The following is a 71180-nucleotide window of genomic DNA, read 5'->3' on the forward strand; positions in this document are numbered from 1 at the left end:
TGATGGCTGCTTCTGGTTCCGGAATCAGGAAAAGTAGAAAAAGGAAATTGTATTCCTTTTGGAATAGTTATTCCATCACTTACTTCTATTTTTATTTGGCTAAATTTTTTTCTGGAACAACTTTGAGCTGACGGTGCTTCTTCTGTCCATAAAATATAAAAAGGGGAGGATATGCTAGAAATAAATCATACTAAACCTTTCCTTGAAATATAGATGCTCTAGCTATAACCAGGATTGACTAGAATGACTGACTATTCCTTCCCCTTGTTCCAGTGCTGTTTACTAAGCATAAGGCTTAGGCTCGGACTGTAAGTCTCACGGCTGCTTTCTTCCGGAAGCGAACACTCCTCTTTATTCAAGAAAAAAAGGGTTTGTAGAGTTATCGACAATTTATCCTAACAGTATTGTTCCGACTGTGTGTTCTTTTCCTGGGGCGTCAGAGATATGAGGTGTACTGCATTGCTCAGGCTTCGAGCCAATATCCTGGAGGGAAAACAGTGCGATCTTCATTACTTTCGGCTTTCCCAAGAAATTTCAAAGGTTCATCCTTTTTCTAATGGAATATCTTTTGTTCTGAGGGAATATCAAGTCACATCTTTAGGTGACTAAGAGTGTAATTTGGCAAGGAATAACATTGATATATTCTTCATACTACAAGTGAAGGATGAGATAACAATCATACTCTGCTCTCACATATAGCGCTCGTAGGTTCAACAGAGTCATTCGGGAATAGTAATGGTCAAATGATGGTCAGAAAAGAAAGCAGAAACCCAAGGCCCTTTTCAGAAAAAGGCTGATTGATGATATAGTGCGAATATAATTTTATATAATGACAATGATAAGGACTTTTATCACTTTTTAAAGTTCTTGAGTATTAATATTAATTTACTACTAGCTAACATGCAAAATGTGTGCTGCTTTAAGTTTTGGCATGACTAATCTATGCTGCAGGCTTTCTATCCTAATATCATTAGTTGTTTCTCCCTTCAGCTGCAGATAAAGCCACCATCTCACTATTCACAGCTGCATTCCAGCTACCGCACTGAAATTGTATACAGCTGGAGATGAGACTCTGTGAAACAGGATTCATGCAGGTTTCCATATTCCAGTACGATAAAGGGGCAGCATGGCAGATATCTTGCTCTGAAAAAAAGAAAAAAAAAATATCCGAGGGATCTAGAACCGCTACGGCCATAACTCATGTTCATGAACATTGCATGTTTTCACCCTCAGATTCCAAGAAATCATCCAATCTAATCTTCTGCCGCACAATTTGATTACTGGGAGAGAAAAAGGCTTATTATAAGATGAAATGACCATAGGTAGATCCTGAAAAACACAAGTAAATGCCCATTCAATTGAAATGCCTGCTGAAAATTTTCGTCTGAAGTATCATTTCATCAAGCTCACATAACCTTATCATGTATGCAAAACATATGATAAGAACTGCATTAGTGGATAACAATACCATTCAGTCGAGGCTCTCAACTCCATGGTTCGTTTGTCAGGCAAGGAATATGGGCTGATCTGGACACAATGCAACAAGGATGGTCCTGTTAACTTTCTGAAATCAAATTTGTTTCATCAAATATACTTCTCATTTTGACTCTCAACCGAGTCCTCTAGCTGTTTCTTCCTGAAGACATCTACCTAAAATCGGTCCTCATACACTGTGACAACCGACTGAGAGTTTTGCTGAACACACTGTTTCAGTTCCACCTGCAAACCAGGATCAGAGATCAGGCAGCAAATATCAAAATAAGAGATGCATCAACTTAAATAATGCAACATCCATGACATCATGCACATGTGCACGCATGCAGATGCCCTATTATGTACATGGCAAAAGCTACAACAGTTGTGCAAGAGGCCAAATAAAAGAGGCCAATGATACCATCAAGGAACAAGGCAGTGAATGTTTCACACAATCCATAAAGTAACTAATTAGGACCATCAATATCTGGTACATGACACAATGAGAAATAACACCCAAGCAGATTGCTCTGCTGCACTGATCAGTGATAAGTCACCTCCTCATGCTGCTGCTTCTTTCTTTTGTCTCCAAGTTTAGTTTATGCAAATAATTAAAACTACAAAAAGAGACGGCAAAAAAAAAAGGGAGAAAAAAAAGCCTACCCATAGATGAGTCAGAACAATTCATTTTGGTGAATAAATCAATGAAATCAGCACCATCTTATAAGAGAATAATCCTCTATTTTGCTCCAGATAAATACTTCAATGCCTCATATCAGCTGACACACCTTAGGCCAACTTCCATTCTTTATACTACATTGTAGAGATGATGAGACTAAACCAAATAACTGCTTTAGTTTTTTTATGTTCTTTAATGACACATTATTTTATCTTTCTCCATGAAAGAAGACATCACCCATAGTGTTTGCATCAGACCGTGGGATTCTCGATGAATCATTGTCCATATTTTGCTGTATTTTTTGCGGTATATATTGTGGTATATACATTGTTCAACAAGTTTCCGAAAGATTAGATCTCCATAATTCACCATGCACATTCCAAAGACACGCATGACGATGTCACATAACTATAACATCTAAAACAAATCCAAGATCTAAGTTGTTCTATGGATGGCTCAACAAGTAAATTGATGGCAAAATTTGTTAAGAAAGCAATTTTAGCCGCCTTTCGTCGTTTCTTAATCTCTGAAGCAATCTGGCATACAGAGAACATAAACTTAAGCCCTAGCCACTAATCTCACTGGACATGCCACAGTCAATAGAAATAAGCTTAAGATAAATGCTTGTGATTCCTCTGCCAACAGAATCACCAGATCTTCCAGAATGTCAACTCCATGCTGAGTCAGAAGTTTATTGTCATAACAGCATCCAGTTCTGGAACCAGAAGATGGAAAATATTAGTGTGATCTTGGCATACACTTCAGATAGCAGATATATTGCCAAACAGGCATATTTGTGCATGAAATCTAGATATTTTCTATGTAAGAAAAATCCAAATTTTATATTCACTGATTAACCACACCTTAAGCATAAAATTTGCATAACAACTACGTACAAGTTAATTGATCAATGGGAAGAATAGAGCAGTAGGGATGTTGAATTCTATAGACAATATATTACTAAAGGATCAACTTCTTCATTCTTTTTATCACAATACCTCTTCATTTAATCAGTCTTTTTGACCAGAAAAAAGTATTTAAGTTATTAACAATAACACTGTTGACATACCTCTTTAATACCAGGTAAAATTCTGCAATTTATCAAATCATGCAAATTGATGTTAAAGGCTATTCATTATAACCTAAGTGCGCTGAATGATTAGTTTTAAGTTGTTCTTGATTCACAATTCCAACATCCAAAAACAATGAGTTTGCAAATCTTGACTTGTGAGGCACTATATTACTAGGATAGGCATTGAAATATGCTGATTCTAGGTCATGCATATTTCAGATAAGAAATGCAGAGGCTTTACTTGATACCCAAGAGAACCATATCTAGGGAAGAACAGCAAGTTTGCATAGAGTTCAGCCTTCCTGATCTATTAATATTGTGTAAGGTTCTATCATCTCCATGTAACTTCCCAAGCATTCCATCAATAAACTTCTGAAAAAGGAATGCACATTTTGACAAGTCTGCAGAAACTTAGAAGACAAACAACAAAAATTCTGATGCGACCATGATTGCACCAAAGTTTAGGTGGAACCACTTCTTGCGAGTCCCCGTATCTAATCGATTCAAATGGTGGTCTTTATTGATGAAATGTTCGGTGGCACTATTTTATGAGTATCTGTTATGGATATCTTGATACGATTGCTAGATTTAACGAATAAAAATAATATTCCATGTCACTCTTCCACCTGTTCAAGCTATGGCATGCATGTCAATTAAAATACATGTACATGTAATAAACAAACCTTGAAACACTCTTTTTCAGTATAATGCACATTATAAAGCAACAACCTAAAGGAAGCTGAATTTCGACGCTCATCCATAGAAAAAAATTTCCTTTTCTTAAGTTATATCGGGAAACACTTGCATTCGGAATTATATACAATAATAAATATAATTATACATATTATATAAAGATAGTCATTTAGCATTCAATGATTGTATATCAGTATAAGCTATTCTGTTTCACATTGATTATACGATATAATGTTGATAATGCGAAAATAGTACCTTATCCTATCAAAATCATGCAGCAGCATTGGAGAAAAGCTTTATAATATTTGATGACAAAAACTGATAATTTTTTCTTGGGGTATAGTCATATTTATGAAATCTCAAAAAAAAACATATCAGTATATTTCTTCACATTATGTGACTCGGCAATAGACCGTTGGTAGAGGCTGATCAGATCACGCAAACAAGGGGAATCTGCGGTAACCTAAGGTCGACTTGCACAGTTGAGCCTATGAATTGGCCTTTTTTTATATATATATCGGCGGTTTACACACAACGGATGTGAGTATAGCCCAAGGAATCAGACAATAAAAGACAATGTAGTAAAGTTAAAATAGAATAATGGTTCTCTCAGATAAAACTCCAAAGCGATGAGCCGCATAAGACGCCACCCAATCCGACACACTATTGGCCTCTCTAAACACATGGGTTGCCCGAGAGGTGCCGCATTCGCCTAAGAGACGACAAATGTCATGGAGCAATCTCATCTTTCTGACAGCACTCTCGAGACCCTGGATCTCCTCGAGGATGATACGATCCGCCCTCGGCATCCATCTCGTATAGGAGACACCCTTTCAGGCAACTCTGATCTCAACACCTACGGCAAACTTATCGAAGATCTGTCGTCCTCCAGTTGTCACGAGTCTGGCCTGTCGAACACTTGATCATAAAACCACCACTGCAATAACCATCCATCTTAACATTATCATGAAAATTTATCTTGAGAAAACTTACATTATTGCCAAGAATCTCCGCCTCATAAAGTAGGTCCTCTCCGCTGCCTTAGACCAAGGCCTAATTTAATTACGCTGACGTTTTTCTCATGAAGTCATTCCGTCTGTTATCGCAGCGACCAATAAATAGAATGGACGGACGAGATCTGTTTACAGAAATCTTGGACGGATGACTGCTCGTCCGCATAGAAGCTTTCTATGCCCGAGCGCGCACGGAGGAAAAAATCTTGGCCGCCTGACGCTTACCATCTAATGCACGCCTTTTTCTGGTGTTCCTGCGGCACAGGATAACAAAATCCCCCATATTGTCTACCACCATTTCTTCTCCAGCTTCTCACCTGTCCGGAGATCCTCCCTCGCGCCACGCGAGCCCGAGCCAGAAACCCTAAATTCTCTCTCCGATCCCTTCCGCCATGGATATCCGTGATGTTGCGAAGCTTAATATTTTAATCTTGATGTCCTTCCTCTGTCTTCAAGCCAGGGTTTGTTTCCTCTCCCGTCTCTTTTCCTCCCCATCTCACTGACCAAAAGATTTCGGTAACTTGATGGCCGTTTTAGATTCTAACATTTTCCATTCGATTTCGTGGATTTGTCGCTAGATCGTGTCGTAATCTTGCTCAATCTAGTGTGTATTTGTTCGTCCAGGCGGAGAGTAGCCCTTCGGTCTTCTTTCTTGATGGCGCTTCTCAAAGGTATATTCGGAATCGGCCAGTGGATGCTGCAGACGAGGTGATTTTCAAGATCTCTTGCTCTTTGTGAACTTGCTCTTCGTTTTGTTTAAAAGATTTATCTTTCCAGGATTTCTGGGCTACCTGTTTTAAGCAGGGCTTTGAACGTGTTAAATCATTTTTTCCTTTTGGTTTTCAAACCTTCAATCTCAGGAAGTTGACTAGATACGTGCGATGATATAAATGAATGTTTTATAAGATTAGACTCTAAGAAATAATTGAAACCTTGGTTACAGAAAGCTCTGTGGAATATATCAGATGGTATTGGCTTTGGGACTTTTCAAATTTGATATATGTTGGATTTTGCTATAATTAATAATTGCTATGGTACTGGATAGCAGATGACTTGCTAAGGAGTTACTCTTCTAACTTTTATATGATTTCTTCTTCAGAACATTCTTCAAAGAATTGTTTCAGAAGGCTTAACAGATGTGAGGAAGTTCAAGGAATAACCTTAGGGGTGATTTGTTGCACATTTAATTTAATTACAGGGTGTGCGAGTAATTCTAGGCATAGATTCCCCACCCACCACCCGCTGCTAAAGGCTGGGGAGCTGGAGGCCTCAAGTTAGGTCGGGGTTGTATGCAAACCTTTTCATTTCCTCCACTAATGAAACCTCATGTTATAGATATGTAAAGAGGGACTTACTTATACCTAAATTTTGAAATAATCACATGAAAGAATTGTTTATAAATTAGAAATTCAAGATTACATATCAAAAGTTCTTTTGAGGGATTTTGTTATAGTCTAGTTTACTGGAAGATGGAGATGGATGCTCAGCCCAACGTATGGATTCCCCAGCATTTGTGATATACATCTCAGAGGCCCTAGGTATCCACATAGTGGTTCTAATTTAATGAACAAAAGCATCAAACATGCAGACCAACCTCACGTCAGTCCACTGCCTTGCCAAAATTAGATATGCAGCAATTTGTAGAATGAACCATCATAACTCAAGGAAGAAAAGGACTTAGTAGGATGTATATGAGCTCTGTCCTTGTGTTTGTTGCATGAGATGGTTTCCTCTTGTCATCTTTTACAGATTGCCAGAAGGAGAAAAACATTGGGATCTAAAAAACTACCTTTTCCTCAACTATATTTTTTTCTCCAGTTCTTTTACCTAGTCTAATGTGTATTTGTCTTACAAGAAGATGTAGGTTTTTGTTTGAGTCCAAATATGTAAAACATCTGGTTTTAACAATTCTTCAAGAATACAGATTGCAAAGCTCTGATAAGGCAGAAAAATATTGGTGATATATTTGCAATATCGATTGGAATTAGAAGAATTGTTTTAGATAGTCTCTATTATCTTTTTATCACATGCTTGTGTTGGACGAGGAATCTCACATTATTTATTATTGCTAAACTACACTTTCACTATTTATATGGGCATCTGGGAAATTTTGAAGACATCATTGTGGTTTCTTTACCCCATGTTAATACATTACATAACCTGATCATGGAATTCTTGGATTGTCACAGACCAGTTCAATGTCATTATATGAAGTTGCGGCAGTCATATCAGTCTTGCTTGGTTTTGCACCACCTTCCTCGCTTCCTGCTGATTCTTCATATAAGGTGCACAGCGAAGCAAACCTTTTCACACATAATTTTATTACCATTAAAGATCTCACAATTTGGGCCATTTTTTTCACAGCTAAATGAGGTTCTAGCTGCCAATCCATTTGACAGGCCTCATGCTGTTATGATTCTAGAAGTTAAGGGAGTTGACGGTCAGTCTTTTCTTAATCAATGTCCAAAATGTGTGGTTATTTACCTCTTTTTAGTTTACATGACTTATGATGTTCCACTTGCAGGGCGACTGCTGTCTGCTGACTACTTAAACACCCAAGTGGGTAGTGTCTTCAAAAGTAGGGTTATTGGTTCAAGTAAAGCTGAAATTCAACTTCCAGGTTAGTGAATCCTTCTTAAGTAGTTTTCAAGTAAATCACATACAAATGCTATTGTTATTTTTCTTCTTTTTAACATATTTATTACGCTTAAAAAAGATGATGTTATGATGACCTTGAACTTTTTGCAGGTGAGGATGAAGTTTCTGTTGTTCCTTTGGATGACCCTTTAAATGTTGAGTGTAATGCTGCTTGTGTTGATAAGGAGCTCAGCAATCTTGTAAGCTCAATGCTTCACTTATACAAGTTTATAAGTCATTGTGTATTCCAATCTCCTTTTGAAATAACTAGTCACAATCACGTGCAAATGCCGTGGTTGCTAAGGATTTTAGATGTGTAAGTTTAAAAAAAAAATTAAATGTGGATTAGAACTGATATGCCTACTTCATGAAATTGTTTAAGATTTATTGTCTATTTTTATCTAGATAATTTATTATTATTATTTAAGTTGTTTACAATTTATTATTTTTAATCTAGATAAATTATTAAGATTTGCTACAGCCAACAAATTATTATGTATTTGGACTTTGGATGATGTGGGACCCTTATTATGCATAGAATCATAGAAATCCCAACTTGAAGAGACTTTTCCCCTAGACTATTTCTGAGAGTCCAACAATGTTAGAATCCCATTTCTTTGTAGAAGTTTAGTATAGTTTACATGTTTAAGGGAGAAACGTTATGAGGCTTATTATGGGAATTGAAAAGTTGGGAAATATAGCCTCTTTTATATTATTAGGATTGTTGTCTTGATTTCACTTAACAACATATCAATTTGTGCAGGCAAGCTGGCTGGGGGGATCCCTAGATGAAGAATTGAGTGTTCCTTTGCCGAGTGGTAGCACTTTGAAGCTGGATCTTTCAAAGGTCCACGTTAACTTCCCCTCTTATATATGAGTGTGTGGGCACGAGCGCAATGCTTAGCCTTCTGCTGTCAGATTTTCTAATTAATGTGAATTGATGAACATGCTTCCATTTTTTTGGTGGACGTCCTTATCTTGTTTTTGTCTCTTTAAGTTTTTTTTTTTATTTTATTGAATACAATTAAGAGGGGTGTATCTACTAAAAGAGAATGTTTATTTATAGAGATGGACAGTAGTAATTGTCTTCACACATGTTTTCACTCTTATATATGGTAGACATATACGCGTCCTTATTTATATAGATCAGCAGCAGTAGTTCCCTACACTTCTAATCATAATCAACATTCTCAAAATGCTTAAAAACAAAAATGAATGTCACATAGACTTTCTAATTATGCTTCAAGTGATTTGAATTTTTTTTAGTTGGAAGACCACTGATTCGTTCTGATCCATGATCAGAAAGTATCTAACCAATTGAATTGTGGCCCACTTGCATCTTACAAGAGTATATAGCAATGAACAGTGTGGAGTATCAAATTGAACATCTTGCCATAGATCATGATGTACTATATATCTTGTTAGCAAAAATTTCATTTTGCAACTGTATAGTGCATGACTAGATAATGTTAATGATGATGATCAGTAAACAATTATCACGGAAGTTATCCTTCCTGCCACTGAACTTTGTTGTCCTTCCATTTTTTTCCTCCAAGAGCATCTAGAATGATGTTTTGAGTAATATGCTATATGATCTGTTTTCTGGTCCATTAAATAAAGGACATGTATACAGGTTATGTTTAAAGGTTAGGTGATTTTCTCTTGGTGACATCACCTATACAAGTATGCAGTTTTTAGTTGTTGACAGGTTGAGTGCTAATGTCTTGCAGAAAGCAGACCTGCATTATGCATCTAGTCTAGTATCCCTGTTTAGAAGTATCAAGAAAGCAGTGGAGATTCATGAAGATTTGGCTGGTAGCAGCGCGAGCCCTGCAGAATTATTGATAGGCCATTTCACAAGCATTGAGGTGATTTCAATTTTTCTTTTAGAAATTATTCTTAGTGCTATTTATGGTCTTGATATCATGGATCATATCATATTAGCACATATTTCATGCAATTTGGTGTCAAAACTGAGGCTTCATCATTTTAATATTACTTTTAGCCAAGAGATTTTGTCAATGTATATTTGTGTAATTTTCTTGAGTATTGTTTATGAGTAATGTAGCCTACCATAAGTGAACACTGGCTTAGTTATGTTTATTGCATTAATTTACTGGCAATGTCTAGTGTAGCAGAATATTACCATGAATCCCTTGTCAAGCTCGTGCTGTCATTGGACTTTGAAAATCAAACACCAATACATCTGAGTCAGTTGTTGCTGATCACTCATTAAAAGTTTTCTTACTATGGTTTATCTTACATTTCTTGGGGGGAAGTCCATCCCTGCGGTCCCATCTCCGGGTGACTCTGAGTTGGGATTGAAATCTGACTCTGTGCTTATCTTGAGGAATTTGAGATTGCATTTTGACCGAATAATTGTCCCTCTATTTATTTATTTATTCTTGTTTGCTTTAAAAATTCTTCACTCTGAAGTGTTTGCCTTTAATTATTCACTTCCTTTTAACTCAGCGACTCCCCTGCTTCTTCCTAACTATAGATTTTTTTTTTCTAATTTTTTAATTCAGATCTCATTGGTGATGACTTGCTCCGATATCAGCAGCTAGAACTCCCTTTCTGGTTTTAACCTCCGATTAGCTTTTTCCCAGATCCAAACCTTTCATCAGCAGTGTTTTTATGCTTATTTGGTTTCAATAAATGGATGAAGTTTTTCTTTTGTCTGGCTTATTTATATGGCGGTATCAATAAAATTGAATTTAGAGCACTTTTTTAGTGACAAAATAATAGTCTGTTATATGCTGTTTATTGTAAACTTAGTCTGTGCCTCAGTTTTGTTGCGGCCCAAAAAATGGCCCACCATTTGTTGGGGCCCCTTTTTTCCCCTGATTTGTCCAGCGACATCTATCATTTCTTAACTCTCATATCTTATTAGTAAAAGAAAATCGCCTTTTAGGTGGGTTGGTCAGTTATATCAACATAACATGCTGGTGTTTTTTAAAGCACTTCATTATTAGCACTGAACTTCCATAATATTCTCTTTTGGTATGTGATATCTATATGCTGAAAAATTTCATGCTGCTTTTTATGATGTATGTGCTGACAAATTGATGAAATTCGTACAGGTGCTGGAAGAGGAATATGGTCCGGGAGACATTACTCAGCATGGAGTAGAGTTGTTTCAGACAATTCTTGCCAAGCTGTTTGATTTGCTACAAACATCTTATAGAGGTAAGTGGTTTTTGTAGCCCTGCAGATTTACATCTGGACTTCTGCTCATGCGCCATACGGTAAACATATCAGGGCACCTGCAAAATTCTGTAGGTTTTTCCTACTGCTTTGTTGGGTTTCCATAACATTGGCTGCAGAATCTAAGGTCCTTTTCTTAGTTAAACAACATAATGACAAATGCAGCCTGTAAATGCTACACACCCTTATATTAGAAAGCAATGCCCAAACTCTTCACGGCTTGGGAAACTATTTTGTCAGCAAACTTTTTTCATAAATCGATGCATTAGCATCTGCATATATGAAAGGCAGCAGTCCATCGTAGAGCTAACTTACTATATCTTCATATGACTGAATGTAAATCATTTTTCTACAGTGATGCTTGTTGAATTTTGGATCTAGGCATAGTTTGTTAGCCTGAATTTTATTATTCTTCATAAATTCAATGCTTTTCCATATAAAGCATTTACCTGATTAATATGTTGATGAGAATATGCTCCTTTTTTTCTTCTTAGTAAAATTGATAAGGTTGCGAGCTATTGCAAACTATGTGAGTTAATTTTGATTTTCTTTTGAATTTATTAATGCCGTTATTCATATGCTTCTTTTTTATGTATTTCTCGCTTATTTGTGCTTTCAGACATTTTCCAACCTTTATTTTGATTTCTAGCAGAAACTAGTTTTGCTATGTTATTTTTTGCTTAAGAAAAAGCATCTTGGCTATTTTCTACCCTTAATTGAACCGAATATTGCTCTTTAGTTGACTTGCGATGGAGTCATAACTGTGTAATACCTCTCATTCCTATTCTCCTGTTTTCTTGTTTTCTATAAATCTTTTACTGCTATAGGGAAAATTGTTGGAGTTATCGTGTCAAATGTGGAGCCCTCCCACTCAGGAGCGATGTTAGATGTGACATTTTCAGCACGGGTTTCACGATGGTTAAAAGAAGTAAAAGCAACTAATGGAACCACGTCAGAGGTGTTACTGGTCAGGCGAAGTTTGGCCTGGATAACTGGAGTCATCCTTCTTGTGTCAACTATTATTGGGGTGAGGACCATTAATCCATAGCTTTTAGTTATATTTGAAGGAGAAAAATTTTACAGCACTTTTGGGTTCCCCCTTGCATTTAATTCTGAAGGTTCTGAATGCATGATGCAGTGGTGGTTCTTTTTTGACAAGAATAAGCTCAATTGCTACTCATTATTTCAGGAGTGTACCCTCCTCCCCCCTAACATATTGTCACTTTAAACTAGTTTTCATCTAAACTAGTTATCTCGGACTTAAAGAAAAATCTTTTATGAAATTGACGATTATTATTTCCTATTATTTCCTATTATATGGCTAACGCTGTATCTTCTTTGGATCAAGCATGAGTTTCCATGTTTTATATAGTGAAATTGGAGTGCCGCCTTCATTTACTGCAAGATAATCACTGGAGAAATCTCCTCAATGCTAAAATCTAATACTTTTTAACTTAGCTGGAATTAAAATGAAATTTCTTTATTCAGTATAAATTATTGATTAGAACTGCTGATTGTTGCTCAAGACTACGCCTTTTTTTTCTTTACAAGGGCTGGATCTGCTATATCAAACCTGAGCATCTGAAGTCATATTTTCACAAAAATGACTATACGTGTTGTATTTTGGAGATTCTTACAGTTTCTGACTAATTTCAAAAGTTTTCCCCTGCAAATTTCTCAGGAGTTCTGGATGCTGATATATTATTGTCTTTGGCCTTTCAGGTCTACCTTCTACTGAACATGCCGCTTACGAGGGACACCCTTCTCTATTCCAATGTCAAGCTTGACTGATTCCTTAAGAGGACTGTGCTCTGGAAGCAGCTAGCGACAGGTTTATGGGTGATGCTGTGATTGAGGGTTTCCATAGACTTGTCCTTGGCTTGGCCGTGCAAAAATAGACAATCATTTTTTTATTGCGTATCCCACTCTTATTTATCTGTGACTGCACCATTGAGTGGAATGCTTTGAGTCGTTGTATTCGGTCAATGTAAGTTTTTTTTTGAGATTCTGAATATTTTGAGCAATTACAGCTACTATAGCCTCAGTTCTGTAAACATGCTGTCATTTGTATTTTTCTTGCTCATTTATCATGGAACTCTATGAAAATTTTATGACCAGATTGCTTTTGATAATACTGATTGGATTATAGTTCTGAACCAGGAAGCCTTCCTTGAGAAAGTTTGGGACGCGGTGAGTCAGCATCCATCATTGAGGTTGTCCAGGAAAGTTCTGCTGAAGTTTGAATCGAGTGGGTATTTAGCTTCTATCCTGGCAGCCAATTTGAATGATTCAAGTATAGTAAAGCCTAGTGGAGGATGGGCAAATATTAATCTGCTTTAGATGACTAAACTGTTGAGGCACGACTTATCCAGAGATCTTACAGCATTTGAATGGATTTGAACCTAAACCACTTGGTATAAGTTTATAACAATCAATGACTTGGTAAACTGGTATTCTAAATGCAGTTTAAAAGTTTTATGTAACTTGATATATGTGCTCCCTTTTTTGGCTGGCCTATGCACTTCTCTTGTTCCTCTATCTCCAGATGGAGCAAAAACTGGATAGAGAGGAATATACTTTATAAAGATGGGAATACTTCTAGATCTATGGTAGAGTCGGTCATCCACGCCTTGGAGATTTTCTTTGTATTTGTTACTATAATAGGGACAGATGGCCTCTGCTTCTGCTTCCTTCCCTTGCATCAGGACTGTAAGCAACTATGGAGAAGTCCAGACTCAGTCATAACGAAGCCCAAAGATGGTGGAGGAACAAAAAACAAAAAAGAAAACATTTGTCATCCAGCTGCAAAGCTTTGCCCATTATACAATAAGGTAGGCGCATAAAATAACATCAGCACACATGGATGTGCATTTCGACTTTGAATGCTGCAGCCATGTTGCTAGGTTGCAAACTTGGATCCTTTGTCCACAGAATTGTCTTCCTTCAGGTGACTTTCTTTCTCCTCTTGCATCAACTCTATTTAACTCCAAACATTGCGTTAACCAGATAGTCAATGCGCCCCATATTATGTTCTCCCAAAAGTGTATTCAGAGATTTTCCTTTTTTATCTCCCCTTTTTACATGCAGGTACTGGTTTGAGACCCAGCAGCATGGACAGTTGATGGACACTACCGCTCCCTTGTCTACCTGCATCCAGGCTGTTTGGCCAATGCAAGAAGTCTAGAAGATGCCGGTTTGAGGAGTACATGTAAAAGTAGGTGTTTCTTTTCGATGTGTCCATCAGTGACATCTATTTGGTTATTGAGATCTACTGGCGAATCATTGAGAGGAGTCGCTATTATTATTCTCTGTAGCATTGAGCAAACGCTAACCCAGCTACATCCAAGTTCATCTTAAAACTAATTTTATCGTCTGTATACGTAGTATGATCAGAGCATGAGCATTGACAACCTAATTGGTTTGAATGGGGATAACTATGAGCTCCATCTTGAAATCAAAGCATGGCAAATTTCGATGGTGATCTACATGTCCATTGGATTGCAAATTATGAGAGGGTCAACTCCTCGGCCGCGAGTTGGGCTTTTTTTTTATATGAGAGGGACAACCCCATGACCTCGCAGGGAGGCCCAATGAAGATCCTATGATGAGATCAGTGCCAACGAATGCCTCGGACATGATGGCCAATGCAAGAACTGATAAAGTAACCTTAGGACAAGGATAGGAACTATACCCCGAACCACGGGAAGCATTCGAAGAGAAGAAGGACCACCAACCAGCCAATAAACACCTTTGGACTCTCTATTTTATAAGCTGGTTACCTCATGATGCATGTCCATCGCAGGCATAGGAGTAGAAGTCATGCGAGTCCATCACTCAGCCATTCAATTAATTATTAGACTGAAATTTCTGCTGAATTCGTATATTGAACAGTTTCTTAGGACACGATTCATATCAACCCAACATCCAATCCTCATTCTGTAAGAAGAGTAAAAAAAAAAAATTCTGATTTTTTTTCTTCCTGTATATCCACATGCTGCGATTTAGATTGGAATTTTAATGGGTTCTTAGACGATGTGGGCTCGGGAATATCCAAAGCCTTCAAATTTTTCCGTGATAAACGAGCATCTACATAGCAGACAATGTGTTCGTCAAGCATCACATCTGCATCTGATTAATCTAACGGTGGTGCACTTGTCCAGGCGCATTGATTAATCCAACGGTCTTATATTAGACGGAGGTCAGGGAGCTCTCTCTCGAGCGGCTCATTCAAATTTTTTTCCAATTGGTATCGCCATCGCGGAGCCATCCGATTCTCTCGCTGCAGATGTTGGTTCTCGCATACAATATTTTAGTTGCGTCGCTGGCTCGGCAGATGCCAGTTTTTTTCCCTTTTTTTATTTTTTATATTTTATATGTAGTCCTATGTAGGCGCAGCCAACAAAATAAAAAAAAATAACACAGAAAATAAGACACCTACATGGTCATTTCTAATAAAATCTTTAAAATGGTGGGCCAGAAATGAGGCCATCCAATCAACCATGTAGCTCGCCTCTATGTGTACATGTCCGGCACACGATAATCAATCTCGTCCAAAAGTTTACGGACATTGCGGAGCAACGGGCTGAACCCCACATCGAGCTTCAAACTTCGGATTCATTCTACCATCATGGTCGAGTTTTCCTTGAATAGAATGCGATCTGTATCCATACCTGCCTTTCATAAATAACTCCTTTTTATATGGCCTAAGCATGATGGATGTGTCCAGGATCCGCCCGCTTAACCACAGGCATCACCGGCTTGGTCAGTCTCCCCACCGTCGCTCTAACTCTGCAGAGATACATTAAGATAAAAAAAGAAAACGTAATTACGCGACGGCAAATTGATGTGCCCAATAGCCTTCGAGCTTTTCCAGAAAACGTAATTACGCGACGACAAATCGTTACTTTTCCAGGAAAAAAAAAAAGTTAATTGTCATGTCGTGTGAACGGGATTTCATTTACACACATATTTATGGAAATGGAAGGGTTTCGGAGGCATCAGGATTGACCTGTTAGAACATTTCAAGTACTCCACGGCTCTTGAGCCGCCCTCCCCCCTCCCCCCCCCCCTCTCTCTCTCTCTGAAACCGCGAAACCCTAGAAATCGCTCGGACCTTCAATTTCGGGAAGTAAGAAGGTTTGCTGTTGCGAAGAAAGAAATTGATCTGTTTTTTTTTTTTTTGGGAAAAACCTGTTTCTTCTCATCTCTTGAAAGCTAAATTTTGGCTCGCTTTCGTTTCTTTTTCGCCACAGCGATCATCTCATCGTTTTCTTGTAAGTTGATTTCGTTTGTTTCTGTTCATAACAACATTTTTCATGACTTTTCTTCATGAAATTCTTTTTGATTTCTTCGTGGCAACACTTTCTTCTGAATATTAATCTCATCATTTTTATCCGGTGATTCCGTCTCGATTTCTTTACAATAATAAATGTCATCATTTTTTCCCGTGCCGGATAATCGAATTTTCAAATAAATCGATAGGTCTCGTATTTTCGTCAAAAGAGAAGAAAAATCGAGACGGTGCGGTTGCTTCTTCTCTGCCGAATCTTTGTTGATTGTTTTTGGTTTTTTTTGGGAATGGTTGCAGTTTTGACTAGGAGCGGATAAGCATGGCGAGGAAGATGCTCATCGACGGAGAGCTGAGCAATTCCACCTCTGCTGAAGGGGAGCAGAACTACGATTTCGACCTTTTTGTTATCGGAGCTGGCAGTGGTGGTGTTCGTGCAGCCCGGACTTCTGCTGGCTTTGGAGCTAAGGTTAGGCTTTAGATTATCAAGAAAGAAACATTGTTTTCAAAGACATAATTATTTCTTCTTCTTTTCTCCCAATCAAGATTGGTTCTTTATTTTGATAGTGCAGCTGAACAGGATTTTATCTATGCGTCATGACATTTTTTTGCGGGTGTTCAGTACCTGCACGTGGTAGTGGAAGAGTGAAAAAAATTTCTTGTCTATGTGAAAGGGTTGGATGGTTGTGAGGGTGGGTAGTGGACTGACTAATGGTAGATTAGTCTCTTTTGCTCTTTGTGTTTTCATTTATTGTCAAGGTTTTCATGAGCTGAGAAATATTATCCATGTTGATGGCTGACGGATGCCAAGATGAACGGAGAGCTCAGTTTATCTCGTCTGGGATGGACGGCTAGAAAGATGTTAAAGAACTAAGAGATTCAAGATCTCTGCCAACATATGGGAATCGAGATCAAAACATCGCCCAAATTAAAGTATTAACTTTATTTTTTTTTAATTTAAAACCATTCAATACAGTAAGAGAGAGATTGAAAAAATCCTGGCTGATATATACCGACATCCTTTGTTATTCAAGTTCGTAAAGAATGTTTTATATAGACACCATAACATAGAGTTCCTGATACTGATCGAAATTATGTCTTGGCCAATATGAAAACCAATGTTGGTTTACCCTACTTTCTGAAGCTGATTGGGTTTAATGCTCAGGCGAGCACATCATTCTTCCTCCTTTTTAGAACTCACCTAGTAAATTCTTGACTGGTTTATGTTTTATAGCTGATTACAATTCTGACATCATTATGATTTCAATGATTTTCTTCTTTCTACATCATGTACGACAATTCTTTTTTTTAACTAAATAAAATCTGAAGTTTTGGCAGTGTACTTTATATTGTATTGGACTGACCAACTATGATGCAGGTTGCAATTTGTGAGCTTCCATTCCATCCAATCAGCTCGGAAATCGTTGGAGGAGTAGGTGGAACGTAAGTTTGCTAATGCAAGATCCTTCTATTGTAGTATCCTTGATTTGATTTGTATTCTGTTTGATGTTACATTTCATTGATGTTGAAAATGATCTTCTATATAAATTTGTTCTTTTATAGATGATTACATATTAAGGAACTAGTTATTTTTCCTATTTGTTGCATAGTTCTGTTACAGAAGCATATGAATAAAACAGGATCTTCTGACTAGTCAATCTCTTTTCCTGTTACACAGGAGTATTGAAATTTGCCTAGTTTTTGCTAAACATTATTAAAACTTGTGATGCTGCAGGTGTGTTATACGTGGCTGTGTTCCTAAAAAGATATTGGTCTATGGGGCTTCTTTTCGAGGTGAATTTGAGGTAAAATTTTAGCTGGCATATGGAACCAATCTTTTTCATACATAATGATTATTATCAGCAAAGCTCTGTGATGTTTATGAGAGGAAAGCTGTGAGAATACTTTCTTTTCTTTTCGAAATTAATCCAAATCAATTTTTACCTTGTTTTATTTGGTGTATGATTTGAGATATACGATTAGCTAATTAAGGTTTTCTTTGCTTTATAGGATGCAAGAAATTTTGGATGGGAACTTAGTGAGCAAATTAACTTCGACTGGAAAAAACTTTTGCATAACAAGGTAAGGCTGAAAATTATATCTTTATATCTTTCTGTAAACTTATACAATATTCTTCTCATCTCAAAGGGCCTGATTTCTTCTATCTCTTACCAGAACTCACACAAGAAATGGATATCATTTTTAACTCATTATGATTCATAGGAATGTTCCAATTCTTTGACATTCATGAAGGAACTTTTCACTTGATTTTAGCATGTTTTTCATCTAATTGTAACCAAGTTGTGATCAAGCATTCTGTTGACTATATTAATTTTTGATTTAGAAGTGGCGTTGGCAGAAAAATTTGATTGGAGCCTGCTATAGTTCACGGGCAATATGCCTAATGTACATGATATGCTTTACTAACTATTCCATCATGAGAGTTGACAGATTTGATTCGGGTCTGCTATAGTTCACGGGACGTATGGCTAATGTACATGTTATGCTTTACAAACTATTCCATCATGAGAGTCACATAGACTATGTTACTTCAAATCCTTGTTCATAATTTATGTTGTGCTAGGTTTGTGTGGGGCTGAAATCAAGGTCCGCAATCTCGGTACCGGGTACCATATTGATATCTTATAATATGGTACACCTCCGTACCGAACTAGCTATCTAACCATTTTTTTCAATTTTTATTTTAGTACAGACTGGTACGCACCTTGGTCTGCCTCGGTACAGGGCGGTACACCTCAGTATAGAGTGGTACGTCTTGGTACAGACGGTACAAGACTTGTACCGACTTGAAGAAATGTTTTGTACCGATTTTTTTTTGGTACGGTACAGTAAGCCTTGTATGGCAGACTTTGGCTGAAATTGATGATGATGATGCACAAGGTATCATGAGATTTACATGAACCCTTGATTGATCCTACAGGTCTAGCTGCACATCTAACTATTTTACCAAGTAACCTTTCTTTTGCCACCAGCTTGATTTATTTTTGCATATAAATTAGATCTATGATTGTGCTTGGCAAACCTTTTGCTTTTCTTCTTTGTCTAGGATGTTTCCATCTTGGATTATAAACTCAGTATCTTATACTTGCATAATTCTTATATTTTTAGTTTGCTATAATGTGCTTCCCATTTGAGAGAAAAAGGTCATAATTAGAGGCTACAAGCAAGCTTTTATGGTTCATTGGTTTTATAGATCTGCTTAAGCTTACATTTTGTTGCTAGTATGATATATTTCTTGGTCATTGTTAAAAGTGATATCTTGGTTATCTCACTTCTATGACCTTCCATGTGTGGCAATTGACATCAAGAGACTTGTCAAACTGGCACCAGTGCTATACTGAAATTATATGCTATCAAAGTGGATTCTGCCAGTAGATCTAGCAACTTGGTTTGGCTTAGGAGGCCCAAGACTTGATCAAACTCAGTTGTTGCATGCGAAAAAGTGTTTGAAGAAAGATTTTCAAGATTTGTCGAATCATCCTGTCATCCTTACCTGATCAACATAAATGTATAGTTTGCGGTTGATCATGTCAGCTCTTGCATCTGGGTCTATTGGGTGCCCGAAGGCCAGAAGTCGTGTCTCTTCATTCTTCAGTTTCTTTCTTATCATAGTGACAATATTGAAGAAATCTTGTAGAACTAGATAACAGTGTTTGGACATTGAAATGTTTTTCTTCTGAAATGGGGACTTATTGAATTCATGTTCACCATTATGCAGACTCAGGAAATAATTAGATTAAATGGTGTATACAAGAGACTATTGTCCAATGCTGGTGTAATGATGCTTGAAGGCGAGGGCAAGTTAGTTGGTGCTCATGCAGTAGAAGTGATCCAACCTGATGGTTCAAAGCTGCAGTATTTGGCAAGACATATCTTGATTGCAACTGGTAGCCGGGCTCAGCGTGTAAATATTCCTGGGAAGGTTTGTTCTATTCTTGCTTAGTTAGATAGTTGAACCCAAAAAAGTTGTTTAGTTAATATCTCCGTCAGTAGCTGACATATTGGTTTATATTTTTTTCTGTCTTAATTTCAAAATCAGCAGATTTCTTGGTTCATTCAGTGATAGGTGGTCTCTGATATATTGCTTGCCTTTTCTTATGTATTAGCACCTAACTCATAGACTGATGCTAGCTGATGTAAACACTTGCTTAAATAAGATCTAAAAATGATGCTAAATTTATTACAACAAATTACTACCAAAAGATGTCAACCTCTAGTTTTGTTGTATCAAGCATGCAAATGATCATCCCTTGGATATGGAGTTTGTCAACAATCTTCCTTGTTTAAGAAAAACTTGTGCTTTGCTATTGTTTTTTTGAACTTTATATAATGTACGTGCTATGATTCATTAAGCAACTGTAGTTCGCAATAATAAGAAGCTAACTTTCTTGATTGAAAGATAACAATTTGTGGTATCCTGCCAACTTCATACTTCTGGAACTTTGCCTGCTTCTTGAAGCTGTTGTTCTGCCCCTTCATTCAAACATGTTCTCTTATTGCTCATTAAGTATGATGACTAGTTCCCCCAGCTATGTGAAATTATTAACATTTCCTGCTGTCACATTTGAATCTCCCAAAAATACTTTATTAAAGCCACCTAGCTCAATATTTGACTTAGAGGTGCTGCAAATCCATGTTGGCTTGTCTTGTGAACTTAGATGTATGGCATACAAAAATCATATGCAAGTTTTATAAAATTCCTCATATCATAGAATTCGGGTCTGAGATTGCTATTGTGTAAAAGATAAGCATACAATTAGTTTGTCTTTATTCATCCGTGGGTATTGTAATTTGCCATAGGTCATTAATTTTAATTTGATGTATCAGGAGTTGGCAATCACTTCTGATGAGGCCTTGAGCTTGGATGAATTACCCAAGCGAGCTGTGATACTTGGTGGAGGGTATGCCATGTTTTATTCAATACCTTTGTTTGAGATATCCAAATATTCAACCTCCCCCCCTCTCTCCCCTTGCTGATACAATCTTATGCATCACAGGTACATTGCGGTTGAATTTGCTTCAATATGGCGAGGGATGGGTGTTACAGTGGACTTATTTTACCGAAAGGAACTTCCATTGAGGTTTGTGGCTTAGATTCTGATTTCTGTATGTGCTTGGGTATATGCATTATTATAGAAGCATCTAATCATAATTGTTGAGTTCGGATATGCCAGACATCCAATAATTGGTCCATGTAGCTTCTCAAGACCCTAAAGTAGTTCAAATCTTCTAATCGAAAGACCCTAGGCCAAGTATTGGTGCACCTTTAGTCTTAGTGAGGACCACTCATAATTTATATGAACTTCTTTATTTTGTACTACATAGAAGCTATATGCTTGGACCATGGCTTTCATTTTCGAAATTTGTGGCTATTTGATTATAAACTGTTAACCATAGGCCGGTCCCTTTTTCACATAAACTTTTGGGCCAACATTAATAATGACAAATAAAAGGAAGATTCTGCTATTTTAATTGATTATCATTTGAACGAAATTTCTTATACAAATTCTAAGAAGACTTTTGGGATACCCAATAAATTCAAAGGTAGAGGATCATAGGTACCCAAGTATCAAATTGATCTATCTGAATTATATTTGGCTGATAGGGAACAAAAGGGCCTAAGCTTCATTTATTGATTTTATGCCATAAGCTTTATCATAGAAGATGTCTTATCGAAAAGTTTAATAAGAGAAGGGCTAGAACTAGAAAATAACCTTACTTGCCAGATGACTCCTCATAGGCTTGGCAGAACTAATCCTACTTGCTAGAAGTAGGAGAAGTAGGAGCGAATGCCAGAGTAGATCTGGGTGTGGGTACGGAGAAGTAGGTCTCTTAAAAGTAGAAGGGATGTGATTCACGAGCAGCTATGCTACCTCGAGTAGATGTTTCCAACTACTAATAAACAATTATAATGGTCCCATCCAAGATCTGCAGTATCAGATCTGACACTCATGTCGGTAGGCTAGCGGTATGGTACGGGACAGGATGTCGGTAGGCCAGTGGTACGGTTCGGTACCGAGCTGTCCCGTACCGAAAAAGGAAAACCAGAAGGGGAAAGGGAGAAGGAGAGAGAGGAAAAGAGATAGGGAGGGAGAAAGGGTGAGGGAGGGGGAGAGAGAGATGTCGGGAGAGGGAGAGAGAGGGGGCTTCCCCCCTCTCCTCCAGTCGTCCCGTTGGGCAGAGCCTTGTTTTGAACGAAACATGGTATGCCGACTTCAATTAAAGAAGCGGAAAAAAAAATAAAAAAAATATGTGGAGCCCTATTTCAAATGATATAGCGTGCGGACGACTGGATGAGGAGAGGAGGGCTTCCAAGTCCCCTCTCTCTCCCTCTCTCGACATCATGCGCCAACTTCACTTAAAGAAGCGAAAAAAAATTAAAAAAAGGGCTGAGCTCCTATTTCGTTCGAAATAGGGCTCCACCCAATATGCGGACGACAAGAGGAGGAGAAGAGGGCATTCGAGCCCTCTCTCTCTCTCTCTCTCTCCCTCTCCTAGTATCTCTCTCCCCTCCCTTTCCCTCTCCCTCTCTCCCCCTCTCTCCCTCCTCCCTCTCTCTCTCTCTCTCTCTTTCCTTCTTCCTCTTCTCCGCCATCACCGGTTCTCGTTTTGCTTGCTAGAACCGTCTCGGTCCGTCGCCGGTACAACTCGGCATGTCCTGAACGTGCGATTCAGGGAGGTTCCAGCGTCCATGGTCCCATTTAAACATAACAGCAGTCAACCAACCTTTTATCTATCTAGGACATGCGAGTCCTGCATAAATTTACTGATTTATGTCAAATGGCCTATGTACTTGATCCCCATTACCTCATTGCATTGTTAACTTTAATTGGCTGGATAAAACTGAAAAGAACACGAACATCAGAACATGTTTTTTAATGTGATCTAGACATTTTCTCTTCTCCTCTACTATGTTGGCATTTAAGTAGTAACTATTACTGTCATTGTACTCGCTCTATAATGAAATATTTATGATTATATTATTTTTCATTCAGATTATCTAGATTGACTTGGCCAAAGATTTTGTGGTATTACCAGCTTCTGTAACTTTTTATATATGAATTCTTACAGAGGTTTTGATGATGAAATGAGAGCAGTTGTTGCAAGAAACCTTGAGGGCAGGGGAATTAAATTACACCCTGGGACAAACTTGTCGGAGGTATATTTGCCCTGAAGAGGTTAAATTAACTCATTTCTTTCTTTCTTTCTTTTTTTATTCTTTGTTTTTTACTACTCTAAAATGAAACGCTTGTTTTTAATGTTAGCTGAGTAAAACTGAAGGTGGCATAAGAGTTGTGACCGACCACGGAGATGAAATTATGGCTGATGTTGTTTTATTTGCCACAGGTATTCTTCTATTCCACTATTGTTATATAGAGAGGGATACAACAAGAAAACAAATCTTGACTATCATTTTCTTGAAAATTAAGATATTATACTATTGTTACATGTAGTGTGCAGAAAAAGTAACATGCAACGTAAATGTTAAATGGTTAAATCTGAAACTTAAGCATGCTAATCATCCTTGGAGATTTTCAGAGTAACAATTTGAAGTTTTTAAAAACTTTTTTCGGCAAAAGTTCATTCTACCATTCTACTAGACATTAATCCCAAAAGTTAAGAGCCCTCACAAGCACAAAATGACATAAAATAATGCCAATACTTTATTGAACATTTTTTAAATAAAAAAAGCTAGAATTGTCATTCACTGTTTCAACAGTTAAATATGATAATATTAGAAGCTAAAAGATTCCTGCAGATAAATTATAGTATTTCTTATATTCCAGATTTCCTTCTGAAAATTGTATGTTGGCATGTATCTGAATAATATGGGGTGGAACTGACAGCATACTGCGCCTATCTCATTTTTGTTTCATGCTTAATGACATGTGCAATATCTTGAATTCTTTTCTATTCAGTAAAATTGTCTCCTGTGAGTAACTTGGGGAACAAGTTAGTTCGCTCTGGTCAAGTTAAATTTTTAGGGAAACCCTATAGTATCTATACTTGGAGGAAATATGATCTGCCACCTAAAATTTATCATGTTTTTGCTTGATTACACCATTTTTCCAAGTCTTCTTGTGGATTTGCTTGCACATATGCTGTCAGCAATTCACAACTTACCAATGCTTTTCCATAAATCTCTAAAAAGACATTATTGAATCTCTCAATATAAATGCTGGTATATAAAAACATAGATACTATCTGCCAGTACTTCACATAATAGGACTCTGAATTTGTATGTAATAGCAAATTTGTACCGGAGACAGTTATTTTGAACTTTGGTCAATGGTACATCTTTTCTGATAAACTTTGTAAAGGAATCTATTTCGATGGAAGAACATAGGTGGAAGATGGTAAAGCCATGCTTTAGATTCTTAACTGTTTAGAGGAAAGGCCAAACATGTGATGATATAATTAAATTCTTATTTTCTAAACAACTAACCTTCACCTGCTTACTGCTGTGTTTGATGTGAAGAATTTCTTTATTCATTTTTAAGATTTATATTTAGCAACAAATTCCTGGCAATTTGCATAAATATCAAGTTTCTAGTCTTTGTTGAACTATATATGGTTACAAATAAGCCCATCCTCTGTTATATTAGTTCATTTAGTCTATCCTAAATTTTGTATGCATGTATTCCTGGTGATCATAAATGGCTGCAATGATACCAATTACATATGCAATAAGCTGTGTCCATCTTTCCAGTTTTTGCTCTCCATGTTACAATGCAACAAGTTTCCAGTTATTTAACAGTTAAGTAGAGTTCTTCTGGTTTAGGAATTCATTTGTACAGTTGGTTTCTCTTTTGACAAGGAATTCTTGCATCCTGTATACCTGGATTGTATTATTCTTTGCATCTATTTTTCTTGCATAATTACTTTGAGGCTGCAGTGTATGAACCTAAAAGTTTGAGCAAGAGGAAAGAGCCATCTTGATCTTCTGGTGATATGATCTGATGTGACAACATTCAAAATAAGGTTGATCACACGATTTTGGCCACTTGCAACTTTTTGGGTGCTACTTTCTTAAATCTTTATGCATGTCCTGTGACTGGAATAACATTTAACATTTACAGTTATGTTTAGGCAGTTCAATCAAATTTTCCTGAAAATAAATGAGATGTATAGGAGAGTAGAACTTTTCATGGGAAGTCAGTTGACAATTGACAAGAGGATAACTACCAAAGGTCGTCATCAAAGGAATATATAGTATATGATTAATTCATTGTGTTGTTGATTGTTGATAAGAAATCAAGACAGTTCTGTATATGTCTCTTCCAAGTATAAAATCACTCAAGTCCAATAGGATGCCTCTTCCAAGCATGATAATTGAATGTTAGCAGACTTTTGTTTATCTAAATCCCTGCAATGGATATCAAATGAACTCGTTCAGGCAGGAACATATGAAAGAATTTTAGGAGTCAGTTCTGTATTAAAACTTGGAACAACTCTTCTAGGTGTGGCTCCTTGATAAATTGTCAGATGATTTTTGATACGCAGCATCAGGGTTCTATATGTTTTGGTATAAAACTTGTTCCTGCACTGTGCTTTTGCTCTTATTTCTTATGCCACTTTGAAGTGTTTTGACCCAAGTTTATGCTCCTTTCATCAGGTCTCCTTTCTGCTGAACCCACTCTTGGCTTCTAAGTTTTGACAATGTTGAATTTGTGAAACCTAAGCTATGCTGGGAATCTTATTAATAATTCTGAATTTTATCTCCTTTTTTCCTTTTCTTCTGGTGTTACCAAAGTGCACATTGAAGTTTTAGATTAATTCACATGACATTCTGCCTTTAGCATATTCATTTTGGGAATTGCAGGTAGAAGTCCAAACACAAAGAGGTTGAATCTAGAGGCTGTTGGTGTTGAGGTTGATAAAACCGGAGCTATAAAGGTTAGTTGCTTCTCTATAATGCTTCAATATTCGTATCTGTTCTGTCAGTCTTCAATGAAATGTACTAGATTCATATTGTAGTTAATATGAGCTTTTTTTCTTCCCTTTCTTTTGACCAATTCGATGATAATGGAAGATGTTGCTAGATTGTGTTGTTAAGGCTAGAGGATGCAGTTTTTGAGCTGATTATAGTCTTCTTCTGTACTTTGTAGGTTGATGAGTATTCTTGCTCTTCTGTTCCGAGCATATGGGCTGTGGGTGATGTTACAAACCGAATAAACCTCACTCCTGTGGCATTAATGGAAGGAACTTGCTTTGCTGTATGTGGATTGTCTAAGGCTTTATAAGTTACCATAAATTGAACTTGAAGGAGATTTGCTTCTTCATGATATTAGCCTTCAAAAAATTAAGTTGTGTTCCTCTATGGACTGCAGAAAACTGTATTTGGTGGACAGCCAACCAAACCCGATCACAACTTTGTACCTTGTGCTGTGTTCAGGTAACTGAATTCTTCCCGTTCCACCCTGCCACATAAAAACCAGTTCTTTTTAAAAAGTTTTGTCTATTTATAATTCTACGCCTTTTTTCAGCATCACCTCTGCTGCAGCTAATTTCATCAAAAAAAAAAAAAACTGCTGTAGCTAATGCCTTCACCATGTAACCCTTGCATACAGTAGCAAGATAACTCAGGAAAGATAGTGCAAACACATCCATTCTATGTCAAAAAGTTGCCAAACATGCCAGGACTAAATGATGAATAGTGTTTGAGTGAGAGGCAAGGTGTTGATTTGTTGAAAAGGACGTTATCTTCTTCTTCATAGTGGAGAAATGTTTTCCTGCATATGTTAAATGTAATAGGTTCACATGTGTATTGGTATATATGATCTGACTCAAAACAAGGACCACTATTATTTTTACCCATCTGCATGTCTTGTGATTGTTGTAATCACCTTTTTCATATGTACTAATATTCATTGCCTTTTTCAAATTTAAATAATTCATGGAGAATCCATACAACTATTTTTTACTGCTAAGGAGATATTATGGTAGAATCATCTGAATCAGATTTCTATTATTAACTTCCATTTTTTGTATGAGTGCTTATTCCTTCTTAATCATCATTAGATTTTACATGCTTGCCCCAAATATATTCACTTCATTTTCACCTTATTCCATCTTTACATACATACATATACACATATGTATATGTATATATATAGATATATATACGCATATGCATATATATGGATATATATATATACACATACATATACATATTATATAGATATACATATATGTATATGTGTGTGTGTGTACACATATATATAATACATATATGTATGTATGTTACATATAGGTTATGTATGTATTGTTTGTGTTTGTGTGTGTATACATTCGTACGTACGTGCATGCATGTATGTATGTATGTATTTATATAGACACTACACGCACACACACACACACACACATATATGTATTGTATATCTCTTATATTTGTTGGATTCCTCTTTATTTCATCATGCATTCATGAAGACTTGGATTTTCATTTAAGAAATAACTATTCATGTCCAGAATAATGGAGATCAATTCGAAACAGTACTGAAAGCATATGTTTCTCTGATGATTTATTTTAAGCTTTGGTTTCTCAGTCTTTTTGCACCTATTTCTCTCCCTCTAGCTAATTTTTGCTATAAGATGTGTCATGTTTTGGTTAACCAGTGGGGCTATGTGCATTCTTGAACTTTATGTATATTCTAAATACTTCTAATGCAAATCCATATGGATGATGGGCAATATGTGGTGTAAATCCTTTTTAGTGCTGTAGTAACATGTGACTTTTTTGAGGACAGATTTTCAGTGACCTTGTATCTTTTACCAAGTTTTCTCCATGGATTTTCACATTTTCTTTTTGTGCCTAAATAAAGTGTCATATAGCTCTTTTGTCACAAATGGTCAAAATGAATTTCTCAAGTCTACAGATTAGCATGCAACATTACCCTTGCATTTTCACTCCTACAGCCAATAGCCTTCAAGCCTTATGTATTTGGCATCAGCAATGCATTTTTACCTGACTATTGTCAGATTCAGTCTAAATAAAGTTGCATTCTAAATCTATGAAAATTCCTTTTAGGCTGCATTCCACTTCAAAATTGAACTTTCTTTAACATTGTTGAAACTGTGCTGTGAAGATGCTCTCTTCCTGAAGCCACATTACATATTCAAGATTATGTAGTTGTACATGATTTATTTGCTCAATGTCTATTGATGTGATTGTGACATGAAACATTTACTTGTTTGTTAGCATACCTCCACTCTCTGTAGTAGGCCTCAGCGAACAGCAGGCTATAGAGCAAGCCAAGAGTGACATTCTGTTATTTACATCGACATTCAATCCCATGAAGAACACAATCTCTGGGTAAGTATAATGGATCAAAAGACCGCTGCTTCTCAAAGGGAAAAAAAAAGGCCATGGATTTTTAAAATGTTATACCTTATATTTTAGCTTCTGATTTCTTGTTTTATTCTTATTGAATACCGTTCTTATCTTCATATCTACTGGTTCAGTCCTGAATTCTCCCAAGGAATTGAAGTATATCATAAATATAATCAAGCACATGAAGATGTGTTATAGCCATGTCTAATAGTGGCATATGTAAACGAATGCACTGCCCTCATTTTAATGCATTATACATGCATGGCCTGGACATATACCAATGTTTGTGGCTGCAGCATCCTGGCACAGCACGTGCGCAGGCATCATGCATCCATTATCTTGCAGTCTTCTACAATATCAGCCAAAGTTTTCACCATTATCAGTTACTTCTCTTGCCAGTGTACATCAGTATTATTCGTGAATATCTCATTGTTTCGGTCTGGTTTTTCATGTTCTCAGAAGGCAAGAGAAGACAATTATGAAGCTGATTGTTGATTCCGAGACTGATAAAGTACTCGGTGCATCCATGTGTGGTCCAGATGCACCTGAGATTATGCAGGTAATTTTTCATGACTCAAACATATCTCTTTATTGGTTTTAGCATCTTGATATTTTCCAAAGTAAAGTTCTCTTCTGAACATGCATCTTCTTCCGATGATCATGGCTATAGTTTCTTGATATAGTAATATGTGGATAACACAGGAAATGGCAATCTTGCTTCCATTTGTTATCTTGAGTATTGTTTCCATTGCATGACATTGTTTTAACTGTAATATTCAGGGTATCGCCATTGCACTCAAGTGCGGAGCCACTAAAGCACAATTTGACAGCACGGTAAGCCAACAACTCCTTGTACTCAAAAATTTCCTGCATTAGATATCTGAGGAAAAAGGATGAGCCATGTAAAAGAGTCATACCAGATGCTTTTTATCTTTCCATGGACTTACCATGGAGCTTGTCACCTGATATTTCGTCATCAGTCATGAAACTTTCCTTCATCCAGGTGGCCATGGCTATCCAATAGTTGAATCATTCCCTTCAAATAATCGAACTTCCGGGCTTGTTTATATTCTAATATAACACCTTGTGGGTATGGCCTTGCATGTTCGGTGTGCGCTGTCTATGGAGTGATCTATTTAAATGGATGGGAGTTAAAAGATTTTTTGTTTTTTTTTACCAGTATCTTTCGGTCCAATGATGATATGCATGGCTTGCTATATGATTTATTTAGCTGTTACATTGAAAATTATGCTGTCAATGGCAGGTGGGAATCCATCCATCAGCTGCTGAAGAATTTGTAACAATGCGGTCTCTGACGAGGCGTGTTGCTGCTGGTGGTAAAGCGAAGACGAATTTGTAAGGAGAATTTTCATCTCCAAAAGAAATTATAGCTTGCATTTCATTTGTCATGCAAAAATAATTTTACCCACAGATTGTTGTTAAAAACCCAGTTACTGGAGGTCCCACCAGTTTCCTACCTGTTTTACGAAACAGTTGAGATTGTTGTAAAAACATTCCAAAGGTTACAGGGTGAAATCTGCATTGTCATCAAAAACTTAGTTGTAAGCTCGTCGCCCGTTACATAGGTCGATGCTCGTGAAGGGCAGCAGTAAGGAGCCGAGACTTCATGGCCGGGGTGGAGCACTTGTGCCTCCCCACTGGTGCGAGGATGATGCTGCACCAGCCTGTGGTATGTGCTGCTGGGGTGCATGGAGGCCAAGAAGAGGCTGAGGAGGAGGGCAGGGTGCTGATGATAAGCTTCGGGGTGGGGTTCAAGTGCAACTGTTGCTTGTGGGAGATGCTGATCAGAGACATGGAGGCGCGGGACGACCGTATCCAAAGCTAAGCTGCCCTCCTCGATCCCTAGTCAACCCCTTCATTTATGGGTGGATCCATGACGACGACCAGGCTCTTCTTCTAGAGTTCTATCTCCTTTCTTTGATGTTTTTGGGAGATAATATAGTTGTGTTCGTGTGCGCTCTCTCTCTCTCTCTCTCTCTCTCTCTCTCTCTCTCTCTCTCTCTCTCTATATATATATATATATATATATATATATATATATATATATATATATATATATATATATATATATATATATATATATATATATATATATATATATATATATATATATATATATATATATATATATATATATATATATCGGAAGCACTCATCTTCTGGCCATCTAAAAATGAACTTTGATGGTAGTATGCTAGATGGCAGAGGTTGCACGGGAGTTGTATTTATGATTAGGGAGCACGAGTCTAGGTTGATCGATCGCTGCAGAAGGGCGACGCACCTTCGAGACATCAATTCTTGGAGAGGAACTTAGGGTTGTATGGGAGGGAGTCTTCTATTCAAGGCGAGTATTAGAGGCTGCGAGCATCATCCTGCAAGGAGATCTAGTGGAGATGATAGGGCGAATTCTATAAAAGAGGTCGGAGGTGTTCAATCACCTATTTCTAGATGACAACCAAAGGCTGTTGAGGGAGTGTCAGGCTTTTCAGGTTGTATATATATTTTAGAAGGCGAACAGAGCTGCTGATTGGGCCGCCTCTTTTACTGCTCACCATTCTGGAAAGATTTTCTGGACTCGTTTTGTATCTGTTCCTCCACCGCTGTAGAGTATCCTAAGTCAGATGACAGTGCTAGTACAAAACTAGTGTGAGCAGATGTACCAAAATAATAATAATAATTTACTATTTGATCTATTAATAAAAAACACAAAAATATTAAGTCGCTCTTCTATCGGTTGGCTTGGCGGGGAGTGGAAGAAACACGGGTATTGCTGTGGTGTTGGTAAGAGCCGGTCGCGTCGTATCAGGTTCGACACCACGAGGATGGGTTGGGCCCTCAGCCTCGTGGGTTGCCCCCTCAGTTTTCAACTTTTGCAACTAACATTAGCATGTGGGAGTGCGTGTTCTTAGGCTAGACTTCTTTGAGCATTGTTGGCCCTTTATTTTTGTTCTTCGTGACGTCCTAAATGTCACTTGATAGATCCATCATAGATCTAGAGTAAAACGAACCCATGTAACAAATTAATCCAAGGTGAAAGGAATCCATCTAATAATTTTAATGAATCCGGCTGATTTTACTCTACATTTATGGTGGATGTAGTCCGCCAAATAATTTCTTCTTCTTAAGTTATGGAGATTGCCTCGTCTTTATTGATCACAATAGGATTGATTGTGACATTGAAAAGTGAAATAAGGTACGAGAGCCACATAGCCGTACATAAGTATAACGCTGGAGCATTTTTAGGTGCTCGATCATCCAACTTTAAAGATAGAAGGTCATGGGTGTCAAAAATGTACTTAAAAATTCTAATAAAATAAATAAATAAAAACCATGTTATATTCCTAATCGATTGCAAAGGGGCACCATTACTACTGTGCTGTTAATTGATGTTTAACGCCGGGAAGAGTTGGCTAAGGTCCTATTTATGCAACATGGATAAATATAATTTCATGCACAAACGGTAACTAAGTAAGAAATAATTTAGGAGAGAATTAAGAGACGCTGTTTTGAAGGTAGAGTCTTTAATTTGGGTTTCAACCTCGTAATTAAAGACGGAAAGGGAGAGGGGACGATGAAGGAAATGTAAAATGCTAACTTTTTTTTTTTTTTGCGTTATTGTAAACCCTCCTGCATCCCCACTTTAATTTAGGGTACAGGACTCAAGATTAGATGGTCCCAAAAAAAGGACCAACTCTCTCAGGCCCCAAAACATTAATCTTGCATCGCAACTCTCGTCTTACAGCTTGCTCGGGCACATTAGAGTTCCTCCCCAACAGTAGAGAAAAATTACAGGAACATCTCTTTGAGTTTGAATAAGAAACACTCCGGCCTCAAGTTTTTTAAAATTTCAATTAGATTGGATAACTAAATTTTTTGTTGCAATATGGCCCAACCATTTGTCTCCACGAGGAGCAGTTATCACACGATCGTTACGTAATAACATAACAGTGTAAAGGCACCATAATTGTTCCTAATTTATTGGCTTAGATCTGACATCACAATCCTCCATCACATATCATTGTAACTTCTTGTTGTTTAATGAAAAGTTCAACGTAACACAAAAAGGTATTCTTTTATTCTTCAACACTTGTTATAAGAATTGCTACTATATATTATGAATTCTCCACGTATTGTGTGATGAAGATGAAATTGAACTTTGGATGGTGAAGATGGAATTTTTTAATTCCTTGTTACCTATATATTGAAGAGTTGATCTAGACTTCTTCCAATAATTAGACATACTTTTCTGCCTAGCAATTAAAGACCCTTGACTTGTCAAGTAGTGCATAAAAAAAAATTTATTTCATATAATTATAGTGCACAATAAAATAAAAATAGTCGAAAGTTATAAAATAAAATAGTTATTTAAGAAAATTATAAACTATAGCAGTAACTATTTAGTTTTATAGGATTAGTTTTATGAATTCTGATTTTTTCAAATAGTGCTATTTTAGTGATGTTTGTTATTTGATGGCATCAGAACAAACAAAATAGAATACTTTTAGAGATGAACAATTAAGTAAATTTAAATTACTAAATTAATGAAAAAGAGAGAGGGGGTGTTATTGCTTGTCCAGGTGGAAATGAGATGATTATAAAGCAAGAATGGGCTTGAAGGATGGAAGGAGAGACATTGTTTCCCACGTGGACCATATTTTTAGTGTCCTCGGTGTAGAGGAAGTGAATCTCTTATTCTTACTAAACTCTTCTTTTTTGAGATTTTATCTCGAGATATGCATAATTAATGTTTAGATCAAAAAAATAAAAGTGTAATGCTTTCCATTAACTAGAAATAACTGTCTCTCTATGTGTGCGTGTGTATATGTGTGTGTATATATGTATGTATATATATATATATATATATATATATATATATATATATATATATATATATATATATATATATATATATATATATATATATATATATATATATATATATATATATATGTATATGTGTTATGTATGTATGTATGTATGTATGTATGTATGTATGTATGAGTCAGATAACATATTTAGCATTAATACCTTGTAAAAAGAGATAACAATTTTAAACTAATAATAGAGTATCCAAATTGACGGTCCAATATATTGAACAGGCTTATACAACAAAAATACCTGGTAACCAATATTCATATATTTTTATGGTCTCTATGCATCAAACCATTACAAAAATGAACAAATGCAATTGTACTTGTATGGTAAAATGCATGATACGACGCATAATTTGAAAAATCATTGTGATAGGGAGTTGGAAAGGTGAAACTCAGCGCCTTGTGCCACCAGAGCACGACTTGTTTTAATTTTCGTGTGGGGACTGGGCTTTTCTCGAACGCTTGGTGAGTGAAGGAGATGGGTGATCAAAGCACTGGAACTATAAAGGCGGCTTTGGCAAATGAGGATCGACGGGCTGGATCGGCTAAATGGCCGATTGGTAGTGAGGATCGGCCACTCCCGAGGAGTGCTAAGACCAACTCTTCATGATCGACGGTGGCACAAGCACCCCTCAGCAGCCAACATGGACCAACTATAGGATATCTAAAGAGGAGCTCGAGAACCTCCAAGGACACTTCACGGAGGTCCTCGAGCTACCATCGGAAGGAGTGGAAAAGTCTAGGAGAGCATGGAGCTCGACAACAGTGATTGTGCGTAGCCTAGGCCAACAAATATCGGTGGAGTGGATTGTCCAGGAGCTGTGATTTGAGGAAAAGTTAGACTACAGCATCAAATCTTTTCCGATGGCGGAGGAACACCACACCTTCCACTTTAAGAATGAAGATGATCGGAACTCGGCATTGGACAACAGCTCGTGGTTGGTGGCGGGCTAGCTGCTGGCCATAGAGAAATGGATGTCAGACTTCATTCCGAGTGTCAACTCGGTGAACCGAGTCATTGTTTGGATCTATCTTCTGTGCCTCCCTAGAGTACCATGAGAGGGACTCGATCCTAGATATCGTGGCAGTAGCTAGCCGGCCGCTAGCCCTAGACGGCTTCACAGACCAACTACAAAAACTCGATTATGTCAAGATTAAAGTGGAAATCAGTGCCCTAAACCCCCTCGAGCCAGGGTTCTTCATCAAGGGGCATCATAGAAGTTATGGAAGGCATTTGTCTACAAGAATTTGTTGGCATTTTGCTGCATCTGCATCTGGATCGGACACTTGGAAAGTGAATATCGGTACCCCTCCCCCGTGCGGAGGAATCAGGAGTTAGGGCTTCTTTGGTGCCTATGGTGGTGGAGACTCCTTTGTAGACCCTAAACCAACCGATGAAGGATGGGGACGATGGGGATCATCGCCCAGTCTTTGGTCTTTGGCTGGCCACTAACCGAATCTGGCAGTCAAGGGTAGCCAAGGTAGGGACCGGCCGAAGAAGATGACCGAGTCAACCCCCGAGTCGGCCTCGAGGTTGACATTCTTCCAATCCAGCCCGAGTTCCCCCAGAAACACGTCGAGTTTGCTCGAATCTCCACCAGACTCGGACAGGTGGCAGAAAACCACTGAGGTAGCTCGAAGAAGATCACCGGAGAAGGATGTTCTAGCTAGCGTCTCGGGGGCTTCCGTTGAAGAGGTGAGTCAAATCAGTTAGGGGAGCAAGTCTAGCCCGGTTCCGGGATGTATTGCGGATCGGGCCCAAGTTGAGGGCCTATAACACTGGGCTACTAGACCTCGGGATATCTTACTTCTTTGGGATATCTGCTGTTGGAAAGTTTTGTTTATCAATTTAAATTTTGTATGTATTTACAAATTACCATGGGAACATTTACCCTTATTAGTTCTTGAGTTCCCAAATATTATTGTCTCATCTTTGATACATTGTACCAAGGCTATTGCTTTGCTACTGGCATCACAGTTTTATATATAACCAAATGTAGGAACAACCATTGGCTATTGCTTTGCTACCACGTATTAGAGTATAAGGTCACATTTCATTTAAATGTCTTGTGATATACAAGACATGAGGATAGCTATTTTAATGGCCACATTCGCAGTCACACTCTTTGGCACCAATTAGCCATCACATGACATGGCTTTCCCACTCAAAACCTAAATGACGTTACACGACACCACAAAACCTAAAGGAAGTCAACCCAAAAATATAAATGCTCCTTCAGGAACCCACAACCATTCTCAATGTAGACATTTATAACTTTATAAGTCAATAATGAGGGAAATATCTTACTTCCTACGTCTTATCTCAAAAAAATATATATTAATAAGAATAATGCTAAATTTCACGAAAATCTTATCCACCCATTTTTCAAGAGAAAACTTTTGTTTGATTTATTAGTACCTTGTATTGATATAAATCTTAAGTGAAAAACACAGTAGGAAAGTCGACATTCTCTGAGTAACTTTATTTTTTTCTATTGAGATTTTTGCGTTACACAGTCATTACTCTATAAATAATTTTGTACATTTAAAGATAATTATATATTAATTTCTGGAAGGCCATGTTCATAGTCTTATCGGTTTTTTTGGCTCTTGATCTCTTTTTATTTTTCTTCTTTTAATAATTTTTTCTTTTTTAAAATTTTCCCCTGTACATGCCGTGCTGGATGCCCCAATCTCAGAAGAAAATGATGATGAGAGCATCTTTTAATATTTCAATCTAAATAATTTATGCAATGCTTTTTTTCTTAGTTATTTTCTGGCTTTTAATTATTTTTTAATGAAAATATCACACGACGAAGGATACCAATTATTTTAATTTTCATGCGGGAGAGTTTTTTTTGGGAGGACCAGAAATCTACTCTTTCATCTTCTCGTCATATATATTTTTTTTCTGATTTTTTTTCGATATTTATGCAACCACTGTATAAAAAAAAAAACCAATTCCTCGGGAAAAGCTATCGTCCGAACGCCCGCATAGATATCTTTGTGGAGGCTTCCACGAAAGCGACCGTTATGCGCCGACGGCGTGAACGAGTGAATGCGATGGATTCACGTGATCCAGATGGGTGGCAGAGATTGTCCCGCATAGAAAGTTGCACGAGACAACTCCACCTCAAGATCAAGCATACACGTGGCTGATCTCGTGATCGTCGGAGGCACATCGTGATCCGATGCGCGCACAACCGTCCAAAGATTCCCCATCGTCCTTCTCCAGCCTCCACATCGCCTTCAACTTTCGGCCAAAAATTACTTCTTTGCCCCGCACTTGACCTCTGCGGTAATTTTCTTTCGTGGGCCCTTTCCTAATCCAGATAGCTTTATTTATCTTCATCCCGCTTTTTTGCTAAAACTTCATCCCGCTTTGCTAAGATTTTTTTCTTTCTTGTGTTTCTTTGTCAAGATTTTTCCTTCCTTAACCAAATTGACTTGAAGTTGAAGTTGAATATGACCCGACGTTATTGAAGATGATTCATTAATAGTGTTAGATGGCTTTCCAATCACTCAACTACTGAGACTAGTTTCCATCTATTGCTACGGAATTGCGGAAAAATGATTGCTTGTCCACTGTATTATAAAGGAACACATATTTATAGGCTGATAGTACGGCTGATCGAATGGTCAAATATATAGATCATACAGGAACCACTCTCTGAACTATTGCATATTTTATTTTCTGATTCGCAGAGATATATTTTTTGCTAGATTGACACAATAATTAGTACAATTCCACCCAAATTAATGATCTTGCACCATTGTTGGATGGACAGTAAATACCGTGAGTGTCACATTTTTGATGTTTCCATACAGAAGATGCGTCTAAGATGAAAAAGCCTTGATACATAGCATGCCGTGCCGTATAGCTCTGGACTTAGAATGGCAGCACTAGCATTGTAATTCATCAAGAAAATATATAATGCATCTGCACTAATAAGCAAACTATATTATTTTTGATGACCAAAAAAATCCAATGCTACGTACATAAGCAAACAATATTATTTATGTTTGGTCCTAGATTTTGCACCCATACCACATATCTGGCCAGAAATCACTTGCCATATGATTGGAACCATGCATTTAGAGCAATCTGCAGGTCTAATGGTGGCAGCCCACCACTTATGCTGCAAGTCAAAGTGCTGCAGCAATAGTTTCGTCCTGCGCCCGAATCAACCATGTATCGAGAAAATTGGATGGTTTAGGAAACAATTTGAGACAAGTCTCTAGACCCAACCTGACCCGAGTGGACCCACTTCTGCGATACTAGACCACAATAACTCGGCTCCAAACTAGAATGACAGAATGACAGAAATACCCTCTCCAATATCCGTCGGAAAAAGAATTCCAAAATATTCGTTTCGTGTTTTTTTGTGTTTGTTTGCTTTTCCTTTTGCATATAAAACAAGCGGAAGACGGTTGATCCAAAAGCATACGCAACTACGACTGCTCCATCAACAAGGCAAGGGCATTCCGGTATTTTCGCTTCTTTCCCACCATGGCAATCTAGATATTTTTTGGCACGTATAGGGGCATTCTTTCAATGCAACCCACTATAAATATGTTCCCCGGCTTCTCTCACCACCAAATCCCAAATCCCAAATCCCACGGCCTCATCTTCCCCCCCTCTCTTACCCCCCGCCCCGCCTCTTTCTTTCGTCTCTTCGCTTACTCTTTCTTCCTTTTCTTCTTCTTCTCTTTTTCTCTTTAATCCTCTCGAATTCCTCCCGTCCCCTCGCCGGATTCCGGCCGAGGGTGCCGTCCGTACAGCCATTTTCCGGCGAGATCGCCGGAATCCGGGCAATCTCTCTCGATCGTCCACCTATGTATTATTAACCTCGTAAATTGTTTCCTCTGCCCATTGTGCCCCTGGTTACGGTATCTGACGTGGCGGGAGCTGGGGTCGCGATGTCGAGCCACGCGCGCGAGGTGATAGCGACGTCCAGGAAGCGGAAGGACAGGGGCGGCTCCGCCGCGCCGACGGCAGGGAAAGCCGAGCCGGCCGGGGGCGGCACGCCGCCGGCGGGGAACCAGCTTCTGGCCGGATACCTGGCCCACGAGTTCCTCACCCGGGGGACGCTCTTCGGACAGCGGTGGGACCCGGCGGGCCGGTCCGACCTTGTGGAGAGCAAGAACCCGGACCCGGCCCGGGCGGGCGAGCCGGGCCCGGTGAAGGCGTACGCGGAGGTGGCGTGCCTGCTGAAGGCGGAAGGGGCCCATATCCCGGGAGTCGTCAATCCCACCCAGCTGGCTCAGTGGCTCCAGATGTGAGCGGGCGGGCGGGCGGGCGGGCGGGTAGCGGCCAACCATTCCTCTCTTTCTTCTTCTTTGTTTTCGTGAACTCTTCTCAAAAGAATGGAATGGAAGAGAAGTAAAGAAAAAGGGGGAGGGAAATCCCCTTTCTCCCTTCCCCCTCTCTTTGTGCCAGCGTGCATGAGTCGTGAGGGCACCAAAGCAAAGCTAGCAAAAGATCTCGGGGGCCTAAAAATCAGGGAAGAAAGTGGATTTTTTTGTTTTATTTTGTCTTCTTTATTTTTTTTCCTTTATTTGGAAACTAGATCAATGACTTTTGCTGTAAGATGAATTGATGAGTTCATGTCGGTTTTTTTGTTGTTGTTATTGTTAAGCATATATATATTTATATCTCTATGTGGGGTGTGTTGTGTTTCTCTGGTTTCATCTTGCCTTCTCCGTTCTGGCTTTTCGTTGCAAGATATTTAGATAAAGACCCGAAGCTTATGAGAACGTAGTGACCCGGAAAGATGAATAGAACCGAACTAGCAACAAGAATTGCCAAATGAGCTGAAGGAAACAGAAGGCAATGGAGAAACAAGGGTGAGGGCGTTTCTTCCTCCCATGCACATGCACGTGCTCATGAGTAGACGTTGATGCATGGGAGCGACCTCCAAGAATTCGGTTGCTTGGAGACTTATAGAAAGAGTTGCGACTTGCCTGGGCTATTTGAAAAAATAATAATAATAAAAAAGAAGGAAGAAAGTGTCCTTTATGTTCTACGTTTGTGGTATGAAGATTTCTATTGGATGGAGACTTGGAGTTGGTCTTTGGTAATGGAGAAAGAGTGAGGATCCAATGGGTTGACAAGGAACCAGGCTTAGCCGCTTAAGAGAAAAATGAGGTATGTTTTTAAGCTGTTTAAAGGATGCAGGAGAGCGATGAGTCCGTGCATGGACTCGTGTGATGATTCAGCTGAAGAAGGGTTTTTTTTTTTTCCATTTGAGTCAATTGGTAGCGAATACGTTGGAAATGATAGAATAGAGAAGGTCCTAATGAGATTACAAAGGGAGCTGTAGTTTAATGAGGCAACGGCCCTCCAGGATGGCAAACTACGTAGACAAGAGGAGCACTTGTTTTGTCGTCTTTAATACTGGAGGCTTGGAAGTTGGAAGACAGGGATCTAGACAAGGTGCACCTTTCACACTTTAATTCCTCTGACCTTATTTTAACTGAGCTTGATCGCCGAGAAACTGGGTTGGCTGATCAAAAAAGCACTACCATGACAGCATTGGGCATTGACATTTAAATTACCTACGTTTTAACGTTGATTTTGCAACTCAAGCGAGTTTTACAGGCTTTTTGGTTTCGAAGGGCATGATGTGGGTTTCAAAAGCCTTCCCCATATAACATTGATTGCAGGCCAATCCTCATGCCTCCTGTTTTTTTCTTTTTGAGAGAGAGAGAGAGAGAGAGAGAGAGAGGAGTGGGGGATCCATGTTCAGTATAATCACCAAGATTCAATTTTTTTAGGATACATTAATTCAACCAGAAACCTCTGGTTGCTAAGTAAAAGCGTGTGATTACTAGGACAAGTTCTCATCTGCTGCCTTTTTGCAATCTTACCTTCACAGAGGAGTTTTGTACGGTCCCAGCATAGAAGAGTTGAGCACAATGCTCGACTCCTCAATACTAAACTATCGAGATTCTGTTATTAACGAAGGCATCAGGTATGGTCATTGGAAGACTGATATGAACTTGACAAGGCAAGATCAAGAATTCTATAGAGATAGCATGGCATATTAGAGGGATCAAATAGTCTGTCAAAACTGCAAGCTATCTCAAGTCTGGGGCTCTAAGATGACCCGAAAACCACCTTAAGTTTGGAACGCCACCCGGCCGGTCTGAAATCCTGTGGACAAGAGTCGCTTGGAGATGATCACCATTGGACGTGCCAATTTTGCCTGCCGGTGCCAATCCGACCATCACCGGCAAGGGGTTTAGAGAAGAGTTCCCATACACAAGCCTTAGGGCTTTGGTTTTGGTATTCGTCCAGCGTAAACATAAACAATGGAAGATAAAGAAGCGATAAGATTTTTCTTTTTTGGTTTTGGTTTTGGCATCTCCATGAGCATCAAATTAAAGTTGATGTAGGGAAGCGATAAGATTCTTTTTCAGAAAAGCATTTATTCTCATTTACACGCAAAATGCAATAAGCATGGTTCAAGAAAACTTTAATTCGTTCCAACCAAAATCATGTAGAAACTCTCAACAATTTAAAATTATGCTATAAGAAAAGGAAAGAAAATATTGGGAAAATATTGGATGTCAAAGTCATATAATACAGACTTCGGAGATGAAGACCGAGTAATTTGAACATGCCATTCACAATCTTGCCGTGTATTATAATTGCGTGCCACCATATTGATTTTCTCATTTTTGACAGAGTGGATACTTTGGTAACATTCATGCATACAGAAAATGTATTGAAAATGAAATGTATACTTAACAGTCAAATGCAGAACAAAGCAACACACAGATAATATAAGCTCACATGTCATAAGCGGATATGCAAACCCAACCCAAATATCACATTGAAACAGAACAAGCAATATGTGTTCTCGTTGTCTATAAAGCACAGAAATAATCATGGATTTTCCTCCTTTTTTCTTCTTTTTTTTGCGTTTGACAAAGCAGCAAGGCAAGCCCACTAAATTTACTGATAAGTGAATGATAGGGTTCTCACTAACCCAGCTTGAGGAACCAGTCGAAGCATGGTGAGAGAAGCTGCTAGCAAGCACCCAACCAATAGCAATTCTCTTATAAGGTCGCTATTCCCTCTTTGCAGCAATTGATCGTGCTTTTAGATTTAGGAATACTGCCCTGAAGTTCCAACAGAAATGACATTGTTCAGCATAGATAAACATAATTTATTGAACCGACAGGGAATCCAATCAGAAAATTACGAGTCCGAGATCATGTAAGGAATTCCGGTGGCATTACTTGTATCCAGATGAAGTTACATGTTACAACTGAAAACCCTAGATTTGATGGTGTTTAATCAAACTGAGGACGTTTCCTTATGTTCCTATATGTTTCAGTTTGAGAAGATTGCCCTCTTATTTTTCTCTTAGACCAACATGTGCCATTCAACATGGTGGATTACTCTTTTGGTTGAGCTGCAAATTTTTCTTAGTGTCTCACCACATTTCCATCACAAAACAATAAATCCAAATGTAATTAGTACACGAAATTAAATATTAAACATCAATATGCATAGCACCTTGTCGAGATTAATAATTAAAATCATGAATTTGCAGTAACATACATACAGATCAACATTCATAAAGTACAACTAAGTTTACCCCCAAAAGAAAAAAAGGGTACATACAAAGAATAAACACATTCTGCTGACATTACCTCAGGTAAGCATGGATGCAAGACCAAGCGCACGGAGACAATTAAGTTACTGATTAGATATCCCTGGATGAATGCAAAGCCATGACGAACAATATAATATAAGGAAAAAGCATGGAAGTCATCACGGCCATATCTATATGGATAATTTGCTTCTGTCTTATAATCTCACTTGCTAGTATGTCTGTCTTCCACTCAAAAAACAAGTGTCTATATCTATCTAGTTATATATGTACAAAATTACATGTAAGTGCAAGCTCTCATGGATATATGTGCATATATGCGTGTCTAAGCCCTCTCTCTCTCACACGCACATACGTACACACACACAGTGAGAGAGAGAGAGACCAGGCAGACATTCAACCAACAAATGCAAAAATCAAAAAGACCTTTTCCCTTGAAGAGTAAATTTTCAAGCACAAGTTGTTTGGCTAAAGAGAACAGCATGTAACATGTTTATGTATTGATTTATTTATGTCAAAATAACTGAAAGGGCATAAACTGGAGAATTCATTCTAGATGAAGTATTTTAAGATGAATAAGAAGGACAGACCAGCATGAAGCAACAAAGCTGTGGAAGAGAACACGGAACTGCAGAGGCATATATTGGTAGTTCACCCAACCAACTATAGGCCAAAACTGCAAATCAAAGCCCATAAGGTTCAGTGAACACTAGAGGTCCAGTGAGCATGGTTGAAACCCAAATAAGGTTCCATAGAATAGATTAAGGAGTACCTTCCATGCAGTCAACTGAACAGATGGGTAATCCTTCCTGACCTTGCTCCTCACTAAACTAAATGGTCTTCCTGCATTTACCAATGGAAAAAAATAATGCTTTAAGTTTTTCAAATGCAGATGTAAACTACTCAATATAATGAACTTCGGAAGCTTTGATAACAAAACAATACAATCACTCCACCCTCTTATAAGCAAATGTAAGTGCAGTCATAATTACATTCAACCAATGTGCCTACCACCAGAAATGAACGAAAGGTACATAGGGCATTTGGACCAACCAAAAATCCTGGAACACATGATACTCAAAATTAACATTTAGGAACTTACATCCACAGTATATTGATTGATACAATCGAGTACTCTACAGGTATGTAGAGATGTATGTAACCAAATACTAACCATTTTCAAAGAGTTTAGCATTATATTGCATGTTATGGGCTGTCTCAGATGACAGCAACAAAAGTATGAATGCATATTTATCAATGTTCCACTAATGATATGCATTCTTTAAAGACCATCTTTAGATTTAAGTGCCTTGAAATCTCTCCAGGTATAATGGCTATTTTCTTTTTTTTAACAATCAAATCCCTCCATGTAACTGCCTAAAATGATATTTTGACAATATGGAATTTAGATCATTCAAATGAAAAAAGAAAAATAAAATCAGTGATGCTAGAACTTTATGCACTACCCCTATCCCTGCAGATAAGGATCGCAGCCTGCTTCCTTGAGAGGATGGTTGTTTTATGCTGGCTCAACCAGCCGGAGCCTGTAGTTGCTAGAACTTCATCTAGTTTAAAAGACAGAAAACAAAAGGAGAAAACTAAAAGAGTGGAACTATATGTTGACTGGAGGAATACAAACAAACATGGCATGAAAAGGACAGTTTCTAATGGAATTTATATAACTACTTTTAATAGCCATTCCACATCCATAAATGATTGAATTAACAATTATGAAACCAAGAAATTAAGATGGAGTGTTAAACATAGAGCAACTCAAAATAGTCCATACCTTCAATGACAAGACCATAGTACATCATAAAAAACATGTTGTTCCATGGTGAAGCAGTCAACTGTTCCAATATTACCTGTAAAGGACCAAGTTTATCATGATCATTCATTAGCCCAAGTTGATTACCATCCAAAGATAAAAGTAGGAATTATTAGAAACAAACAATTATCATATGCAAAATACAGATGCAACTTTTGGTGTGAACTGGCTGGCTAAATAGAATTAGTGCATTTAAAAACTTACCTTCTTAGCGACAGTCTCCTTTCCTTTCTTACCCTTGAAAATAATCTCCATAAGCTTGTGCAGAAAGTGACCAAAAGGTCCAGCATAGGCAAAACCATAGAGCTGCAAAGAATTGAATGGATTAGTTTTATAAGAACAGAGTATGCCCTTTTTAAGTTCAACACTGAAAATATTTTCACACCGGTTATGAAAATAAATACTACTTGAATTGTGCCCAAAAACAAAGACAGAAAATATCTGTTCAATGAGATCATGTAGGTTAAGTCAAGTCTTTCATGGAAATGACAAAACATAAGCACTAGAAGGATACAAATGATCCATTGCAGTAATAAAATCTTGCTTTTCAGTGCTGAATGCCTTTGCCATACCACATCCACCTCAAGGCAATACCTACAAGTCAAACAATGTTCCTGTCTGAATCCCAGTAAGACCAATAGGAAACCAATGAAACTCTGGACCTAATATAGTCCACGATGATAAAACCCATTATTCCTCTTTCTCCTTCCTCTTCACTTTGTAATTATTTCTTCTTCTGATTATTATTTTACCTGAGATTTCTCTATGGCAAGTCTACCTTCTAGCATGAAGGAAAAGGGGAATGCCTTAGCAGAACCTAGAAATAGTCCCAACAATTCTAATGCACCTCACTCTTTGAATAATATCAGATGTTTGAGGGAAACATGAATGACATATTGATTGAGTACATGACTAAAGCTTTGAAAAAAATCAACTACTTTAACAACTAAAACAAAAATAACACAATTCACCATATTTAAAGAAAAAAAGTCTCCATATAAAATATCAGGGTTTTTTCAGTGTTAATCTAATTGATACACGTTCAAAAATTATCACTTTACATGCACCAATGAATCAAGGCATCCCTAGAGCCAAAATTACTTGAATTTGATTCTAATATTAATAAAAGATTCTAAATAACAAACTCCAAAATTTGAGTTCTCATGGAATTTTACGCTCAAATATGACTTTTAAACCTTCCTGAACTTAAACTTGAAACGTAAGTACCCAAATTGATGGAATCATCCTAAACACTTCTTTTTTTATCAGAGAAAAATATTAGACAGAGCCCAATCGGATCACCGGAGACACTCAATATCAATAAAATACACAATCTTTTCCCCCCAATCCACAAAACATCAAAGCCCAAAAAGAAAGACAAGAGAACAAGAACACAGCAAGAAGTTGAAAAATCAGAACAACATACCATGACAAGAAGCAACCTTCTCAACTGGAGCTTCTTGTTCCCGGCGATCTTTTGAGCAACCGCATCGCTGCATCCCGCCAAAACCCCAGAAGTCATTGCCTACAAATCAAAGAGGAAGAACAAAAGAGGAACCCATGAATTCACCACCAAGAGCAACTGAAAAAACAGCAGCCAGGTGAAGATTCAAAGGGAAACAAAAGGCAATAAGAGGGGAAAAAAACCAAACTTTACGGAGAAAAGGGGAAAAAGATCCAACCTTTGTTCTAAGAGGGTGTTCTTGAAGCTGCCCGAGGTAGCGCTTCCATGCCTGTGACACGATCTCCGACATGGCTACCGAAGCGGAGGCGCAGAGCACCCTCTCTTCTTCTGGGGTTTTAGAAGGTTTTGGGGGTCTTGGGAAGAGGGGAAGAGAAGAAGAGGAAAAGGAGCACAGAAGCGTGGGTCAGAACTCAGAAGGTGAGACGAAGAGGAATAAGAAGAAGTAGAGTAGAATGGGAGGGGAAGAGATTGAAAGAGAGAGAAGAGGGGTTAGGTGACAATTTGAAGCGTGAGAGGAAGGAGAGTTGGAAGGAGGAATGGTCAAGAGTCCACACCCTTTTTAAAAAAAAATTAATGGGGCCCAACCATTCCGAGTAGTTGGAGGTCAAGGGGGCATCTTTGGCAATCGGAAACTGTCATTAGATTTTTTTTGTTTTTTAGGGTTACAACGTCAAAAGCTTGCCAAGCTGTCCAAGTCATGTATTTTGTTAATTTCTTTCATTATTAAAGAGGTTAATTCTTCCCTTTTTCTACTCCATACCAATTACATCCCAAATGCAAGCAATGATACTAACCAAGTATGCAGTGGCGAAGAAAAATACTTCGAAACACCTATCATTGGACTCATAATTTTGTAGCCGATCAATTTCTAGAACAATAAATTTTAAGCGTTGCTCTAATTTTCTCATACCATGTGGCAAAAAAACTATTCACATACGGATAACAGAAGCATTCATAGGATTGACATGGATCACCTTTTAATGCTTTTTCGGAGAATAATGATTTAGGTGTCATCTATTATTTCATAAAAGCAATATCTCTCTATGGTCGAACATAAAACTTCCTTCCAATAAAAAGAGGGTGCAACAACCATATATTTTCTCCTTGTTAATTTGCACCTATAGTAAATATCATTCTCTATCAAGGCAGATGCATCATGGTCATAAAAAGATCTGTAAGTTCCACATCTTACATGGCTAAAAGGTTACAAAACATCCTATTAGAGGCAATGCGTTTTTATTGACAGAAGTGATGTTAATCATCTCAAGTAAATGCTTTTCCATCTATGCTTCCCGTGTCTTAATCAAAGCAGGTAATCCACCCAAGTGCATGCATGATTGTGCGCTCAGCGCAAAGCACCAAAACAAGATGGTTACAGAAAGCATATTAAAATTTGAGAGCATCATCCTATCAACAACAACAAAAAAAAGAAAAAAAAAAGAGAGAAACTTTGAGTTGACATGCCTGATAATATAGCTTTTTATGAATGCCTCAACTAGTTTGGTGCAAGCTATTGTCTTCTGCTAATTTCTGCCAACCTATTCATTCATGTTCCCTCTGGTATGAAATGGACAGCATGGATGACCCTCTTTTAATTTTTTGATAGGAAATACTTACCCCAACAACTAAGAGCAAGTGGGCTTGCCAATATAATTTAATCACTAGGAGTCAACCGAGCATTGCCCATAAAATGAACATATTAGGTTCTAGCTAAACATGACTCTCTCTTTTTTTTTATAGGGTCCGAAGGCATTAAAAAAAAAGAGAGCAAGTTGGATGCATGTTAGAGGACAAATATAAAGGTAAACAATCAGAATCCTCCATGCACCATGGAGTACTGTGTATCTTACGATGGCTACCATCAAGAGATAGACGGCTATCAAATAATACATATCATGTATGATATGGAATGCACTCGTGGACCGCCTTATTTGATAACTGACCATTTTCAATATGATATGGGGCATACTGTATCATACAGAACTATGTATGACACAGGTATTTTTTTTAGGGTCAGAAAAACAGAAATCTAAAAGCAAACGCACAAGACACGGTCTACAAATGCAGGATCTATGGAAAATTATGCAAACCGGCCATGAGTGCGACCCCAACACAATTGTCGGGTCGTGGAAGGCTCATATATAAATACTTGGGTAATATCACCTTTCTCCCCAAGTACTTCTTGACCGGTTCATAAACTTTTTTGCTATCAGAGATCAGATCAGCTGCAGGGAGCCAGAGAATAGAAAAAAAATGGAGGAGTGACATGCACTCAAATTTTCAGGTGGGCCCACGAGAATAAAGCATCATGAGCCTTGGCTATTATGGTGCTTATAAGCAACTCCGGCAGCTGATTCCAAGTCAAGTCAATTGTATTAGACTAGAAAAGTTGGTGAGCATCAGAGCTGTGAGCAAATAACAGATGCAAGAGCGATGAGATTTTGGGCAGTTATCTGAATAGATTCTCTTCAGGACGCATCAGTTAGGTCATGGGTTGGTGTGGCAGCTTATAATAATGGTAATTACTTGGAAGGCTTGTGTGACGTTTGTGGAAATGCTTGGAGGACAGCCGGGACTTACCGGACTGTTGTGACATGAAATTGTCTCAGAAAACGTGTGATCGCCCATGCCAAAGAAAAATACCTGTTGAAGTCCTATGATCTTATCCAAATTTTTAGGTGGGATTGAGATTAAAAAAAGTTGGGATTGTGTTTATTTGATGGGGACTTAATTCAATCAGATTACTCACGTCCTATATCAATGATGGACATGTTCTAACAGTTTGCAAACTAATTCAAAGATCATTTCTAGGCCCTTAGATTTACAAGAGGACTTGATAGATCATTTTTCAGACTTTAAACTATAAGCTTTTAGAAGAACCATCACTACTAGATGGAGTGACATCTGATTATTTTAGAGCTTGAACTAATCAGCCTATGCTTGTAGCAATGATTATTATCGGGTGAGAAGTCATGCATAAAAAAACTATATGGTTGGTAATGGTTAACCCTCTGCACTAAAAAAATTCAGACCTTAGCGGCCTACATCATTATTGATTTTGATTTGAAGCTTTTGAACTTGGAACAATCTTGAACAAATTGTTGCCCATATCATGATCACAGGTCATATCTTCAAAAATAGAATTGGCAATCAATTTCCTAGTTTCTGTGGGTTTTCAAATTGACCGAAATATATTTTAGAAATTAGTAAGATATTATTTGGATTCTTTGGTCATGTATAAATATCTAAGGTCAGATACTTTAGAACATCATGCACCTCCGTTCATCAAGAACATCATATACCTCTGTTCATATTAAATAGTTGAACTATAGAAGTCTAAGGATGCTATCTCAGTTACAAAGCTTATAGTTGTTCGAAGCATCAATTTTTCACTGCATTATTCACTTAGATCACTGATCTAACATAGCAATATCTAACGATCATGTCCATTTGGCCCCTTCTTCCCTCTTTTTTGGTAGAAAGAAACTTACAAGCAAGGATAAACACTACATGAGTTGTTTCTACCAAAGTATCCCTGAGCTCTTGGAGCCTAGCAAATGTAAATGCATATTTCAGTTGCTTAAAAAATATGCTTTTGTGACTTTTAAAGAAAAAAAAGATATTTTTTAAAAAATAAATGTTTATTAATATTATTTGAAAAACACTTTTACAAAAAGAAAAGTCAACAAAAAAAAGAAAAAACACTTTTAGAAGAAGCTTTTACAAGATGAGAAAGTCAGGCAAAGGTTTTTACTTTGCTTTTCTTTCCTTCTTTTATGATGCATAAGCATAAGCAACACCTATAACACCAAAACCCAAATCTAACCATCAAAAACTCAGCTAGCAAGATAAGCTGGCATCTTTAAAAGAATAATATCTTATAGCTAAAATTAGATCAAGGATCTAGTAGTGACCTGACAGAGAGAATCAAGCTCTAAAAAAAAAAAATTTAAGAGGAGAGAGCAATCAATTTCAATGTCTTTTCTTTGTATTTTCTAGATATTATTGAAAGATCTATGAGAACTACCTGAAAGAGAAGGTAAAAATACTACTTTATCGATTAAAAAAAACAGAGAGAAACTCGAAGACTAGTTCTTTTCCAGCTCCTTACGAACAATTGGCATCAGAATGACGTTAACCAAAATAGAAGAAAAAATCATCCGAAGTTGACAAATGGAAATTACTTAGTTTTCACCTCGGGCTTTATGGAAATTACTTTCACAGGTGTCGAACAAGTATTTGTTCTGAAAGAATATTACTTTTATTTGTGGAAATGGTTGTGGCAGCGACTTGGCACCAGCGCTCATAAGCCATTACCAGGCTATCAGTGCACATCATATTGCAAGGACTCAAAAAGAATGACCAGAAGATCTCCAGCACCAAAGATCCTGCACAATATCCTACAGCATTCAAACGTTGGTGGAACTGCACAATATCCTGCACCAAAGATCTAATCATCCAAGCGATACGCTCACCTTGAGATAAAATATTTATTAAGGCGAGCCAATTACTTTCAATGATTGGATTCGAAAAAATCGAAATTGTTAGCAGTAAGCTCCCAGCCCAAGCCTCAGCAAGTAAGGTCTGTACATCTAGCATTGAATCAGTTTACCATTGAATAATAAATATTTTTCATATTAAATAAATACTTTAAATTAATATTAAAATGTCGACCAAGGTCAACGCATATGCAACTCGTACGATCATGGTTGTTGGAAGAGAAATCAAAAAATCTCTTGGACTATCATTACCGATATTCTGTATTGGAATTCAAAAACAACTGATGGAAATTTTATTGCAAACATGAAAAACCGCATGCTATGCTCTTACGGCTAGTCTGTCATTCATAAAAAATCACAATGGTCCTCCATCATTTCAACATCGGTTTTATATTTGTAATAGTCAACATCAACAGCTACTTTCCCTTACCGTGGATATCGTTTGCGCATCATCTTTTCACTGAGAATATAGAATAGAAGTGATGCTTAATACTGTCTTAGCATTGATGAAAAATATTCTGGCACCTTTGCTGTCTATGAACCATCAGATCTTGTTATGTTCACAAGGGTGATTTGCATAACAAGTGAAAATAGTTTTATCATCCTCATCAGATCGCACTATTTCTCCAAATCAACATAAATTACATGGTTCATAGATATATTATATAAATTAAAAGTGAAGTCAAAAAAAAAAAAAAAAAAACAACTAAGACCTTAATCCACTGTCCAATACCGGCCCTACCAACCAAAACATGAGAACCTACCCTTTCACATGCTTGCATCCTCCGCAGTTCACTCTCACAGACACCTCCACTTTTATTGATTTCAAACAACCAGCCAACGAACCATAGGAGATTATTTCTTCCTTTTATTGAAATTTTGCAAGAGAACAGCTGCAACACCCCCCATGCTTACTTCCACAGCTTAACAGACTTGTCATGGCTAGCAGAGGCCACCATTCCTGTGGCTTGTGACTGTGCCAATGCTGCAATAAGACCTTCGTGTGCCTGGACCGTCATGGTTTGGTTCTCTATCACATTCCACAGCTCCAAAGACTGCAAGAATTGAAAGAATACAGAACAAAAATTAGCAAAAGCACACAATCAAGTAAAATGCAAACGATCAAGATTGCTGGCCAGCAAAATAGAACCACAAGAATGATCTATCAGGTTTCTCATGTATGACAAGTAGCCCTGCTAACCATCGAAGAAGAACAAGAGGAAGAAAAGCAAAATCAAAGTTGGCTATTTCATGAGCTTCAAAGATTCTTCTTAGTTCTACATGGAAAAGCAAAGTGTCATGGCAGTGGACAGTGGACTGCAGCAAAAAAAAAGGTTCCTGATGGAAGAGAAGCAATATTCAATACATACAAGTATCCAAAGTACCAAATATAATGATAGTCTTTTTTTTATTCTAAATATTATCTGACACTTCTAAACCAATTATACAAAAATAGAATTAGAAGAATAAATGCTCAGATCAAATTCCAACATAAGGAACAAAACAAATCGTCCTTTCTTTAAGTTGGCAGAAATCATAAGCTTGTCACCCAAAAGCAGAACACAGTGGTGCAGCCAAAAATACCAGACGGAGGCTATATTTTAAAGATAATACTAGTATATAACCTGCATGATGCATAAGGTACAATTTTTGTTCCTTCTTCCAACTATTCTTGAAATACAATATAGCAATATAATAATTATAACAAACAGAAGGCTTCAATAATTCTATTGCACATTAAACAATTAACTTTAATGATGGCCGAGTAGAAGCCCCCATCATTAATACCAGCTTCTTAATATTAATATCTACACAGCGAATGGAGAACTCTACACAAGCAGAGTCTTCATGGAAAAACTCTCATTGATAATACTGATGTTACTAATATCGACCACACGTGATGCACAAGATATGGTTTTCTCTATTTTTTCCAATTGTTCTTGAAATGCAATGTAATAATATAGCAAATTATAATAAATAGAAGGCTTCGATAGCCAGATTTTTGCTGCACATCAAGCAATGAATTTTGATGATAACCGAGCAAAAACTCCCATTGAATATCTAAACTGACATAGTAATATCAATTTAAATACGTACAAGACTTACATATTTTGGCTAAAAAATATTCTCAAGTATCAATTATACTTATATCAATTACATAAGTATAATTGATAAGAAAAAATTATATAAGTATATTTGGTACTTAATAGATACTCTATTGTCTATCAGTGATTTATACTCACTTATCATTAAAGGAACAGACAATATAATATTCGCTTATACCACATATCTGTTAATAAGTGATCATTATAAGTCTATCTTCCTCCTGTATCAACTATAAGAGACCTATTTATTTTCCAAAATAAAGAACCATACTAATGACATTATCAATGTGGGCATCCACATGGCTAATGGAGGTATAAATAGATAAATAGAGTAGACACGAGCCCTGCTCATTATCCAAAACAAAGAACAGCATTAATGGCATTATTGCTACGGGTGTCCACAAGGCGAATAGAGAGCTCAGCATAAGCTGAACCTTCATTTTAAATAAATATAATAGAAGTGTATATCACCCTATCTTTATCAATGCAGTTGAAAATAAATCTCAATTACCTGATACCCTCCAATAACCAAAATGTCCGGATAGTTTGGATGAAAAACGCATGAATGAAACTTGTTTCCATTTGAGTTTAGCTCATGAATGCAGTCTCCTCTTGATAACGACCACACCTTTACACAATCCTGACTAACAGATGCTAGGAGTTCCCCACTATTGTCACAGCAAATAGACTGCACCTCCTTGGTATGGCCCTGGATATATAAAATGAAGGGGGATTTACAAAAATGATTTGTGAATTTTACTGAATAGCAAATGTTTAATTAATTCACTTTTTTTTTCAAAAGAAGAAAAGCTTGTGATAGATGTTATTGATGTATACTGAGAGACCTGCAATGTGTATATCTTTCTGTCTGTCTCAACATCAAAAATAGACACCACATTTTCCGCTGCTGCTGCTAAATACTGTCCAATGTAAGGCTGAAACCTAACTTGCACTGTACCACCCTGTTTGACCAACAATAAAGAATTAATACATGAGCACAATTAACTACAACCAAAGGTGAACATATAAAAGCATAATCATGAAAACTAACCTTAGAAACACGTGAGCATGAAAACTGGCTGACACTCCATAACCGAATTTCACCATTGCCATCACAAGAGCAGAGGAGATCTGTCTTCTTTGGATGAAAATCAAGAGATGTCACCTGGGAGTTGTGCCCATTGAATACATGCAAACAATAACTCGGCTGCAAAACAAGCCAGAAAATTGTGTTATAAGCATCTCTTTATCAGAGAGTTGGATACTCAACAAGCATGTCAAACTAGCAGGGAAAGTCATAAGAAATAAGAGATATCTTTAGCAAAACCTCCAAATATCAATCTGCAGAGATCAATAACATTAAGACCTCTATATGATATCATATAAAAAAATAAGCAGCTTAGAGAAAAACTCGAAAACTTTATAGTCAAAAGCACAAGGTACCTGTCTAGCAGTAAATAAAGTTCTGGGCTGCTTTTTTTTTTTTTTTTGGGGTACAACAGCTGCTCACCCTACCCTGGTGTAGGTGCAGCCAGCAGAGTCAAGAGATACAAAATGGCATAACTGTGAAGGGCTAGTCCCTTGATGCGTCTAGAGGACCTACCCAGCAGGCAGTCAGATAGGTTGTTGATAAGGTTCACAAGAAGGATGGAAGAAACAATTATACATGGCTCACATAGAGTCAATAAGAAAGACAAAAGTGACCAGTTGGTGATCACGATGACATTTTTATTTTCCATCTCAAAACAAAGCACAGAAAGAATCAAAGCCACAATAGCAAGATTAAAGAACAATATTAAAGCTTACAGACGAGAAAGGGAAATTAGCAGTGCATAATTTGAGTCAAGACAATTTAAGCTAGATATGTAATTATTACAACAATTGACTAATTAATGATGAAAGTTCTTAAGCATCCTCAACACAATGGTCTCACTGAAAGGCTTCTCCACACTAATTAAAGTGAAGCAAACGACACCATCAAGTACCCATGTTTGTATCCTGCATGGGTCCCATTAGAGCAACCAGCCTATGGAAACATCTTGCAAATCAGCCTGTTCATGGAAGTCACCTGTCCACTGGATCAGTATATTTAATAGTGGCCTAACTTAGCCTCTATAATGCGCTCCTAAACAAAGTTTGCACATCATATTTCCAGATTTAGAAAGCCTATTTTATACTGAAAAAAATATGGGCGGATCTTCTGTGACTCCTTGATTTTTAACTAGAATGCTTCATAATTATTATCAGCTTAAGTATTGTAGGAAATGCACCATCTGGAATTCTAGATCACTAAAGTAGGAAATGCACTGTGCAATTCACAACGATAACTTCAATGCTTCATTTATACGCATGCATCCACACATATAAATACATTTGTTTACTTGTTATCAGTCAGTATTACCTATCATCTTAAAAATAGTGGGATCAGTTCTTCTCACTGCTCTTCCTAAAATATGTAAAGATTGATTTTGTGTCAACCGCGGAAAGAGAGAGAGAAAGATAAATAGATAGAGAGAGCACAGTCCAGCATTTGGAAAGAAGTTCATTGGTCAAGTATCTGGAAAGCCACAATTATAGCGACTTTTTAGCTGGGAAAGAACCTAAAGCCCTGTTTGGACAGAAACATCTGATAGCTTCTTTATTAGCTCATTTTCACTAAAACTGTTCCAATATTTAGATGCTAGTACACTGCCGAATGTTTTTAAGCTCCAGTATTGAAACAGACTATTCTGTGGTTAGTAATGTCAGATAAATGCTTGAGCTATAATAAATTCGTGCTCAGAAAAGGGAAAAAATAAAAAGGAATTCATGAGACAGGACATTCATATCATTCCCTACCAAAACTGTATGATTATGGTGAGCAAAACCAACCACCAGTTAGATTACTGAACATACAAGCTAAATAATTAGAAGAAACAAGTCACATATATGAATTCTGCAAGACAATTTGGACTACTAGCCTATTATTTGTGCTGGAGAATCGAAAGTTATATCTGCAAATAAAACAAGACAATAACAGCAATCTGTATAGGACAAAATACATAATATGTGGGTTGGCTTCAATGCATTAAAAAAAGAGAGGAAAAAATAAGAATTGAATGAACTACAACAAGCTACACTTGATTATTAAATGCATTTCTTCTAAAGTTGTAAAAGTTGAGATCATACATCTGCTGCATTCCACAGTCGCACAGTCCTATCAAAAGAAGATGTTGCCAGCTGAGTTGAGTTTGGCCTAAAACGAACATCTGTAATAATTAGAGTGTGTTCTTCAGGAGTGCTCTCAGTCTGCAAAGTATCCATGTTCCAGAGAATAGCCTGCACATAAAATACAAATTGATAAGCAAACCCAAACCTACCAGATTAATACTGAAGAACAGTACAAGCTTCATGCAAGATACTCCACAGGAAAATATTCATGCAACTAGACAACTGGCAGGTCAATCATCATCTGGCACAAGCATATGCCATCAAAATAATGAAAATCAATCAGAGTATAAAATTATAGAAAATTTTTACATCTAAGTGACAAAGCCTCTTCAAATCATATTACTGTCATCATTATAAATGTGACAAAAATAATTTATTTGTACTGTTATTTAAAGAGCCAAAAGCACTTTATTTCCCGTTTCTCTTTCCTTAATGCCCTTCCATAACTTACAATTAAAACATGGTACATTCCATTAATACATCCTTGTTTACAAGTTTCAAATCACAGTCAATGTTAAACTACTAAGTATTATGATAGTGATACAACCTTTACGGTGATAAAACATTTTACTTCTATTTATTTGCTACCAATTTTTCTTGAATCTTAAATGAAGGCCAAGGTTGTTGAACGATGAAATATTAGCTACTCATGAAGGTGGCTAGTGCTTGAGTGAACCAAGATCTCAGTTCATCTCAGCTGAGATGGGAGGGAAATTTTAAAAACCACCCCGATATTATGAAATCGCAGCTGATATATTGGATTCGAGAGTTCAAAAGCTAAGATAATATAATAAAACCAAGATAAATCACGGTTTCAAAGCATTGTTTTTGATATTTCTGGATCACAAAACTTATTCGAGATCTTGGTACCGGATCCCGTACCGGTGCCACACTAGCATTGTGCTAGTACAGTATGGTATGAAATCTTTTCGGCATACCGAATATCGGTACGCCACCCATACTACTTGGTACGGCACCCATACCAGGCATCGGTACCAAACTAGTATGGTATGGTATGCCTCCAGTTTGGACCGATACGGCGAACCATACTCGAGATTAATAAAAGACAGATTGAGCAGTTTTACTTGATGTCTAAAATTATCGACATTGTACCAATGAAAACTTGGGATAAGTCAACATAATAAGATTAGACATCTTGTGTGTGTGTGTATGTGTTTTTCTCTTTTGGCTTTTCTCTTGTGTGCGCGTTTTGGGGGAGGGGGTGCTAGACCTCGAGATATAAAGATTTGGAAGTTTCACTTAATATATTGATAGTGCACCAGCTAAAATCTCAGGATCTGCCAATATAATAAGGTTAGAGATAATATATATATATATATATATATATATATATATATATATATATATATATATATGCATGTTTGTTCGAGTCTTCAAGATATGGTAAACGAAAGATTGGAAATTTTCTCTTGATATATCGACAAGGCTCAGGATCTGCCAAGATAATAAGGTCAGAGATCGATCGATCGATCATACATCTACATCTGTGTATATATTATATATGGACACCATGATATCAGAGGGCTTCTATAACCAATACGAACTGATGCATCTGCCAAGATGAAAACCATGATCTAGGCATTCTAGAATCTGATAATCAATATTCATGTCAAAGTTGACACTTCCAAAAACACCATTACAAAAAGCCATAGAGAATACCTTCTTTTCATGCCCAGCACTGGCCAAAAACTTCCCATCTGAAGAAAAGTGGCAGCAGACAACTTTGCTGTTGCTTGTGCGGATAGAGCTAACCTCAGTGAATGGAAAACCTAGACAGAAAGTTCACTCATGTTTATGAATTTTCTACAAAAATTCCTAGCAGAATGCAAGTACTATAATTACCCTTTGAAGACCCCGGATTGGGCTCTGCAGGACTTCTTTTTAGTGCAGCAAATATATCTCTAGCATCTCCATCATCATGCGATAAAAACGATTCTACATTATCATCCAAAGAAGCAACATCTCCAAAATGTTCCAGATCATCCTGTTATTTAGTGTATAAGTAATATCAAGCCTCATGGATTTTTAAGCACTACCACTTCAATTTACATTAAAAAGCCTGAAGAAGAAAAGTTACTACAATACCATCTGATTTGAAGCTGAGGCAAGTCCTCCTGTTCCATCTGTACCATACACCATCAAACTTTTTGGCATATTGTTGACATGATGTATATTTCCAGCCATTGCCACTCCTTCACCAGTATTATGGGTTGAGGGAGTTGATGGAGGGGAGTTGGGAGAAGGGCCCACTGTGTTGCCTGTTCCAGAACTGTTTGCAGCTCCCGATGAAGAAGGCTGTTTCCTTTTCCTATTAGTCTGGATATTTTTAATAAACAACTGTCAGAACTGAAAACCTACTAAGTTGGTTCAGAAAGAAAAGTAACTTCTCATCAATGATTAATTCAGAAATTGAAAAAACAATACCCCGAAGGGAGCTGGCAAAGTAAATTCCTCTGTAGTACCTGTTGTAACTGTTGCTGCTGCTGGAGTTGTTCCTGTGATTGTTGAGCAGAGGAGTGCTGCATCTGGGCTGCCTTCAACTACATTAAGATCAAATCAGAGATGCAAGCAATTATCAAAAAAACAGGATGTTGACACCATCTAAAATATCATACAAGGGTTATAAAAACCAACAGTTTCTAGAAAATTCCACAGGATGGAAGACAGTACACGACACTTCCGATGGAAAATAATGAAGCCACGCAACACTACACATTTCTATAGTATGTTTAATTGCAGGGATAATGTTTTCAATCAGGCTCATTATTTAGGGTGCCATGTGAGCTAAGGACAAGTGTGTGCATGCATGTGCATGTGCGTGCGTGTGCGTGTGCGTGTGCGTGTGTGTGAGAGAGAGACTTCCCACTATAAGGCAATTTAAATTGATATACCACTCCATGGGTGCACTCAGTTGGCTTTAATCTTAAGGTGTAATTTTATGGAGGCTAGGCTGGCACGAAGGTCACCCAACGAGAAAGCTCCAAAAAAATAAATATTGAAAACTAAATCAAATAAATAAAATCAATAAATATTATTTAACTACAAGTTTATCTTACGTATTCACAGAAGAAGAGTCAAATCTGAGAACTCTTGTATTCAAAACATACTTCATACGGTTTAGGCAGGCTTTAGTTGACCAACCCTTTAGTTGAAACGATTCGCCGTCTCCGTATCGGACCCTGTATCGGTGCCACACTAGCACAGTGTCCGTACGATACAATACGGATTTTTTTTGGCATACGAGTGTCCGTACGCTACCTGTACCGGATACTGGTACCAAACCGGTACGGTACAGTATGTATGCCCAGTTCGGGCCGGTACAGCATACCATATTTGAAATTCCATCTTTCAGTAACCATCAATCTGATGCAACACTATTTGCAACATATCTGCTATATCATTTTAAACTTTTGTTGTCCTGTCATGTATGAACTTAACCAGCAGCATGTATTAGTAGCAGTTAAAGGTTGGATAAGTTACCAACACCCATATTATGAGTCTCATCACCTGGTCTAGTGAGCAGCCCTTTATAGAATCAATTGAGGGGAAGAATATGAACCATAAAAAGAAGAGTTTATTGTAACACTTACAGAAATAGTTTGAATTTCTTTCAATATCCCTTGCAGAACATGAGAGACCCCTTTATCCTAACCAAGAAATATCAAAGCAATATTGGATCTATGATAATGTGATTGAAGAGGATTTCAGTCCTGCAGCCACGCGAAGGATGTGCAATTTAAAGTTATATGAGAATACATTTCTATAACTTCAGTGTGAATTCTACTATCCTTATGCTTGAAAAATAGGTAATTTGCAGCCAGATATGTAGATGCGGTCCACGAAACATGCTGGATTCCTTATGTGCAGTTATTCTATGCAATCAAGCCATATATAGGCATAAAGGCAGTCCGCTACCCTTAGACAGCCACATATGCAGCCAACTCTTATGTGGACTAATGCAGGCTATTAGGTGTTGAGTGCTAACCACTGTTATCATCATCAATGTCAGTATTTTTTATGTATTTTATTTAATTTCAAATTTTTGAAAAATAACCAACTGAATAAGTGCCACCATACCATATATATGGCATTCAGGCCCTTGACCGCATCAGCCTTTTAAAGCACTGTAGTATACCAAGTCTTGCATTAAAGTCACATCCTTCCACATAACCAACAATTCTTTGATGGTTATCAAGTTTGTTGAAAACCATTGATGACGAGAAAACACAATTTGATGAGAAAAAACAATGTTATCTTTCCTCTAACTCAATCAGAGACATCTTTTTAAATGAACTGGTTATCACCATCAATTCTACAGTATGCTGTCACATCTTTTAGTGATACCATGATCACACATTTTGTCTTTCTTTCTAGTTATAACAGACTAAATTCCTCGGACCAAAACCACCAGGCGCACCATCAGATCACACAGTTTTATCAGCCTCAACCTTCTGTTGTGGGTGTGCATCGACAATGGCATTAGGTACGTCAGAATTGAAGTGTTACAAATTGTTATATGAATAAGCATAAAGACAGAAATTAGAAAAAGCTCAAAGAAAGGCATAACTAGGGTCTGATGCGCTGGAACCGAGGCCCGGACCAGTTGTCCAGCAGCACAGAACGGTATGCCCCCGTACCGTTCCGTTCCGGCCCCGTACCGACATAGAGAGGAGGCGGAAGAGAGGACGAATGGGAGAGAGAAAAGAGAGAGAGAGAGAGAAAGGGAAGAGAGGGAGGGAGAGAGAAGGAGGATGGTGGAGGCGAGCAGAGGGCCGGCGACCAGGGCGGAGGAGCAGTAGAGGGCTCTGCGGCCTGATTCGGGCCTCTTTTTAATTTCGCGATATTTAAGTGAATCAGCTTTAAGGAAAGGGAGGAAAGGAAACAGAACAAGTTGGCAAGTGATTTACCGACTTTACTTAAAAGTCGCAAAAATAAAAAAAAGGGCCGGACCCTTGTTTCGTTCGAAACAGAGGACCCGACTGCGGAGCCCAGAGAAGCCTCTTTTGCGCAGTTCGCCGGCCGGCCTCCACCTCTCTCTCTCTTCCTTCCTCTCCCTCTCTCTCCCTCCTCCGCTCGCTCTCTCTTTTTCTCTTTCCTTCTCCTTCTCCCCCTCCGGCGACGGATTTCGTTTCCATTACCAGAACCATCCCAATCCGCCGCCGGGACGACTCAGTACGACCAAAACCACCCGGTTCAGGAAGGTTCCGCTAACCCTAGGCATATCTAAAAGAACTACTAGTACATTGCAGCATAACGAGCGCTTAAGCCATCTCTGCATTTATCCAGTTGTTTCCAAGTTGCATTGACAAATTTGTTTGTCTATTTGCACTTACGAACAAGTTCATAATTTCTATGAGCAACTGATGATTCCAACAATTTATAAATATATAATCAGATGATTTGCATTGCAGAAAAAAAGTGGGTCTTCAAGAATGCAGCCAATAAGAAACTGACCTTCATAACATATTCAGCTTGATCCTGTCTAACCTTTGGTGAATTTGACTGAATTGGGGAACCTATTGATCCATCAGTTCCAGCGGGTTGACCATCTTTCACATTCAAGCCACCCCTAGGTAAGGCCCTAAACCTTCTAGGATCCAAATCCCCATAGTTAGGAGAGCTACCAAGATTTCCTTGAGCCTGGGCTTGTGCCAAGATTTGTTGTTGTTGCTGCTGTGACATAAGCTGAAACTGAGATTGTGCAGATAGAAAAGGCTTCTGCATTTGCGGGCCCATGTTTGGACGTACTTGATCAATCACCTGAATTAAAAAAAAAAAAAAAAAATCACATAACGTTAGCAAAAGTATATCCAGCCAATTGTGCAAGATAAGTAATTTTCCGTATAAAGCTTACAGTCAAAGGCCAGCCCTTTAATGGAAGACCACTGACACCTTGGTTCAATCCTGAAGAGATGAACAATCAACAGGATCGACAGAGTTAAAGCTTGAAGTTGGTGAGACAAAAATGCTATATAGTCTTCCCGAAATTTTTCGCACCACTTATATTCAACTATTTTTTGACAAAGCAATATATAAAATCGAAGAAGAACAGCAAGGATTGGTTGAATCATGGAGTTATCTGTTTGTTACAGTTCGCACTATAAGCATCCAAACCACCCAAAGCTGCATTTGAATCCACTTCTATAGGAAGAATTTACCACAACCAATGAAACAGAAAGATTAGAAAAAATAAGCCTAATACACACAATATTTTACCATGTCATGCACAGACCACAATATGAATATATAATCAGCAACATAAAAACCAAAAAACATATTTCTGGTAAAACAAAAAACTGTCTAGTTCAACTAAATAATTCCAGGCTTCAAGTTTCCCCTAAACTAACCATCATAGGCACCATAAATTAGCTCAAGTTTAAGCACAAGACTAGAATAGGAGTTTTAAGTCATATATCAACTTTAGGTTGCTTTGGTGTTAACAAAACTTAGTATATAGTTCAAGGTACGCCGAACCGGTACCGGTCGGCATACCGTTGGGAGTCGGTACCGGTTGGAACCGGTACCGAACCGGCCAACCACAAAAGGAAAAAAAAACGACGTGCGCGAGTCCGCGTTAAAGCCACAATGCCACTTTGTGGCATTAAATGGCCCGCGTGGGCTCGCTACCCTGCTCGGGGAACCGTGTGCCAGCGTGGTTTCCTGCGCGTGGGATGCGCGCGGGTGCAAGCTTGGCGTGCGATTCCCCGCTCGCACCCACGCAAGCGCTCCTTTTTTTTCCTTCTCTTCTTCCTTCTTCCCGAACGTTCTCTCCTTCCTTCTCCTTTCTTCCCCTCTCTCCTCTCTTCTCCTCTCTTTCCCCCTTCTCTCGCGAGCAAGGAAGGAAAAGAAACCACGAGCAAGGGGGTGATCCTCAATGGGGTGCTCGGGAGTGGGTCGGCTCGAGGCCTAGTGCGAACCGTTACTCTTCTTCTTCTCCTCTTTCTCTTCTTCTTCCTCTTCTTTTCTCTTTTTTCTCTTCTTCTTTCCTATCAGTGTGAACCATTTTCAAAGGTTGTACTGTACCAGTCCTAAGCGGTACTGGTACGATATGGGTTGAACCGGCTGGTACGGGCTGATTCAACAGACCCTGATATAGTTGGAATAGGACAAGATGCCTACATCTAATTAACAATTCTTAAGTAATAGAATTATACACTAAGACTGAGGTGATCTCCATAAACTGAAATGTTATATAATATTTCACTTTGTATTTAATATTTGGAATTCATTTATTGAAAAAACACTATCAAACCGCTCACCGCATAAAAAGTACAAAAAAAATAAAAAATCACAATTTCCACATATAGAAGATTCAAGCTATCCTCCATAAGAAATAACTGAATCATCTTCCCCTTGAGTCAACAATCTGTATTAGGCTTTTCTTGCCCCAAAAGAACATTGCTTATGGTAAAGAGACAATATATGTTGGAACTTTAGCATGAGAAAACAAGAAATTAGTTCCCCAGACTTATCTAAAAGTCATGTTTCTTCGTGAGGCAATTTACAGTCCATCAATGTATTGTTGGCAAAACAGAAAACATCAAAACATGGTTACACCAACTGTCAGTCTTACATTAGAGCAAAATTATCTCGCAAGAAGGCACAATAGCATAAAAACAAATATACATATGATCTTCTGATTTGTTAGCATAAAAGCTTCGCAATATTAGGGCGTTAACAAAGCTTTCAGCGCATACTTTGCATCTGCCAAAAAGATGACTATTATCTCGTAGAGAATAACTCAGACAACATAAGCTAAATTCTTCAGTTGATTGCTTTCATAATGAACTCCAAATACAGGCAACAACCACCCTTAATAGAAAAAATTGGATCTGATTCACACTCCTTATCTATACTTACCAGCCCCACCTAATCCAGATTTTGACTGGATAATACCCTGTCCATATACTGAGGATGGATCCATCGGCAAAGATCTTTGAGCTACACCCAAGTTAGCCTCACTTTTAATGTCCTGATATAGTTAGAAACATAATACGCAATGTTCAATAATCAACCAAACTTGCAATATGCGTTAGCATCAGAAGAGATGGAGAAGAACAAAGTAATGAAAAACAGAGAGTGACCACTTACAGTTGTCTGTTGAGTTCGTGCCTGAATTTGCTGGAGTGTTGCAGATACATTGCCTGGATTGCCTTGGATTAACTGCCTGTTGTGTTTAAAGAGCAATAGAATGTTTACACAGGTAGCCAAGAATATTGCTCGATGTTTAACAAAAGGAGTTTCTAAAAGAAGACATTACCCTGGATGGTTCCCTGCTGACTTAAGAAGGGCCATCCTGCTAGCATCGAGAAGCTGAGGGGACACCTCAGAGTCCATTGAGTGTGGATTCTTTAAACGTTCTTCATACATCCTTGCAGCTAAGACACTGGCAGTTGGGGAACCGAGAATTCCATCAGAATTTATCGCATTTATGGGACCACTAAGAGAAGGGTGATTAGCATTATTTCTCTGCATATGAGCATGCCGCTGCTGCATGAGTTGCAATTGCTGCATCTGTAACTGTTGTTGGTGTTCTCTCGCCTTTATTTGTTGCGCCTGTCAGCCAAAAAGAGGAGACAGGTTTAATTGGAAACACTGCATTACAATCACAAGAGAAATATAATGAGAAATAATTAAAGTTTTGTCTCTGCAACCCCACCTCTATATAAGCTGCAGCAACCTCAGAATGCTTTTCATTAGTCCTTGCAATGAAAATATCCCAAAAAACAGACCACCATTCAAAGAGAAAACCTCCCGGAGCATCAATCGCTGTCAGTCAAACCAAAGGTTACACGGCCACCTTAATATTTTTTCTTTAATGCAAGTATAAAAATTTTTCATCAAAATCAACAAACATGAATGAGTTGTTGTGTTGGAAGAAACTATCATCGAAACAAAATTGTGAAGACAAGAATGATGCAGCCTTAGAACCAGAAACATCAGAATCACATGTTGAGTGGATTTAGGAGAAGAACAGATAATAGTTGTATGGATGGATTAGCTTCAAATTTTGGACCCAAGTTGGTAAAGTTCCAAACAAAATATGGATATGCAGTATATAACATTATACATCAATAAATATGTGTCGCATACGGACATTCATCACATGCAGCATTTAATGCCAGTACTTCATTCTTGATAGAGAAATATGGAGAATGTGACATAAGTAAATTCATATTAAAAAATAAAAAGAAGAAAGGGGGGGGAGGGGGGGGGACCTATTTGTCATCAGTGATTTCATCACTATCTCATCAAACTATTACTTCAGCTATGGAATTGGTCTACATGTCGCTCATAACAAATCAAATTCAATTACATTTTGACACTGAATTCCCAGAACCAAGAATTTCAGAATCACATTTTGATTGCAGTTATGAAATGAACAGATGACAGCTGCATGGATAAATAATTTGAACCCAAGTTAATAAAAATCTTCCAAGATATAAGCATGTGGTATAAAACGTTCTGCATCAAATAGTAGTTTAGTAAATGTGGCAAACAGGGACATTTATCACATGTGCAAGGATCTTCTTCTTAATGCAGAAGAAAGAAAAGCGAAATAAAAAATGATAAATAAATCCATAAAAAAGGAAAAAACACAACTGTCGCTTGTGATTAATCCTTTTTTCCATCCTGAAGTTCTAACTATTTGTGGCTAGTGATTAATTTCTTTTTTATTTATATTGTACCTCTAACCATAGATTGGCTCCAAATGTTAGGGAAAAATCTATTTGCCGCTAATGGTTAATCCCTTTCTATTCATGCTGTAGTTTTAGCCATAGAAACGCTCTGGATGTTGGCGGAAAGAAAAGTGTTTGCCACTAGCAAGTAACTCCTTTTTGTCGCTAGTCATTAGACACTTTCATTTCATACTGTAGCTTAACCATAGATTTGCTCCAGCAGTTAGGGGGAAACCTACTTATCGCTAGTGGTTAATCCTTTTCTTCTCATACAGTATGTTTAGGCATAGAATTATTCTGGATGCTGTTCACACTTGTAGTTCATCGCATAACAAATTCTTTAATGAAATGTCTGATGGTTCCAATCCATCTTTTACGTCACAAAAGAAAAGAAAAGAAAAGTAACACTTAGCATATAATAACATAATAAAGAAAAAAGACTGAAGCAACCAATGGCAACTTACCTTAGTAAAGGAGAATGTAGAAACAAATAATCTATTCAGTGACAGGACGATACGTGCATCTGTCCTATGTTCTTTCTCCCAAATTTACTAATAAAAGGATAGGACTAGATGGAATAACACGAAAATCACTAGAAATAGGAACTCTCTTACCTACTGGATCGGCAGCAACCTTTCCCTCGGCCATAAAGGCTTTCGCAGTCGCTTGTAGATTTCGTTTCACCAGATAATCATAAATATAAACATCAAGCCTACCAAGGCATAGGGAAAAGATCAAGAACAAGCTGTGCAATAACTCCAGCACGAAAACTTAATGAAATCTAAGAGAAAAAATAAGAAAAAATATATTGTTATATACTGACATCTTATCCGCTTCCCAGTTACTCTGCGCCATTTCAAACTCCGACCACTATCAAAGCAAAAAGCGTAACTCCACTCCCGTTACAGCATCATTCCTCAGCAGACTGCAAGGAAATCAAGAACGATGAAAACTGAGAGAGAAACTCGAAAGGCCGTCAAAAGATTCAAAAGAAAACTAAAACATTCAGAAGAAAATTAAAAGAAGTGATCGGATCGAAATAAAGTCCCTCGGATTAACCAGACACGAGACGATCGCTGCCTACATTATCGATCTTGGTATCCTCCGCAGCCTGATCGCCACATCTCAAAACCCATTCCCACCCAATTCCGAGGCAGCAATTCACTTCGAATTAAAGCGAAAGGCAAGAATTTTTCCGACGAAATCGAGTTCAAAAGACGTACCTTTGCTCGAAATCAATCCAAAATTCCCCAAATCTCAACCGTTCTTGCGCAATCCCCTCGAAGACCGAGAACATAAACGAGGAAGAACACGAAGGGAACTAAATTAAAACCCTGGAGAGGAACGTAATCAGGAATTCCCGACGGGGGCGAAAAAGGGAGATGAGAAACGAGCCCTAGAGAGGACGAACAGCTCCATCTTTAACGGGACAACGTACAGGTTAGGGTAACGTTCTCCTTCCCTCTCTTTGTTTCTCTCACCGCCTCGGAAGAGAGAGAAACAACAGAGGGGCGTCCTCAGCTTTGGCTCGGGATTCGGACCTTCGACTCGAGTATGAAGCTTCGAGAACTTTCGGTGCCTAGGGAGAAAACCTACGTCAGTCATAACAGCCGTCATAACGTCCGCATGCCACCCCGCTACCGAACGCTTTCACGACAGTCCATACAGCTAACGTCCGTCGCCCATCCAGCCTATAATTTTACGCCTTTGCTTCTGATATCAAAAAAATATTTTTCTTAGAAAATTTGTGCTTATTTTTAGACTCGAAGCCTTGTATTTTTTTATTTGTAAAAAGATTTCTTTTTCCTCTGTTCATAAAATTTCATAATACTTTAATTAGTCATTAAACAAACGCCGCCTATTAACGGCCTTTGTTTACATTTAACGGAGTGACGGTTCCAGGTGTGTTCTGTTACGTGGGAACGTCGGGGGCATCGAAGTTTTTGTTCGGAGCCGAAGCTGGGAGGCTCGGAGGCGACGGGCCTCGGGGACGGAGCTTTGGATTAGCCCCTGATATTATGATTTTAAAATATCACGACGAACGCCAAACACTGTACCAAAGCCAATCATAAAGTGGCGCGTGCGGAGAACCGGGATGTTCAAGTCAATTTTCTGAGAGCACCGGCAATCATTTTGCCGACGTGTCATTTTTTCGTTGGGTTGTAGCCCGCGTGATGTAGACGATCGACGTGTTAACTGACTCGCGGAGAGCTCCATTCACACTAGTGCTTAAACGTCGAGCAAGCTAGGGCTGGGGGGGGCGGAAGGCCTTATCCGACGGCTGCGATTTGATGAGGGTCGAAGTAAAAGTAATCGACCTTTTAACGTTGCGTCATCAGGAGATCGCGACCCTCGAACGAACGGCGGCGATTGCGATGTACGGATGTGTGTGTGTGTGTGTGTGTGTGTGTGAGAGAGAGAGAGAGAGAGAGAGGGACGGCCGACGCTGGGGGCGGCGAGTAGGTCGGTCGGATGCTCCGCGGACCGCTAGATGATATCATGGTCCAATGGGCTCGGACACCGTAGACATCATCCAGTTTGATTTCATGGTCTTGGGGATACTTGCAAAACAGTTCGAGCATCTCCTAGCGCCATATCAATGCATATATATGGATTTTCTTTTTCTTCATTGACCTTCTTCATAGCAAGAAAAGCTTCTGAACACAACCACACCTGCTTTATTCCTTCTCCAAATGCTAATCCAATATTATATGCATAAGTAGTACAGAAGTCATATACTGCATTCTCATCTTTAACTTCCACATCAATTTTTGGTTCCTCAACATCATTACATTGAGATCCTTTCAGAGAAGCACTATTTTCTATAGTATTCCACATATGGAATCACAATGTCACAAAAAGAGAGAGTATATAGCAAGTCCAAACTAGCCCTAGTAATGAAAACAGATGAGTTACATGGACTATGGTCATGGACGAAAAGAATATATAAGAATAGATGATCCATTAAAGATAAACTTTATAAAGCAATTAGTAAGAAGATGCATCTTATGGTGGAGATTTGCTGCTCACTCAAGCAAGCAAGCCAAGTTCCTTGGTATGAGCTTAGAAGCATCATTTGCGAGATAAATGTATTAGCCTAGCAAGTGCAAAATTTAGAAATGATCATAGGTCTATGAATGAAAGGATGTTTATGCTTCGAAGAGAGGTGAAGAAAAGGAATGTTTAGAGCTAATACATGATTTAATTAACTGAAGTTTTCATGGAACCTTGGCAGTACTTTTATCAAAACATTGAATTGATTCTGTTGGCGGATAAAATTTGCAGAGTTATACAAGCAAAAAGGCAGACATTTCTGGCCCCATAAGAATGGTCAGATATTAATTTATCCTATGAGAAACCGATCCAACCTGTGACTCTTCAACTCTGCTGCATAGGCATGTTCAAGCGCCCATGCCTCTCCATCACTCTCCTTGTGGCAAGTGCTGCTGCCTCGCTTGCGCGAAGTGTTCCGGTAGCCATGATCGCTGCAAACTCTTTGGTAATCTCTTCCTGCAACTTACTCCGAGCATCCCCAAGGGGGTCACCCGCAGAAGGTTTCTTCTGTTGTGCAGTGGCAAATTCCACTGCAGGAGGGACAGCATCCCCTGGTTCCGGAGAAGTGGTAACTTGTGTGCCCTTGGAAACAACAACCCTAGGTCCAGAAGGCTGAGCCATGGCAGCAGCAGGTGTGAACTGAGGAGCTTGAGGAACTGCACCAGCTCTCAATGTCGATTCCAACTGTTGAATCATAGGCACTGCACATGAACAATAAAGCATTGAGATCAGCGAGAAACTATCCACAGAAGGCAATGGATTTATGTGAAGTCAAAGAAATGCTCTTACATATTAGAGGACCCATTGGGCTGTTCATAACTTCATTTGGAAGACTGAGGATATAGTCCGGGATACTAGTCCCAACCAGAAACTGAGCAACCTCGTTGCTGAAATTGTTGCAGTTGTGGCTGAGAAGTTTATAGGTCTCGGCAGTGTACCTCGGGCCGATCTCCCGCAAATATTCCTCAAATACTTCCTTAGGCACATGAGTCACCCCCAGCTCAATCACCCGGAGAGGAGTACCATAAGGCGTCATTCCAGCAGGATCACACTGAATACCTCCCCCAAAATAATATTCATTTCCATATGCCACCACTCCTGTATGCCTGTTATAGTTCACAAGTTGTAAAAAAAAATTAGGGATGAGAATTGCCTATTCGGATCTACATATATAGAAAATTGAGAAAAGGTTCTTTTCCAGAGACAGCAGTCAAGTAAATTTAAATTCAATGGAAATAGATTATAGAGAGGGGGGGGGGGGGGGATATTGTGAAAAAAAATAAAAAATAAAAACAGAGATCAGTGAATAATGAAAAAGAAAAGTCGATCCATCTAAAATGCATGAAACTTTCTGTTTGTTCCCTTATGATCTGGATACCACTCGAAGTTTGGTAATCTAACCATATGGAGACACAAATTTGTACTTGCAATTCTAACATGCCTCTTGCACATTGGAGAAGATAAGCTTCACTTCACTCCCCATGTGCTCGAGATTAAGTCAAGTCCCTTATGTATATAAAACATAATTTACAAATGCAAGAGCAATAGCTCATGCCATGCATCATTCGACATTTATAGACTTGAATGGTATCTGAAGGAAAAACAAAAGTAGAGAACAACTGACGGTACGCTACAATATGATAGTACTTGCAAGACATTATAATACAGAAGCTCCTACTGACTCATTGGTTTTTCCTTTCAATGTCCCAGCCTGAACCCTTAAATCAAACAAAATATAATCAATCTTCGGTGAGAACAACGGAACAACTTAATTGCAAAAAAATAGAGCACAAGCTTGGGATGTTGAATGTGGTGAAGTTCTTCCCCCCAAAATCTTCATGAACACTACTTAAAATCTTCAGAAGTATATAACCTGCTTTGTTTGCTTATTGAAATTATGCATAGGCAAATACCAAGCAAATACTTGATTTGTTTGCTAGTTGATATTATGCATTGGCATCATAACCAACTACACAAAAAGTCGTGTCATTGAACACTATTGAGTATGAAGAATCTGTTCCCCCATACCAAGTCAGCAGTACCCACACTAGCAAATCCATGCAGCACTGGAAACAATGACCAATCAGAGGCAAACCGGATAGATGTCTTTTATTGCAATTGGCCCAGATCAAGACAGTACCATGACAACTTGACTATGGCATGTCATCAGAAAAATTGTTTACTCTATCAGACTTCGGACAAGCTGGCATTCTTCTGCCAAATTGTGGGCTGCTACAAGAAGGGCTCTAATTATACAGAGAATATCTAGCTTGCCTAAACTAACAGCTCACTAACCATCTTCCTAGACATTCCCTGGTATAATCACAGCTAACTCTTATTTCAGTTTACATATATGTAGATGAAAAGAGTGCATCATATGGAACACAATATATAACTGATCATCCATACAATGCGACCTTTGAGACAATAGCTTGTAGTCAATATGCCGTACAAATCATGGCAATTACAAGATATGATTACAGTTCAAATAAAATTCATGTCCTCGCAGTGGTTGTGAAGAGGTCCAATCTACAGGAAACAGCACCTTCTAAAACAACCCAACGCACAGAAGAGAGAGAGAGAGAGAGAGAGAGAGAGAAATAGGGAAAGTCCTGTCCAACCTTTGACCATCTTAATGCGACCCTTCTGTCACATGGTTTCCACTTTCCACGTCAAAGAAATCAAACTGGAGAAAGTGATAGCTTGCAATAATGCAAATACCAAGTATGCGGATGGATAATCAAATATTTGCGCTGACAGGTATTTTGAGCAGGGAAGGATGGAGGAGAATGAACAAGATATCTATACTACATTCAAATAGGCAACTTTGGAGATTATACGACATAACCATGGATGTTAGCATTGGTTCGATAGGATTTAGAGAGTTTCAATTGATCATTTAAAGATAATTACATTATCATGGAAATTACAAAATCCTTTAAGTGTTTCTCAGAAGTTTAAGAAAAGTTTGCATGAAGTGAACAATGATAAGCTAATGGATACTAGAAGCTAACACGTGGTGCTATTAACTTCCTGGTAACTTTTTGCAGTGAAATATGTCCAAGGGTTGTGCTCTGAGACTCAGCTAAAGGCATCATGATTAATGTTCTCCTATGATTACTGCAGAGCACTGACATTGTTGTGGATTTAAAAAATGTTAAAAAAAAAATCATATCTATAAATTATTATGAGGCAAAGCAAGAGAGAACTCTCAGTCTTCGGATAAGCAGTTTTACTAGAATGGAAAAGGTTGTAGTAGCAAATTCTAAGAATTTGTAGGTTCTATGAACTCTTCTGAGATTATCGTGAGAACCCAGAATGCCAGAAATGGCAATAAACTAACAATAACCATAAACCTATCAGTTGTCATTAACTATTACATGGGA

At 38.0% G+C, this 71180-nt stretch overlaps 6 protein-coding genes across 13 annotated transcripts in view; 3 read left to right on the plus strand and 3 right to left on the minus strand.

Moving 5' to 3' along the window:
- Positions 1-5218: 5218 nt before the first annotated feature.
- On the plus strand, positions 5219-14151 carry LOC103706936. 4 transcript variants are annotated; one of them, XR_003385688.2, is made up of 13 exons: positions 5219-5391; positions 5555-5638; positions 7120-7215; positions 7295-7370; positions 7455-7550; positions 7679-7767; positions 8331-8414; positions 9298-9435; positions 10651-10756; positions 11602-11801; positions 12497-12761; positions 12924-13721; positions 13862-14151. XR_003385688.2 is itself a non-coding variant. In XM_008791212.4 (11 exons), the coding sequence occupies exons 1-11, from the start codon at positions 5323-5325 to the stop codon at positions 12563-12565; spliced, it is 1107 nt and encodes a 368-aa protein (XP_008789434.2). In that variant the 5' UTR covers positions 5219-5322; the 3' UTR covers positions 12566-12891. The 4 variants fall into 4 exon arrangements, 1 of the variants encoding a protein (XP_008789434.2); XR_604057.4 differs by having other exon boundaries at positions 12935-13721; XR_005506777.1 differs by having other exon boundaries at positions 12935-14151.
- Positions 14152-15808: 1657 nt separating this feature from the next.
- LOC103706937 (glutathione reductase, cytosolic) lies at positions 15809-30389 on the plus strand. Of its 3 annotated transcripts, none has more exons than XM_008791214.4 (17): positions 15809-15910; positions 16362-16530; positions 17440-17504; positions 17797-17866; positions 18072-18143; positions 19801-20004; positions 20910-20983; positions 21080-21163; positions 23154-23241; positions 23348-23429; positions 25906-25979; positions 26192-26299; positions 26414-26478; positions 28282-28395; positions 28873-28972; positions 29194-29247; positions 29678-30389. In XM_008791214.4, exons 2-17 carry the CDS (start codon positions 16384-16386, stop codon positions 29771-29773), a joined length of 1497 nt encoding a protein of 498 aa, XP_008789436.2. In that variant the 5' UTR covers positions 15809-15910; positions 16362-16383; the 3' UTR covers positions 29774-30389. The 3 variants fall into 3 exon arrangements, with proteins under 3 accessions (XP_008789436.2, XP_008789438.2, XP_008789437.2); XM_008791216.4 differs by having other exon boundaries at positions 15814-15902; XM_008791215.4 differs by having other exon boundaries at positions 15863-16047.
- Positions 30390-37922: 7533 nt separating this feature from the next.
- On the plus strand, positions 37923-38969 carry LOC103699642. Its single transcript, XM_008781655.4, has one exon. The coding sequence runs from the start codon at positions 38229-38231 to the stop codon at positions 38589-38591; it is 363 nt and encodes a 120-aa protein (XP_008779877.2). The 5' UTR covers positions 37923-38228; the 3' UTR covers positions 38592-38969.
- A 1984-nt stretch (positions 38970-40953) lies between these two features.
- LOC103706938 (peroxisomal membrane protein PMP22-like) lies at positions 40954-45764 on the minus strand. The gene is made up of 7 exons (XM_008791217.4): positions 45443-45764; positions 45187-45285; positions 43965-44066; positions 43722-43797; positions 42705-42775; positions 42523-42608; positions 40954-41435 (listed from the first exon to the last, which is right to left on the minus strand). The coding sequence occupies exons 1-7, from the start codon at positions 45512-45514 to the stop codon at positions 41384-41386; spliced, it is 558 nt and encodes a 185-aa protein (XP_008789439.1). The 5' UTR covers positions 45515-45764; the 3' UTR covers positions 40954-41383.
- Positions 45765-50255: 4491 nt separating this feature from the next.
- LOC103706939 (transcriptional corepressor LEUNIG_HOMOLOG) lies at positions 50256-66274 on the minus strand. Of its 2 annotated transcripts, none has more exons than XM_026804593.2 (18): positions 65964-66274; positions 65564-65665; positions 65355-65452; positions 63720-63829; positions 63321-63616; positions 63152-63227; positions 62921-63032; positions 60915-60964; positions 60515-60820; positions 57523-57594; positions 57146-57376; positions 56903-57044; positions 56720-56829; positions 54998-55147; positions 52881-53036; positions 52675-52791; positions 52341-52538; positions 50256-50779 (listed from the first exon to the last, which is right to left on the minus strand). In XM_026804593.2, exons 2-18 carry the CDS (start codon positions 65593-65595, stop codon positions 50636-50638), a joined length of 2400 nt encoding a protein of 799 aa, XP_026660394.1. In that variant the 5' UTR covers positions 65596-65665; positions 65964-66274; the 3' UTR covers positions 50256-50635. The 2 variants fall into 2 exon arrangements, with proteins under 2 accessions (XP_026660394.1, XP_008789440.1); XM_008791218.4 differs by having other exon boundaries at positions 57523-57600.
- A 1594-nt stretch (positions 66275-67868) lies between these two features.
- LOC103706940 (desumoylating isopeptidase 1) overlaps positions 67869-71180 on the minus strand; it is a 5808-nt gene continuing 2496 nt past the window's right edge. For both annotated transcript variants that reach the window (XM_026804594.2, XM_008791219.4), the window contains exons 4-5: positions 68584-68900; positions 67869-68495 (exon numbers count right to left, since the gene is read on the minus strand). In XM_026804594.2, coding sequence (XP_026660395.1) covers positions 68119-68495; positions 68584-68900 — 694 coding nt within the window. In that variant the 3' untranslated portion in view covers positions 67869-68118. The remainder of the gene's footprint in view (positions 68496-68583; positions 68901-71180) is intronic.

This window comes from Phoenix dactylifera, chromosome 18, assembly GCF_009389715.1.
Source record: "Phoenix dactylifera cultivar Barhee BC4 chromosome 18, palm_55x_up_171113_PBpolish2nd_filt_p, whole genome shotgun sequence".
Classification (NCBI taxonomy): domain Eukaryota; kingdom Viridiplantae; phylum Streptophyta; class Magnoliopsida; order Arecales; family Arecaceae; genus Phoenix; species Phoenix dactylifera.

Bases quoted from the DNA above. Each gene is read 5' to 3' on its own strand.
- LOC103699642 (XM_008781655.4), top strand. From the start codon at position 38,229: ATGTCGAGCCACGCGCGCGAGGTGATAGCGACGTCCAGGAAGCGGAAG.
- LOC103706938 (XM_008791217.4), bottom strand. From the start codon at position 45,514: ATGTCGGAGATCGTGTCACAGGCATGGAAGCGCTACCTCGGGCAGCTT. The intron at 45,286-45,442 runs GTTGGATCTTTT...TTTGATTTGTAG, and splicing joins AACACCCTCTTAGAACAAAG to GCAATGACTTCTGGGGTTTT. The intron at 44,067-45,186 runs GTATGTTGTTCT...AATTCTTTGCAG, and splicing joins GAAGGTTGCTTCTTGTCATG to CTCTATGGTTTTGCCTATGC.
- LOC103706937 (XM_008791214.4), top strand. From the start codon at position 16,384: ATGGCGAGGAAGATGCTCATCGACGGAGAGCTGAGCAATTCCACCTCT. The intron at 17,867-18,071 runs GTAAAATTTTAG...TTTGCTTTATAG, and splicing joins CTTTTCGAGGTGAATTTGAG to GATGCAAGAAATTTTGGATG. The intron at 21,164-23,153 runs GTTTGTGGCTTA...GAATTCTTACAG, and splicing joins CGAAAGGAACTTCCATTGAG to AGGTTTTGATGATGAAATGA.
- LOC103706939 (XM_008791218.4), bottom strand. From the start codon at position 65,595: ATGGCGCAGAGTAACTGGGAAGCGGATAAGAT. The intron at 57,377-57,522 runs GTACTACAGAGG...AAAAATATCCAG, and splicing joins AGCAGCAACAGTTACAACAG to ACTAATAGGAAAAGGAAACA. The intron at 57,045-57,145 runs GTATTGTAGTAA...ACTAAATAACAG, and splicing joins CCTCAGCTTCAAATCAGATG to GATGATCTGGAACATTTTGG.
- LOC103706936 (XM_008791212.4), top strand. From the start codon at position 5,323: ATGGATATCCGTGATGTTGCGAAGCTTAATATTTTAATCTTGATGTCC. The intron at 7,216-7,294 runs GTGCACAGCGAA...TTTTTTTCACAG, and splicing joins CTGCTGATTCTTCATATAAG to CTAAATGAGGTTCTAGCTGC. The intron at 7,768-8,330 runs GTAAGCTCAATG...CAATTTGTGCAG, and splicing joins ATAAGGAGCTCAGCAATCTT to GCAAGCTGGCTGGGGGGATC.